This window comes from Leiobunum rupestre, chromosome 9, assembly GCF_980474605.1.
Source record: "Leiobunum rupestre chromosome 9, qqLeiRupe1.1.hap1, whole genome shotgun sequence".
NCBI lineage: Eukaryota > Metazoa > Arthropoda > Arachnida > Opiliones > Sclerosomatidae > Leiobunum > Leiobunum rupestre.
In genome coordinates this window covers 11,897,649-11,969,737 of record NC_143392.1, presented here as the reverse complement: position 1 = coordinate 11,969,737, position 72,089 = coordinate 11,897,649, and the positions used below count along the sequence as shown (strand labels likewise).

Below are 72,089 nucleotides of genomic sequence, written 5' to 3'. Positions count from 1 at the left end.
CGATATGCATAAGCTTTACATGCACCAAAAAATACGTAAGTGGTATACAAATTTATTTTCAACGGTGTCAGCAACAGCTGCTTCTGAAAAAATGTTGTTAAAACTTTGGCCTAAGTTTAATTACATTCTATAAGGGCTAATTCCCTTAAAGTGTTATCATAGAATGAAAGCTGTTGTCGGAAGTATAAATTACAATAGGGAAAGTATGAGTCTTAGATATTGCGGGAAACGCTATCAAATTGAAAATCTATGCACATGGCCGTGTTAATTTTAATTTTAATTTTTAAGACATATTTGAATTAAGTTAATATTATTCAATTCAATTTATTTAAACCATTTCTTGAAGCATTACAGAGATAAAACAAATCCCTTAAATAAACTGAAGGGAATTCAATTGAAGTTAAATCCACATTTATGTTACCATACAAAGGATTATCTATTTTAGTCAAACGTCCTCGATTTAACAATAACATCCAAATCATTGGTCTTGTACTTTGAGGGAATGTAGCTTCTAAACATTCGTAGGGAGAATGGTCGCTATAATACGTTATAATTAATTAACTATTCAATTAAAAGTTATTAAAATTGTTTGAACGGCTAGAGAAGAGTCAACATTATACGTTAAAATTTGTTTAACGATTTTGAAGGGAATATCAAATCTAATATTTATGGCCCAAGGGTTCCAACGTGGTCCGCTACCTCGTTTGGCTTTTGACATTTCCAGCGTGGCTTAGTGGTTTGTTGCTGATGGCATCCCTATAACTGTTGGGTTATTTCGTAAAGAACGCGTTGGAGGTTTTACACCCTGTATATGTGTGGCGCATTAACTACCGCTCGATTTCTAGGGCTGTACATTAATGAAAGCCCCTGATTTTGGTTCGATAATGACGATGTTCAATCTTCCGTTACCCTTAGGCTTAAACCTAGTCAGTCTATTGGATCACCCGTCACCGATTCTATTGAAACTAGAACATCCTAGTTCCTTTACGCATTGATAAATCGCGTTTGTGTAGTGCTGAAAATTTAAATTTACCGTTCATTAATAATTAAATTTTTCTCTTATTCAAATGGCGGTTTGGGAAAATGAAAGTAAAGTTTATCGCGTATAAATTTTGAATTCCGATTCGGGCTAGCGTGCTTCAAAAATGTTTCATCAGCTAGACTAGATCTTTGTAGGTCTGCTGATGTCCCGAAATTCCGCTTGACTAAGCGTATGGCCTCATTTCACTCGTGGCCTTAGGATCTAATTTGTTATTGAAATTCGCTCTTCATTATGCTAAACAGGGAAGATAACTTTTATCACTCGGAACAGTTAACTTTTAGAATGTTTTGACGCCATTTTAATTTAAAGGAGCCGAATGGTTCCGTGTCTTTGAAATACGAAGGCACTATTATTCGAAGCCATCGTTATCGCGCGGATAATCATGATAATAAAGCCGATATTTAATGGGAGAGCTCATTTTCATGGAAGCAGTAGAGTTTCTCCCGCTTTTCGGAAATGACACGGCCGGTGAACGCTGTAATTTATTAAAAGCCAATTTGCCTAACCTAATTTGTACGCCTTGTTAGTATAGCAATTGGGGTAACGTCTTCAGCTTAATGTTTACAGACTAGGTTCGCGGAAAATTAACCTTCCGTAGTAATCCCTGGATGTTTTATGACGCGTTATTCCCCAAATGTGAAATTAGTTCAATTTGGAGGTTACCTCCGAGGTTATCACTTATTTAGTTTCCTGGTTAAAGATACGAATAGGCCGATAAAAATATTTCGCCTAAGTTGTTCTCTTTCCCTAACTATTAGAGGATTTCGGAAAGGGGGTAGTAAGGGGAAGTAAGTCTGTGACGTATGTTCAACAGCAGCGCCATCTATGTACAGATATAAAAAACGTTAAAAACAAATTTCGTCTGCTGCAGTATTTTTGTGGGAAACATAAGCCTTAGCAAGAATAGTGGCCTTACGCGAATGTTTCTTATGATTAACACGTAAATTATAAGTTAAAAATATAAAATGAAACGTCTAATTGGAATTGGAGGACCTGTTTGCTGTTTTATTTAAATGCTATTTAATTTACATTTATCAAAAACATTAACAAACCTTTTCTTTGGAGAATCCATCTCTTCAAACTTGCCGTTTCGCGAATTGCGAATTCGTTAGACTGCAAAAAAATCGTCGAAGTTGGCCGTAAATTCCGAACAATCAGAGAAATCCTCTTTTTCGCAGGTTTACGCGGGGGGAGTAGTGATGGGAAGTCTCCTCGTAGGATAATATTTTTATCGGCCTATTGATGTTGGTTTATGTCGGAATCATAAAATCCTTAAAATAAAAAGTCGGTATTTACTATCTGGAAAACGAAGGTCACGAAAAGTCAAGCTAGAACTTAGTATTAATCGAATCCACTTTGGAACTAACTCAAAAGATCAAGCAATCATAGTACTAGGATTTAAAAACTGGAAATGTGCTCTTTGAAAAGGAATAGGCTTAGTCAAACACGAGCAATCTCTGTCCCATCTCATTGCAATCGAATCGTGGTATGAAAGACAAGAACGTAAGGCTTATCAAAAATAGATAACATGTTAAGCTAGTGGTGGAGGTTATTAAATTTTTGTTAGTCAATGAACAAACAAAGTACATTCCTTAGAATGCAAGCTATTTGTCTCTGGGAAGACAAAATGAAGTTATTATAAGAGAGGAGATAGTGCGAGGTATCAGTTCTTCCGATATGCCGTGGTTCACGTTATTAGCAGATGGTACGAATGACAAAAATAACGTTGAAAACATAGCTATCGGAGTACGTTATGTGCTTCAGGGTGGGGTGAAGGAATCCCTTCTTTCGATTGAAAAGGAATCTGCCCTAACTGCTGTTTCTTCCACAGTTCCACCTATACCATTCTTCCTGCTCTCGAATAAAAACAATATCTTAAATCTATGTAACGATCGTATAGAAGCTATAATTAAACAAAGAGCTGGCGGGGAAGTGCCTTGCATTAACTGCTTTAATCATCATTCACTTTGATCACCGTTTACACCTTGTCGTACAGAATGCGGTTTCGTCAATTGCCCAAATACATCAGTATTTGGACACAGGTTTTTTAGTCGCAGCATAATTGCAGCTTTCTATCAACGCAAAGCTATTTGTCGACTGTTGAAACAACGTGGCAATGGTCTTGCAATCCCCAGAGCAATTTTCAATAACTACTTGGAAATTCTGAGTGTATTATACGAAGTAGCTCATTTGTCAAAGCAAAATCGTCAGAGATTTCAAGAGATCGGAATTCCAGTTCGCTTTAATTACAACGAAAGCGATTTTGGAATCTATAGAACCAGCTTATAAAGTGCTGAAGCAACGCAAAAATTGTTTGGCAGAAATGCGCTCATCTGAAAAAGCCGAGATCTTAGTCTTACTAGTCGATTCCAAACAGATTTTATCTGTTCGCGAAATTGAAAATTGCAAACGGTCTCAAAGACAAAAAAAAATATCAAGTGAGCGTCGTAAAGGTTCAACCGTCATTGAGGACATTGGACAGACAACGTCAGACCTCGTTTTCGAGCAAATCTTCTTCGAAGTCCTGGATGTAGTTTTGTTCGAAATGAAGAGACGTTTTAAAAACCACAGCTACCTTTTAAAAGCAGTATCCTCTGTTGATGAATATGATAAGAATAAATTGAAGCCATTTTCAGATTTTGGATTTCATATAACTTTGAAAGAAGAATTTGTGGTGGCGAAAAATTACGTAGATGCAGCTCCTGAAGATATTTTCAACGAGGTTTTCAATCATCGAGATGCTTTTAAGAACACTTACAATCCATTGGCCACAGTCGCGACCTTTAATTTTTTTTTATGTTACGTAGCACGTGCAGGAAGCAAAGAAGAATGATAACCTCGATGACCTTGAACCATGTCATCAAGGTCATCCAAAAACTATCTCGAGAACCGTAAGTGTTAGAAAGTTGGTTCCAATTAGAAAAGTGTTCCCCGTCACGTTTTATGCCTACATTGCGTGAACATGATCGGATTCGACCAATAGTAAGTAGAGAAAATTGGTACCAAAATCACAAAGGTCGTAAAAGGGAAATCTTGACGGACCTTCTGAGGTGCAAAAAAGCGTCACCGGCGACTTCACCCCGCTCTTAACCTTTTGGGTCAGAGGTCGCCCCCTTTCGGAGAATTCCGAGAGAGAGACGACGCGAGCGAGGATGAGTCGTCTTGGCCCTCCCTAGCGGCGTTCGCCCAAAACAACGAGCGGTTTCTCTGAAGTGAAGGGAAAGGCGGCTAGGGACAAAGCCTACATTTGGGGTTGCAAATGCGGGCTTTACAAATCGTAGTCTTAAATTATATTGAAAAGGAAAAATCAAAGGTGAAATATGACTATAACATCGGCAACCTGTATTTTTATGTTTTTAATTTGGATTAAAATATTTTGTTTTCAATCAAATTGAAATTAATAATTTCAAAACCACTAATTTGAATTCGAAATTTTCATTTTTTACCACTTTAATTTGTACAAAATACTGTTATATTTGCTAATTTATTGAGTCAATGAGTAAAAGGTTTTAGAGTAAAGGCATTGCCACCTCCCCTAAAAATATTTTGAGCATCACCCAGTTTCGGTTGCCATCATATTTTTTACTGGTTTAGGTAATAATTAAAAGTAATATTCGCTTTAGAGAACGAAAATAGACAGTTGTAGCCTCCCACTAAAATTTAAACACTTACCACACATTGACGATTTTAAAAGTTCGATTCTCAAAATCGTAAAGCGAGTGATACGCATTGAGTTGGGAATATTGTACTTCTAGAGCCAAAACTTGTCTTTGATGGTGGTGGGCACGTTCTTAAAATCATGGACGAAGCAAAACAGTTATCATTAGTCGGTGGCGTCATCTGCCGCGAGTTAGAGGTGGTAATAATTGAAGCCAGTGGCGCTATCTACGACTAGCGTGAAAAGAGTAAAAAATTATATTATAAGATAGGTTCGTACATGATTTCAAGAAAGTGTTCCTCGAGACTCCAGCCACAGCATATATAAATTGTAGCTCTAGAAGTAGTGTATTCCCAACGTCTAAAGAAAATATTTGCGGTACATAGTATCGATTAAGGTACAAACGAATACACGACGAAGAAGGACAGCCCTGGGGCGACTCGGCCGTTCTTAAGTAGTATTTATGTTTACCAAATGGTTTAGTGAGAGTATCGTCTGCTTTATTCAATTTTAAACATAACGTCCCCGAAGTTCAGACGGCAATATAACCTATAAACTTTGAAAGGGAGGCATGAGGTGGCCGGGTCACGGTTACACCACTTGCGGCCTCTAGGCGCTATGTGACTCTAGGGGCTATTTTGTACCCCCCCCCCCCCCCCGAGATCTAACACCAAATGTTAAAATGTCAAACGTTTCTGTGTCACCCAGTCAAATTTGAAAGTATTACTAAATCGATTTTAAAAATTTATCTTATCAAGAAAAGTAAATCCTTAGGTGGAAATGGCTCTTGGAGTGGTTTTCTAAAATGAAAATTATTGTTTGGAGAATTTTGTACGGGGTTTAAAGTGACATAAAATCGTTTGATATTTGAGGTTGGCGCTACAGAATTACGTGCTTTGGGAATGGCCGCTATTTGAAGCGAATGGTTTGGTAACCAAGTCCAATTTGAAAATATTAATTTTTATCGAAACCAAAAGGGAAAATTCCTAGGTCTAAGTTCACTATCCTAAAGACCTTTTCACACGATTCAACTTTTTCGTCCAACTAGATGAGTCAACGAGTTGAGTCAACTAGTTGGTTCGTGTGAATAAAAGTTCGATGAGTTGATCCACCAAAAAAGTACGCGAGATAAAAATGGATCACTGATCCAGTTTTGCTGACTCAGAATTTTGATTTTAAAAGTTGGCTCGTGTGAAAAGGTCTTTAGTTTATAAATTACAAAACAAACTAACTCGCTCGCTCGCTCGATCAGTCTACATATTCCATATACGTCAGCGAGTCAAAATAATTACATATAGCTTCGTGTGGAGTGACATAGAATTGACGTCACACCTAAAACGATAAGCGCGTCTAGCGACAGAAATACGGAATTTGGAAACACATTTTCAGGCACCGGTTCCCTGCACAAGATAGCTACGACGATGAGGCACAGACCACGTAATGGACTCTTAATTAAGATTTCTTAAGCCTGTTTTCCACTAGCGCGCGTCATAATGTTATTTTCTTTACGCGCGTAAAAACGATTGAACGTTTCAAAGCTGAGAAACGCGTCGTTGCGCGAGCCAGTGGAAAACAAGCATTACTCGGTAATAGTTAGTGTAGGGAGCTGTTGGCTCGCGTGGCTTGCAGGGCTTGCCACCACCCTCCTACGCATTGTAACCCGGCCACCGGAATTAAAGGCTTTAAAAGTCGATCGATGACTTAGGCCTAAGGTGGTGCCTTGGGTATTAGCCTAGCTGATTATTATTATTATTATTATTATTATTATTATTAATCGCCAAGGTTTAGGAAGCTGTTTGGTCAAATGTTAATAATACCTTAGTTAATATAATATATAATTATCAACAAAGTTAAAGCTAATTATCTTACTAAAACATTGTACTGACAATTTAGAGTTTATGCTTTCATGGCCAGGGCTGGACACAAGGCACTAGTCACGATATTTGACTACTAAAATAAATGTTCTGACTACTAAAATTAATCGAAATCTGGGGGCTCACTAGTCAATTTCTGTTCAAAGTTCTGGCAGCAACGTTTGACAGAAATGGGCAAAGCAGTTGCAATGATTTTATGGAACGAACTTTTAAAGAAATGTTTTACAAAAACAATCCTAATGAATAGGAACAGGAATCCGTAGCTCCACTTGGAATGCTTATCCTGACGTATCGCGGATGGTAAGATAACTCTGACGGCTTTGGCCCCGCCTACGAGAGAGAAAATCCCCTCTGAGCGTGCTCCCCTCTCACGTGGTGGTTTGTTAAGGTAACATAACAACGTAAAAAAAACCGTCAGCTACATCGAGACGAAATTTGCCACGACAAGCATTCCAAATGGAGGTATGGATTCCTGATAGGAACTAATCAATCTTGCAAAACACGTACCAGTGTGAGAAATAAGGCACTATCACAGGCCAATCGCCAGTTTAAAAATTAAATGCTAGTGGCCCTGGTGACCACTTAATTAATTCAAAGTTTTTCCCTTCAAGATTTTAGTTCATTAAAAAAATTATATATTAATCCCTAAAATTGTTTGGTCTTTGCTGTGTGCTTGGCCTTGTGTCAATTGTGTGTATGGGTGGATGACTGGGTGTCGTGAGTCTGTCTTTTCTACACTCTACACACAGTATAGAAGAAGCGAATTTAGCAGTTAGCAAAAAGAAATAGAAACAGAGTCTCTCTCAGTAGGCTTGTTAGGGTCGGGTCTATGGCACATATTGTCAAGAATAGATAATTTGACCATAAATGATGAAAGCCTGATTTTGAAGGTTAAAAATGGTAGCGGCCAGTGGCCAGTTTTTTAATTAAACTACCTAGGCTCTACTGGCCAAAGGTCCAGTTTAAAAGAAAAATCCTTATTTCTCACCCTGCCACGAACTATAATTAAAATAACCCCAAAACATTATCAACGTGAGAAAAAAGTTCACAGAAGCAAACTGGATGTAACGTAACTTCCGGGTAACGATGGCTAGGAATCTCATTCACCAGCTAATTTCCAATCGAGACCAATGCCTTTAGAAAATGAAAACAGACGCTTAGTTCAACGAAATAATGACTATTTATTGAATCTTAACAAAAAATTACTATTCGTTTTGGAAGAAAATTATTTTGAAATTGTGATCAGAAATGTGTTTTCACTGGTATTTATTCGCGACAGAGACGAGTCCAGTTAGCGCCTATGATCTAGCGTCTGCTACAGACCAATTAAAAAGTCATAAGAACGTTTTTTCTTAAATTGATCAAAATATAAGCAAACGATGCAAAAATTATACTAAAATGCAAGTATCAAGAATTCATTATTTATAAAGTCAAATTTGCGAATAACTACGAGGAAAAAAATAATAGCGTCTGCTTTAGCCGCTACCTATCTAGCTTTCAATAACGAACCAAATGGGGCGTTGCCATAGTTTTCGGTCGTGAATAGCATCAACCATGGACAGTAAATTAAGGGGACAGGCTTTTGATACCCTTCCACCTAGGAGCAACAAACACAACATGTTGTCAGAATTTATAGCCCGGTGTACCGGTAAAATCAAGAAACCACACCACCGGAGGCCTATCATCAGAATGCCCTACGCCAGCGTCCACAAGCCCGGACAGGTGACAAAACCAACATGGGTAATAGAACCCTACTACTGATGGTCGCACCCTCGTCGCAAGCCACTCAACCCAGCAGAAGGTGCAACAATGGGACGACCAGCCCACCACTTCGCACACAGCAGTGGGATAGAGAACGGATGCTCTGGCAACTCCGGCCGGCACCCCACCTATAGAGGCAGGGAGCCAAGCCCTTTGGAGAGAGCGCCTAAAGGGGAACGGCAGGCACACAGCAGCCCGCATAACCCGGCACAGCTGGCACCGGAGATCCCGGTGTGACCCAAAAGGCCGTATGAGGGCACGGCGGACCCATCTCACAGCAGGCAACTCAATCCGCCGAGGCGGCCAGTTTGCCCGGCCCCTCTCCATTAGCCTGGGCCGAAGCCCAGTATCCAGCCCACACCTGACCGAAGTCGGAGGTTGGAGATAGGACCCTTTGGACGGAGCTAACATCTCCCAGTGCGCCACCGCCCTTACGGGTTACAAGAGCCGGACCCCGACTCCCCGGTAAAGCCACCAGTTATTGCACACTCCGACCCCTTGAGGGCACAACAAACACAACACCCCACACAAGGAGAACGCAACCCGTCAAAAGTCGTGGATTTTCTTGTGTACGTTTTTCATTGGCTAGACGCTTTAGCGCCTGCTGCCGTCGGAAGGGAAAAATTCGGAAATTGTCTTCCCTCCCGCCCGTAAAACGTTCAGCGTAAAGGCTCGTCCAATGAAATTCCTACACAACCCTTCGTTAGCGTGTTTAAAGGCTAGCTGCGTTCTCCTTGTGTTTGTTGCTCCTAGCTTCCACAGTGCATTTTATTTCTCCCCGCGTATCAAACAGATCGAGAACCTCCGAGGGAGTCTTGCAAGGTCGTTTGTACCACGTGATCTTAAAATTTCAAAATGGCAATCTAATGCGGTTGATATTGTTACGTAATTTTTGCGCTTTATATTTTAGTAATTTTTAATTTTGGTTTTTTAATTCAATAAAAACTATCAACTGATATTTAGTATATCATATTTAATCAATAAAAACGTGAAAAAATACCTTTTGGCGTAAAAATGTACTTCGTCTTTATCTTTTTCTTTTTTCGAACAGTATCGTCCACTCTTAGCGATAGTTGTTTTTTTTTCAAATAACCTTGGCCGACTCCCTTAGTGTGATCGGTTTACGGGGGCTAAAACCATGCTTTTGGCCGATCCCCTAAAATCTACTATCCATGCATCAACGTAATCTGCTAATAATTCTGCCAACAAAAAAGAGCCCCTTATGAAAGTTTCTAGATCCCACCTTCACTAACGTGGATTATCGATTAACGATAAACAAAGATAAATTTATCCTTAAAATCTTTCTGTTAACATAAGAATTAATAATAATAATAAATAGCCGACGACCCTTTAATTTTGATGTTTCTACGCGGAAACCTTCAGCCCTCGCCTACAGATGTTGTACAGAGAGAATTTTGAATGAGCAGACAGCTTTCAAAAATTCAGTTTATATACCATTCGATTAGACGGCGATACTCCTGTCTCCAAAATGTAAACTTCGCCATTGGGGAATCTAGCGCCGCTTTGAACTCATGTGTCAAATTTAACCCTTCATAGAAATGTAAACAAATTAACATTTTTATATTTATTTATCTTAGTTTAACGTCTAACTCGCGAGCGAAGTTGGCCATGGGGAGGAAAAGGGGATGAAATTTTCATGTCGATAAAATTTAGGGTATAAAATTCGCGACAGATAGCTATCGCTACGCCCAGTGCCGGATTTAACAACTGGAGGCCAAGACCTTACTCCACTAACGAGGAAACAAACCGAGGTGATTTTCACTGATTTTGTTTAAATTCGAGGGATAAGTACCCCTGTACGTTACTTGAAAATTCCCAAAATTAAATGTTTCGCCGGGCTTTAGTTTTGCCATGGCAACCAAAAAGGTTTTTGATTACTTAAAACCTAACTTTTTCTAGGTAAATTAACATGGAGAAATCGCTGATTTTAATGGTCCCCCATTTGAAAAATTTTAAAATATTAAAAAAATGAATTATATTAAAACAATTGTACATTGGGTAATTTCAGGTTAATTTGGGTAAATGCGTGTACATTTGAGGGGAAATAAAAGTAAATTTGGGTAAATGCGTGTACATTTGAGGGGAAATAAAAGTAAACTTGGGTAAATGCGTGTACATTTGAGGGGAAATAAAAGTAAACTTGGGTAAATGCGTGTACATTTGAAGGGAAATAAAAGTAAATTTGGGTAAATGCGTGTACATTTGAGGGTAAATAAAAGTAAATTTGGGTAAATGCTTGTACATTTGAGGGGAAATAAAAGTAAATTTGGGTAAATGCTTGTACATTTGAGGGGAAATAAAAGTAAATTTGGGTAAATGCATGTACATTTGAGGGGAAATAAAAGTAAACTTGGGTAAATGCGTGTACATTTGAGGGGAAATAAAAGTAAATTGGGGTAAATGCGTGTACATTTGAGGGGAAATAAAAGTAAATTTGGGTAAATGCTTGTACATTTGAGGGGAAATAAAAGTAAACTTGGGTAAATGCGTGTACATTTGAGGGGAAATAAAAGTAAATTTGGGTAAATGCGTGTACATTTGAGGGGAAATAAAAGTAAATTTGGGTAAATGCGTGTACATTTGAGGGGAAATAAAAGTAAATTTGGGTAAATGCTTGTACATTTGAGGGGAAATAAAAGTAAATTTGGGTAAATGCTTGTACATTTGAGGGGAAATAAAAGTAAATTTGGGTAAATGCGTGTACATTTGAGCGGAAATAAAAGTAAATTTGGGTAAATGCTTGTACATTTGAGGGGAAATAAAAGTAAATTTGGGTAAATGCTTGTACATTTGACGGGAAATAAAAGTAAATTTGGGTAAATGCGTGTACATTTGAGGGGAAATAAAAGTAAATTTTGGTAAATGCTTGTACATTTGAGGGGAAATAAAAGTAAATTTGGGTAAATGCTTGTACATTTGAGGGGAAATAAAAGTAAATTGGGGTAAATGCGTGTACATTTGAGGGGAAAAAAAGTAAATTTGGGTAAATGCTTGTACATTTGAGGGGAAATAAAAGTAAATTTGGGTAAATGCTTGTACATTTGAGGGGAAATAAAAGTAAATTTGGGTAAATGCTTGTACATTTGAGGGGAAATAAAAGTAAATTTGGGTAAATGCTTGTACATTTGAGGGGAAATAAAAGTAAATTTGGGTAAATGCGTGTACATTTGAGGGGAAATAAAAGTAAATTTGGATAAAGGTTTGTACATTTGAGGGGAAATAAAAGTAAATTTGGGTAAATGCTTGTACATTTGAGGGGAAATAAAAGTAAATTTGGGTAAATGCTTGTACATTTGAGGGGAAATAAAAGTAAATTTGGGTAAATGCTTGTACATTTGAGGGGAAATAAAAGTAAATTTGGGTAAATGCTTGTACATTTGAGGGGAAATAAAAGTAAATTTGGGTAAATGCTTGTACATTTGAGGGGAAATAAAAGTAAATTTGGGTAAATGCGTGTACATTTGAGGGGAAATAAAAGTAAATTTGGATAAATGTTTGTACATTTGAGGGGAAATAAAAGTAAATTTGGGTAAATGCTTGTACATTTGAGGGGAAATAAAAGTAAACTTGGGTAAATGCGTGTACATTTGAGGGGAAATAAAAGTAAATTTGGGTAAATGCTTGTACATTTGAGGGGAAATAAAAGTTAATTTGGGTAAATGCTTGTACATTTGAGGGGAAATAAAAGTAAATTTGGGTAAATGCTTGTACATTTGAGGGGATATAAAAGTAAACTTGGGTAAATGCGTGTACATTTGAGGGGAAATAAAAGTACATTTGGGTAAATGCATGTACATTTGAGGGGAAATAAAAGTAAACTTGGGTAAATGCGTGTACATTTGAGGGGAAATAAAAGTAAATTTGGGTAAATGCGTGTACATTTGAGGGGAAATAAAAGTAAACTTGGGTAAATGCGTGTACATTTGAGGGGAAATAAAAGTAAACTTGGGTAAATGCGTGTACATTTGAGGGGAAATAAAAGTAAACTTGGGTAAATGCGTGTACATTTGAGGGGAAATAAAAGTCAATTAGGGTAAATGTTTGTACATTTGAGGGGAAATAAAAGTAAACTTGGGTAAATGCGTGTACATTTGAGGGGAAATAAAAGTAAATTTGGGTAAATGCATGTACATTTGAGGGGAAATAAAAGTAAATTGGGGTAAATGCGTGTACATTTGAGGGGAAATAAAAGTAAATTTGGGTAAATGCTTGTACATTTGAGGGGAAATAAAAGTAAATTTGGGTAAATGCTTGTACATTTGAGGGGAAATAAAAGTAAACTTGGGTAAATGCTTGTACATTTGAGGGGAAATAAAAGTAAATTTGGGTAAATGCTTGTACATTTGAGGGGAAATAAAGTAAATTTGGGTAAATGCTTGTACATTTGAGGGGAAATAAAAGTAAATTTGGGTAAATGCTTGTACATTTGAGGGGAAATAAAAGTAAATTTGGGTAAATGCTTGTACATTTGAGGGGAAATAAAAGTAAACTTGGGTAAATGCGTGTACATTTGAGGGGAAATAAAAGTAAATTTGGGTAAATGCATGTACATTTGAGGGGAAATAAAAGTAAACTTGGGTAAATGCGTGTACATTTGAGGGGAAATAAAAGTAAATTTGGGTAAATGCGTGTACATTTTAGGGGAAATAAAAGTAAACTTGGGTAAATGCGTGTACATTTGAGGGGAAATAAAAGTAAATTTGGGTAAATGCGTGTACATTTGAGGGGAAATAAAAGTAAATTTGGGTAAATGCGTGTACATTTGAGGGGAAATAAAAGTAAATTTGGGTAAATGCTTGTACATTTGAGGGGAAATAAAAGTAAAGTTGGGTAAATGCGTGTACATTTGAGGGGAAATAAAAGTAAATTTGGGTAAATGCTTGTACATTTGAGGGGAAATAAATGTAAATTTGGGTAAATGCTTGTACATTTGAGGGGAAATAAAAGTAAATTGGGGTAAATGCGTGTACATTTGAGGGGAAATAAAAGTAAATTTGGGTAAATGCTTGTACATTTGAGGGGAAATAAAAGTAAATTTGGGTAAATGCTTGTACATTTGAGGGGAAATAAAAGTAAATTTGGGTAAATGCTTGTACATTTGAGGGGAAATAAAAGTAAATTTGGGTAAATGCTTGTACATTTGAGGGGAAATAAAAGTAAATTTGGGTAAATTCTTGTACATTTGAGGGGAAATAAAAGTAAATTTGGGTAAATGCGTGTACATTTGAGGAGAAATAAAAGTAAATTTAGATAAATGTTTGTACATTTGAGGGGAAATAAAAGTAAATTTGGGTAAATGCTTGTACATTTGATGGGAAATAAAAGTAAATTTGGGTAAATGCTTGTACATTTGAGGGGAAATAAAAGTAAATTTGGGTCTAGATGTATACTTCTCTGGTTAGAGGCATCTTATAAACTTATACCATTATGTAATTTAATCGCATCATTGACGGCACTAGCTTTAACTTAAGTCACGTTCACACGTACCCTCGTTATTCTTCGATTCGATCTCGCTGCGGTTCGTAGCGTTTGGAAATCTGTTTGTTCACACGTTCGATTTCCAGTGAGTTTTGAAGAAAATTGGGTACGCGTAGTATAGAAATATAATTAGAAGTTCGTTGGCTCACGCATTTGAGTGACGTTTCAAAACATTCTAATTAAAAATGAATCCACCCGGAAGAAATTTGTGGGATTTTTTAATGGCAACGTTACAGACATAGAGTAAACCACTCGCATACAGTTTAAGGCCCTACGGAAACGCATGAAACATTAATCCTAACGGGCGTGAATAAATATAGTCCGAAGAGCGATGTTGTTGTTTTTAAATTTTTTAGAGTATAAACTTACATTTTATGCAGATATTGTACATTACATTTAGGCCAATTTGTTTATTTCACGCCTCGGATACAAGACGTTGCGTACGAAAGTGTTAACAAAGTTTCGCTGATAGCATACCACTCTATGCGAGTGGCAGGGTTAGCATAGAGCCAGCCATACCGGTTATAGCCACCTGGTTAAATCAGGTTATAGCCACTTGAAAAAATCCAGATTTTTGTGGCTTTTTTAAAAAAAAATTACAACGTGAATATTTTAGTAAATTAATAGTTTTTATTTAGAAATTTAGTTTATTTTTTGTTTCATATTTAGAAACCGGTTTACTTTTACCAGTTTTTCGGTAGGTTTAAAGTTTCAAAGTTCGCTGCCTCGCTTCTGTCATACACAAAAACTAGGGGGAATTTCCCGAGGAAATCAAAAGAATTCAGTTATTTTATATAGTTATTTCGCTTTATTTGTTTAGTTTCTTATTTACGACAATAACTGCAGACAATTTCTACTTACATAAGTAAAAGGTACTGTTTATATTTTAGCCAGTTATAACCGAAAAAAACCGGTTATAGCCAACTAAAACCACCGGTCTGGATTTTTTCAAAAAAAACCGGCTTTTTTCCAACCCTGGCGAGTGGGTTACACTATGGTTACAGAGGGTATGTGCGAACGCGGCTATATACACTCGAGAGTGATACACAATAGCACTCTGATGTTCATTAATACGAATTTGGACTCTCGAGATCACTTTCTCAAGTACTGTGAATTCATTCTTCGTAGCATCACTGTCCGGTTTCTTTCGGACGGGCGCGCACTTTTTAAGAGCGGTTTCAATCCTGCCCCCCCCCCCTCTCTACAAAGTGTTTGTTCTCTCTCTCGCCTGTTCGTTCGCTTTGCCGCGACACACCTTTCCATCTCTCCGCGTTCTTTTTCTCTTCTTCCGGCCAAAGTGTCGCCGAGCTTTTAAAAGAGAACAGAGTTCATAAAGTACGCAGCCGAAGACCTTTGAAATCTAGCACTCTTCTTCCCAATCGTCGATTTTTATGACCCTTTTAACCTATAGCCCATCCTTCTCGGTTTACAATGCGAACCTTATAAAATTAGGCTGTACGTAGCTGTAGTTGACTTGACGTGTAAAATATGATTGATGTTTGTTTTAGACGAGGGGTCCGACATTCGTAACAATTCCGTACACTCTATATAATTTTAGAAATCTTGAAATTGACCAAGAAATCCCGAAATCAGTTCTAAAATCTCAAAACAGCCTAAAAACCGAGAAATCGTGCTCTGAAATATTAAAATCATTTTCTGATTTCTGAAATCACTTTTATATTAAAAATCAAATACGCAAAATTTGCAAATGTCGGTCGGACCCTTCGATTTTAGACCCTAAATGACTGGGCTTCACTAGAGGAAAAATGTCATGATGGCAAGCGTCGGCGCAAAAAATATACCAAATATGTAAGTTTCTTACCAAACCTTTTTTTCTACACTTACACTCTCACCCAGATCCAACTTGGACTTGAACCCAATTGGGTAGAATTTTATCGTCATTCGTGTAGTATATTTCGCCTTGAGCATATTTACCACGCTAGGGGCTTTGTGCGGAACTAAACCTTGATTATGCTACTGTCAAAGAATTTTCCCTTTTAGCGATTACCTCCGCCACAAACCATTAAGCAGCGCCAAAATAGCAAAACTATACGAGGGAGTCGCCAATATTGCAACCTTTTGATGGCACTGCGAGAAAACTCGGAACTACTTTTTCCGCGTTGAGTTTGCAAGTTCTCTCCCCACTGGTTAAAGGGGTTTTCCCTGAGTTGTTCGGTTTCCCCTTTCCATAAAAACTTGTAGAGGTTAACGGTAATAGTAGGTGCAGGGAGCTGTTGACTCGCGTGGTATGAAGGGCTGGCCACCACCCTCCGACGCATTGTAACCCGGCCACCTTATTTAAAGGCATTAAAAGTGGTATTAGCCTAGCTGATTATTAAACCCTTTAAACAATTTAAATAATAAAAAATGAAAGCACAAACAAATGAAAAAAAATTCCATTGGTGGAATAACTCCGCTAAGGTGGTATATAAAGTTGATTCGTAACTCACCTGCGGATATAAACCTGTTATTGTACTTCAAAATAGTAATTTCCCAGACAAGTTGTTAAAAGCAAAATACAAAATAACGCGTTTTATATATGAAACTACAAAATGAGACAACTAAGTTTGATTATACTGTTAAGACGAGCGTGATATCAAACGAATAATAATAATTCATATGATAGAAATATCGGAGGTAATATTCCCCATTAGTGTTCGGAATTGTTTATTCATTATCCACAAATTTTCCGATTTATTTAAAAAACGTTGGTCAAAGGAATATCATTTTAACTTATTTAATTATGTTTTTTACGCAACCAAGCATTTATTTGAATAAAAGTGGTATTTATTTAAGTAATTGTTTGTTTTATTTAAATAATAGGCTTATTCACTTTCGATTATTTAAACATTTTACAAATTTTATTCAAATATTGGTTATTTAAATAAATATTATTTAAATATAGCCGAGCTTATTTTATTCGTGGATAAAAATTAATCAACTGCCGACCTCTATTCCCCATAAATCCCTTGATGCATTTCTGTCTACACGTCTGATCCGTTGGAGAAGACATCGTCAGAGGAAGGTGAAAGCTAAAGCGCGTAGCTTGAGTAGCTTGTTATTTTACGGAAATTGAAGAAGCTCTTCTCCGATGGCGCCTTTTTGGGCAATCGCTCCTTTCCCCAGCGAGAAATGAAAGCCGATCGCTTAAACTTTACGCTTATTGTTTGTGAATATTCAAAGGCATTGATTCCTACTCAATTCTAGAGGTACCATTTTTTTTACTCCAAAGATATCTGGAATTTGCGAACATCTGTTGGCGGGAATTTCTTACTAGTATTTTTTGTTTGAAGAGGAAAGTGAATCGAAAATGGAAATTCCATTAAAATTTATGGTATTTCGTAAGCCTCGTTGCCGAAATACGCGCAAACCCTTGCCTGGTGAAATATTTAGTCAAATTTAATAAGGACTTCGTGACGCGGACGATATCAATTTTGCAATTGAATAGAAGTTAACCTTTCACCGTGCTCCAATAATGTCGTATAAATGATTCTGTAAAATTCCGCCTTTATGACCTAAGCCAATTCGTGGCCAAACGTCCCATCCGCGGGTGCTGGATTGTCAATATTTAGACGCTCCTCCTTCAAAGCGCATTGTCGCGGAGTCGAGTTAGTTATCTCCGACTTTCTCCGATCGTAATTAACTTTCGAGTTAGCTCTCGAACAGCCTGTTAGCTTCTAGGAGATGGACGAGTTACTTGATACTTTGGGCGAAGTCGAGAATGGGATGAGGTTATGTTTATATCGCTTTCGGGTGATTCCAACTGATAGTCCTTTGATCTTAGGCTACGGTGTTAAGAACGCCTTCGGGGAAGATGGCTGAATTCGTAACGCCAACGTGGCGAGATTGGTTTTAGCGTCCGTATAGTGGCATTGACGTTTGCGGGGTTGCTTTGTCTTGGCCTGAAGCGTCTATGTTAAGCTGAGAAGTATAATGTATTCGGGACATTGTCGCGTTTGATAACCAGGATATCCACTAAACTGTAATGGCAGGATATCCACTAAACTGTAATGGCTGAATTTAACCGAAATCTTCTAGCTTAGTACGGTGGTGATTAGCCAAGACGTTAATTAATAGACGCTTCGACGAAACGCTAACTCGTTTCGCTGCTCTGGCCCTTCGTAGCCAAACTGAACAACATATTTTCAGTTACCAGAATAACCAAATAAGTCAACTATAATCCATACTCAAGTCACACCAGGTTAACTAGGTTCAAAGATAACGTAAATTTCGTACCCTAGATTTGAAATAATTGCCTCGCGCATAAGTCAATAGCGTTTACCCACTTTCGGCTGGAACTCCGATAAAATTGGCTCCATAGTTACCATGGTAACCAAGGCCAACTTTGATGACGACCTGTAGCGTGAGCTTCGCGTCATCAAAGACGGGCGTGATAGGACAATACAGGTTCGACATTCAGTTTTTACAGCCAATTTTTTTCCATAAAGGGCGACACGTGACGGAAGGGGAGGAGCTACCTGAAATTTGACCCGAATTTTTTAAACGATTCTGTGGACTTTAAAGGCTTGATTTCATTTTTCCAAATGGGATAACAGTGCGACAGCGAGCGTCGATACAAAAAAATCCGTTAACCAACGCCGCCGTGCCACTTTTTGGCGGTTGAATTTAGTAAAGGAAAGCTAATGAAAGGTGTGGCAGACAACCACCAAAACTCGGGGACCACCCCGGGTGGTAAAGGTTCTAGCTTCCCCAATGTATCTAAATGTTTTGCTCATATAAAAACCAGTCCGTTTGTCTGGCGCCAATTTAAACCCAAACGGCAAAGACCATGTAATGAGTAACTTGCACATCCATTTTATGTGTGTCTATACTTCTTAGCGAATCCCTGAGTCGGTTTTAATAGTAAGTTTGTCGACGATTTTTGGTTCCAAATTTTGTGAGCGCGTTTTAGCGTATGGCCATGAAATGAAATACAATAGGATAATGATTTATTCAACACGACGTCCAACTCACTTGCTTTTTACTAGTTTTAAATTATCTTATTTGGCATGATATTATCTCTTACCATATCAACAAGAACGAATCGAAGCAACTATGAAAAATCAAACCAACCCGCACACTATTTTTTAAACTTTGTGGATGGAGCTAATTAACTCAGATGCCCCGTTAGGGTTAATACCTCTGCTATATTTACAGTTACCAGAATTATATTGCAAATTAATAAAGTATTTTAATTTTTAATAATATTTAATTGAATTATATAATTAGAATTTATAAGAATGTGATAAATCAAATTAATAATTTTTAGCATTTAGTATGTAAATATTTAAATTTAAATATTTACCATATTAGTACGAATAATTATCATTTAAATAAATGTAAAATATTGAAATTATTTAATAAATATAAATATTATTATATAACAGTAAAAATATTTAAATGCATTTCACGAAATTTTTAGTAGGACCAGAAAAATAAGTAGTAGATCCTAGGAATATGAAAACTCGGTACCCTGGAATAGAAAAGTGTATTCCCCCACTACGAGCTCCCCTCCCTCTCTACGGCAACGCAGCGCGAGCCAGAATCCCGGATATACGAGTTTAGCGCCACCTTTTCTACATGTTTTTAAAAAATTCGTCTGCTAGTTTTCGAATATTAAAATTCATTGTCTATTCCTACTAAAAACATGGGACTAGAAATACGCGAATAGAAATAGAATCATCCTAGGTACTAGGAGGATTCAAGTAAACCTGGAGTGGTCGTCTCCCGTTTTAGGCGGGGCGGTAAAAAATTCACGGACATAACAAGTATCGCCATCTATCGTAGAACCTTTTCACTTTTAATCGGCTTTTCGTCTGCTAGTTTTTCTATTCGCGTATTTCTAGTCCCATGTTTTTAGTAGGAATAGACAATGAATTTTAATATTCGAAAACTAGCAGACGAAATTTTTAAAAACATGTAGAAAAGGTGGCGCTAAACTCGTACGTCCGCGATTCTGGCTCGCGCTGCGTTGCCGTAGAGAGAGAGGGGAGCTCGTAGTGGGGGAAGACACTTTTCTATTCCAGGGTACCGAGTTTTCATATTCCTAGGTAGATCCGGCCATTACAATACTGTTTCAGCATCGTAGCCAGGGCCACCGAGAGCGGGCCCGGGCCCTGGAAAAACAATACTTTCGGGCCTCAAGAGCTACCTTATTTTTCTAATTAACAATGTTTCGCGGGAGAAGTAGAGTAGAAGCGCTCAAACGCGGGGCCCCAAAGCTTGTACGGGCCCCGGTAATTTGTACCGGCTTCCCCCTCTCTTGTCAGGCCTGAGCGTAGCCCGGATTTTGGTTGGAGGGAGAGCTCCCCCCCCCCCCCTTCCCCTAGGTAGTATAGTAGAATTTGTGTGAACCATTAGCCCCACCAAGACGGCCACCAGGAGGCTTAAGCAATCCTTTATTTCGTTTGAAACGAAAGGTTCCTGAGCTCTGATAATTCCGTTGTAAATTTCCAATTTCTTTTTAAAGGCTTACCCGGAAGCGAAGAAAATGATCCTGGCGAACTCTCTCGAGGGGCTTGTCTGCCGCTAAAGACCAGATAAGAAAAGAAAAAATATACAATTTTGCCTGCTTTGCTTGATATAAAAAATCCTCTTTGAAGTCTGTTTATTTTATTTAATAATGTAGCTTTAAGCTAGAGGAATAACGAAATAAAAAAACCTCCCATTTTCGCTAACGCTAACAAAAAACACCCAAATATTTTTTATGCTCTTCCGTCCAAGCGGAAACATTCGAGTCATTTGATTCTATTTTCTTGGCTCAAAGAAGACGGAAAAACGTTTTTCGACTCATCAAATTCTTTTAATTCTTTAACAGCGACTAAAACTGATAAAAAACGTGATATTTTTTCCGTTCCCCCATCGTACCCTTTGATAGCCTAATTAGAGGGGAACATTTTCCCTTTGAGTAAACGATATTAATAACAGTTAGGCGCGCGCGTTGAAAAAACACTCGCTTTCCACTACTTTACAGTTTTCCCTTCCTTCTAAAAGCGTAGTGTAGATGGCGGCACTAAAGTAACGCGTATGGGTTTCTTTTTGCCATCTTTGGAATTAATATTGATTCCCCGCAGCCAGACCGAGGCCTAGCGCGAAAGGAAGAAGCGACCGAAGAAGAAAAGCCATAGCGGAAAGCGCCGAAACAGGGAGTTCCGCCAATTGGTTTCTGTTCCAACGCGTTTCGCCAGCTAGATAGGGCGCGGAGGGTGGTGTCGGACTGCGGATGACGTTCCCAAGAATATTGGATCGTAACGCTGTCGCTTCTTCGACGCGCGTCGACGCTTTAGTGATTATGGTAGTTCTGATAATGGAGAGAAGTCACGCTGGGATTAACTATCGACAGACTCTCCCCATCCTGACACGATTAGCTCCTTTTATTGGACACTCTTTGTTTTGTTGATCAGCGACTCCAACCCCCGCTGCTGAGCCAGCGACTTTTATTTCGCGTCCATGTCCATCCGGCCATTGAAATTATCACCAGAGATAATATCGAAGACCGTACCCGAAATTCTAATTTAAGGCTAGGGCAAAAACGCCACAACGGTGAGAGTTGACGCAAAAATATTGCACTAGGCCTAACGGGAAATTTTCGCGTCGACGTTCACCGTCGTGGCGTTTTTGCCCTAGTGTAAACCAGCCTTTAGAGAGCTTTCAGATTGACGGTTTTGTAACGAAGCGTTTACTGTAGTGCGCTAATTATAGATGGTTACCATGGTAACTATGGAGCTTATTTTTTCGGAGTTCCGACGGGAAGTGGGTAAGCGCCACTGACCACACGCGAGGCAGATAATTCGAAACTCTTTTTCGGTTTCCCCTTTCCATAAAAACTTGTAGAGGTTAACGGCAAAGATCGAACGAGGGTTTGTAAACTCCCTCGGGCCGAGGTCCAGGGTTAAAAAAATGTTCGGCTCGGCACCGAGCCCGAGGCAACAGTTGAACGTATAGGGTCACAAATCGTGTGCAAAAAAATATATATAACTCTTCCAAATACATAAAAAGAATACAATACAAAACAAAATATAGATTTATTTAGAGCTTGACCAAGGGTATTTTGTTTATCAAATAAAAATACATTTGACAAAATAAAACTTAAAACACAAAGTTAATAAATAACCCCTAATAGAAACAAAGGGGGAAGCGCGTGAAAATTAAATTTCACTTTTCAAATTAAGGCGATATTAATGTTTTTAATGAGGCTCGATTCTATCCTTGGTTAACGGTAATAATATTAATTTATTCATATTCAATCACGAATATAGATCTCCTATGATACTGGCGCCATCGCGTTCAAAAAAAGGCTGACCTTTTAAACCCCATCCACGAGTCCGCCTAAAATTTCGCGTCGATAAATATTTTATGTCCGTTTGATAAGAGCAATTATGGGTAAGAAAAACGTGAAAGCTGCGCTTGAAATTAGTTTTAGTTTATCTAAATGAAATTTAGCGAGTGAAGAATCGCCAAAGGGCCCTGAGCTGGAGAGATTCCTAGTTTAAAACTGCGACAACAGAAAAAGCTAAAGATGCAATATTTAATATTATTCGCGTATTCTACATGTAAACACAAAAACCGAAAGGGCCCCGAAATTTTTACGGCCAGAGGCCTCCAATCGGCTTAAACCGCCTATGGTTTTATTTTTACCATGAGGTTTTAAGAAATTTCCAAAACACGGCAAGGCTAAATAAGAGACCCAAAAACTAACTGAGCAGCACCACACCATGCTTCACTATCGATTGCGTTCTCTTTTGACGGCCTTGAAGCTCAACAATCAGTTCCACCAATTTTGCAAACTATTTGAAATACCAAATATTTTCATTCAAATCGAATATTCTTGAACATTTTAAAGGTCTATTCGATTCAACGAATTGAATATTCGATTTAATATTCGAATATTCGATTTGATATTCGAATATTCGTTTCAGTATTCGAATATTCGTTTCAGTATTTGATCGGATTATTTGATGTAACCAAATATCTCACACACTCCTTTAGTGATACCTAAAATATTTGAATATAACAACCGTTTATTTTTATGAAACTCAATTCAACAAACATATTTTCGATACCAGAATTAGAAATTCCGAGTATGTTTTAAATAAACTTATTAGTTTAATCTACGAGATGGCGCTCCTGAGAGATGGAAGACGTGATACAAAAAGGAGTTAAGCAGCGTATCTAATTTATTATTTAAAACAGCAGACGGTGCGGGTGATTTCTTCTGACAAAGTGGTCGGGAGTGTGGCGTGATTCTCATACGGAAGTTTCATTTAATGTCCAGAGGATCTTCTCGCGGCGGCAGACGCGTGAGTGTTGCATCGCCACTCTTTCTCGTCGGTGAAAGGGGAAATATTCCAGACATTATTCCTCATCGTGGAACGCCAATTTGGGGAACATCATCTTTTCGGTGGCGCTTGATACGCCGCTTGATATCTCGTCCGGAGTAGAAGCATTTTCTCCGCAAAGCCATTACGAGCGAGCTTTCCGGAAGAATGGAGGCCATCGCTCAAGACTGTCAGGAGCGCCGTGTCCTTTACACCTATCTTTATGTCCCCTTTCTCTCGCGGTGCTTCGTCTTTGGCTTGTCGGCCCATCTGCGGGGGATGATCATCATCAGACACCATCTATTTAATCATTGGCCCGAAGCCTATATTTCCCAAGAATAGCTTTCCCTAATATTCAATATAAGCCGCGCCGTCAAAACAACGCTTTCAAAGTTTTAACGCGCTCTTAAAAGCGCCGGATTTTGGGTAATTTATGTTAAATTAATACGAAAAGGTGCTTTTTATTTTATCATAAAATAATATTGAGTGTAAAGCTTAGTTTTCACTAGAATTTTATTGGATGTTGCGCTGTTACGTATTTTAATGGAAACTACATTACGCATCCATGCAGTGGCGGTGCTAGGTTTTTTGGATAAGGTAGACCCCTATTTTTATTGTTTTGAGGGGGCCCCTTAAGAAGGATTTTGAGGGCACTTTTTATTTCCTTAATATGGTTATTCATTATGAAAATTTCAATTTCAATGCTCCTTGTAATAATTTTCTGAGGTAAAGTCCAAAATGCCTTCATTGTTCCTCTTGTTTATGCAATAAGAATTTCGTGGCGGAAATGTGGTTTTTAATTGTTAAAATAAAGTCCTACAGCGTTATTTACAAGCTTTTATTAATATTTATATGTGTTATTAGTGAAGTTTTTTTTTTATAATAATCAGCTAGGCTAATACCCAAGGCACCACCTTAGGCCTAAGTCATCATGCGACTTTTGAAGCCTTAATTCAGGTGGCCGGGTTATAATGCGTAGGAGGGTGGTGGCAAGCCCTGCATGCCACGAGATCGAGCCAACAGCTCCCTACACTCACTATTACCGTTAACCTAAGCAAGTTTTTATGTAGGGTACACGACGATTTCGTTTATTTAGTTATTTCACTTTATTGCCGTTAGGGACTAGTTTCGATTCAGTAGGTGGGTTGTTTCTATACACCCACCGTTGTTATAGAGAACTGGGGCTGGGGGAGCTCCAATAGGCGAAACTATAAAGAAAATTTGGTCTTAACCAACTTGTTAAAATGGGAAAACAAAATCACGTGACTACCATAACACAGCCAACTTCGATTCGGTAACTCGTGTTCATAGTTTGCTGTGCGATGGTAAATAAAAAATATTCCTTCCAGATACTACAAACAGCTAATTAACTTACGCCTTTCTATTACAAAATGTTTTAATTAATAATAATAATTAGATAATTTAGATGAATCGATCAAAATTTAAACCACCATTAGCAAAATAAAATTAATAATAGTTCGTATTTCGTTTTTGTTATAGTCGCGTGTCCGGCTGCATCGAAAATGTTTCCATTTTCCCGTTTGGGCCTTCGGCAAGTTATATTAATTTTCCAGAATTAATTATGCCGCAACTAGTGGCGTAGTCCGTTAATCCCGAGCGTCCCAGAGGCGGATAATATGAAGGGCCTCGTGAGGACGATCACCAATTCCCCAACGGTTAGTTGTTATACTTCCGCCACGGGTGTCCCGTTACTTTTCCCGAATATCTTTTCGCTGGCATAGCTTTTCCACATATCTCACCTCTGATTAATCATATGGACGAGTTGTGTGAATTGTCCCACTCTTCACAATCACTAATAAAAGAGAATAATTAATTACTCGGAAAATAATCATTTCCGCCAAGAAGTTTTGGCATAAAAGTAATACTCACGTTGTCCTTTTTCAAAAAAATAACAAAAAAGGTCGGGTGCAGATTTTCTTGATTTTTGCCTTCAACGGTTGATTTTGATTTTGTGCAGGAGCTAGAACCCTATTTATTCAATGCCTCAGTAGTTCAATGGTGATGGCGTTAGGACCATGTGCACACTTTGAGGGGGACTATGAGTGCACTAATAACCGTACGGAGTTTACTCCGAGTTCTTTTATCTAGCGTCGAATCGCCGCCGCCTCCAGCGCCGAGCCATTTACTTTTCGACACGCCGCCGTCGATAAATTTTGATCCCGGCGCCGAATTTTTTATGTAACTTTATATTTCTTTTTCCTTCAAAAACATTTTGGAATTTTTATCCAAATTTTCAAAAGGGGGGAAAAACTTTTGCCCCTTCGCGATACGCCGCCGCCGACCTATATCCAATCAGCACTATGCTCTACAGGGTGTTTCAAAAGGTTATGCAAAAAGGTTAAGGAGTTGTAGGGGGTAAGAAAAATGCCTGTTTTTCCCCATTTTCCTACGATGAGTTAAAAGAGCGCCAGAGAGCTTCAAAGTGTGGCCTACTAGCCCCTGGAAGTAGGCTGCCACAAGCACAAACCGAGCAACAGGGAAATGGGAACATTAAGGTTTGGGTTCGCGTGATAGGTACAAAAGGACTTTGTAAACAAATCGAGGTAAACAGCGTAAAAAAGTAAACTTAAACCGTATTTAAAGTCCCTGCTGCTTGGTTTTTCACTTGTTGAAGCCTACTTCCAGGGGCTAGTAGGCCACACTTTGAAGCTCTCTGGCGCTCTTTTCACTCATCGTAGGAAAATGGGAAAAAACGGGCATTTTTCTTACCCCCTACAACTCCTTTAAATGTTTGCATAACCTTTTGAAACACCCTGTATATACTCCCCCATTGACTATGTTTGAAGAATGCCCCCTCATTTGGGGATGTGTGACCTGAAGTACGGTGGTTCGATTCCATGTAAAAGCATTTGCAAATTTTCACGACCGAGGTCGAGCGAGTATTTCTGATCAAAAAGTTACTCAAATTAATTCAATCTTTCCTGCACTTAAATAAATGATTTCTCAATTATCATTGCACGGTGAATATTGCATTTCGACGAGAGGATATTCACTCGATCGACTTTCTGAAAGGGAACAAATTTTATAATATTTTAAAAAAATTTTAAATTATATAATAATTTAAGTACAGTTTGAAAATTTTACAAACTTTCTGGTCTGCTATTTTAAGAAAATTTGCAGCCTGATAATATAACAAATTTGTAGTTTGATAATTTAACAAATTTGTAGTCTGATAATTTAACAAATTTGCAGTCTGATAATTTAACAAATTTGTAGTTTGATAATTTAACAAATTTGTAGTCTGATAATTTAACAAATTTGCAGTCTGATAATTTAACAAATTTGTAGTTTGATAATTTAACAAATTTGTAGTCTGATAATTTAACAAATTTGCAGTCTGATAATTTAACAAATTTGTAGTTTGATAATTTAACAAATTTGTAGTCTGATAATTTAACAAATTTGCAGTCTGATAATTTAACAAATTTGTAGTTTGATAATTTAACAAATTTGTAGTCTGATAATTTAACAAATTTGCAGTCTGATAATTTAACAAATTTGTAGTTTGATAATTTAACAAATTTGTAGTCTGATAATTTAACAAATTTGCAGTCTGATAATATAATAAATTTGCAGTTTGAGAATTTTCAGTATTTTCGAGTCTGATATTATCAATGCATTCACTCAAAACACAGTTACACTACAGACAAATGAAAGGGGCAAAACCCTGTATAAACAGACTAATTGCCTGACCAACTAGCTCAATTCTAACTACCACAAGCTGGTGAAGTTAATGTTGTTCGTATGTAGAAAAATAGCGTGTCGTGTCCGCATACATTTGCCGCGTAATACCGCGAAACAAGCGTCCGTTTTTCCCAATACTATTCATTATTTTTGCGAGGAGGATAAAACTTACGTGGCATTTTCCGTAAAATTAAATTGCCACAAGTTTTCTTCCGAAGAATTTCGTTTATGGAAATGGCCGCGCCTGTTGGGTTTCTTCGTGTTTTCGTTTGGAAATATCATCCGAATTTGCATCTGTGGGTATGGTCTGGAATAACATTAGTGCTTCTCATATTAGAAAAAGGACGCTCCTTCTGAACTAGCTTTTTCCTCTCAAAGGAGATTACCAACGTTCTAGCCTACCCCCCTGAAACAAGCCCACTCCAGACGCCGCGACTAACCCCTCTCTTCATAAATTGCCTCAGTTTTTGGAGCCGAAAGAAGTTTTTGTTTGAATTATCCAATTTCCTTCGCTTCGAGATAAATGGATTCCATTTTTCGTTCTCTCCTCATCCAACAATAATATCATTATTTCCGACGAATAGCGTCGCGTCTCATCTACTGTTTTATTTGTATTATTGTTTTAAGCTTCACTCTCTGGCGAAACAAAATCAGTCCGAAATCGATGTTGCTTCCAGCCTACAATTGGCTTATAATGCAAAAAGCGGAAATAAACTTATCAAGCGCTACCAACCTACACTCAGATAATATTTCCGTTCTTCGACCTTTGGAAATTATTACGATATATCGGATTATCTATATTTTCGATAAGATATTCAGATAAGTTGATATGGGTCAAAATGCAAACCAGGGGCGCGTCAAAATTCTAAGAATTCTTCCCTTGATAGTGAAAATTCTAAAAATTTTGACGGTCCTTCTCGCTGGAGGTGATGTAATCTTTTCTCACGAGTTCTCTTGAGAAGAGTGAAAATGCCTCAGAGCATTCTCACTTGGTCAAAAAGGGGGGGATATTATAAATAAAAATGGCAGCTAATATTCTGATAATCAGTTTATTTGATGCTGAAGAAAATAAACAGTATGATATTTTGGTGGACGAAAATGAAATTCAGAGAAAACCGAATGTTAAGTTCATTTCCGATCAAATATTTCTTTTTAAATTATAAATCAAATGTTTTCTTCCTTCAGATATTGTCGTGAAATCGTGTAAAAATAATATTTATTGTCAAAGGCTTAGATTTCAACGTTCGTGACATTCTCGTAAGCCGCCATCTCTAGAAGAATCTGTTTACATTTGACGCTTTTAGCGAGTTCTCACGGGGATAAAAATTCTCACGAAAAACTCTTCTCAAAAGAAGAATTCCTTCTCAGAATTTTGACGCGACCCAGATAGTTTCAATAGTTTATTTTATAAAATAAAAGTGGTCTTGCCCAACTTGTTAAAATGTTGCGCTTGCGTCACAAGACACAGCGTTATTAGTATATTTTGCGCACGAGCGATTTGCACGCGCGCTGAAAAAAACCTATATTCCTCGCGACTGTAACGCGCGCTAGTAGGCTTGTGAAAGTAAGAGACTGTGACGTAAGAGCAACATTTAAACAAGAAGGCCACGTTAGTTTATAAAAAGAACTATTCTAAACTAATCTGAATCCCTTTTAAACCGACATATAGAAAGCGAGATGATTTAATTTGATTTAAATATTAAGTTTTGTTGGGTTTCCCTTGATAAAATGCCCCCCTTATTTGGGGACGTGTGATTTAGAAACTGGAATTTAAAAAAAATTAATTACTGTTTATTTTAATTTACTTTCCACAACATAATATATGTATATACTAAACGTTTGAGTCAGATAACTTAGGATAGTGAGTTAGACCAAATTTACGAACAGATAGCTGCGTGAGAGTGGAATATAAAAGATAAACCTGATCTGATTAACTAATTATCTTCAGATATCTGAAAATTACGACCCGAATAATCTTGAAAAATCCTGGCATACAGGTCTACTTGGTAGAGACGTTATAAAATGCAATATTTAAGTTAATCCCTGTTAATTTATGGGATAAAATTATTATGTCTACAATTCTACCTGTCTAATATACCATTAATTAATAATTAAATATTGTATATTAAATTAAGTCGAAATAGATATTTTCTTAAAGCGTAGCTGAAGAACTTCTATTTGGGTGTACCAGAAGTATATAATATAACTCTAATCAGAAAAGTATGCATCTATAAAAGTAAAAACTTTCATAGGTTCTTATAAGGTTTCTATGGGCACGAATTTCCTGATAAACGGTAGATATATACAACGCTGAAAATGGTCTACATGTACGGGTATTACTCCACCTGAAGACGTAAAATATAAAAATTAAATTGTTGTAACCCGATGTATCCCTTAGGAAAATGGCGGATAAAATTTGATTCAAAAATTAAATCCGAAATTGTACAGATCGAAATTTGACTCGGATCGAAATTAGCATCCAAAAATGTGTTATTTTCTATCCAATTACAACGCTAAAAATGAAACGTTATTCTTATTTAATCAAAATTAATATATCGGGACAGAATTAGTAGAGTCTTGATCTAAATTTAGACATTTTCTTTGATTCGTATTAATTTTAAAAAATAATCTGGAACTTAATAATAATAATCAGCTAGGCTAATAACCAAGGCATCACCTTAGGCCTAAGTCATCAAGCGACTTTTGAAGCCATTGATTCAGGTGGCCGGGTTACAAGGAGGGTGGTGGTAAGCCCCGCAAGCCAACAGCTCCCTACACTCACTATTACCGTTGCGAAGGTACAGTCCCGATCAAAAATTTCTGGCCGTTTTCTCTTGGCAGCTATTTTATTTCTGTTTTAGGCACAGTGGCGTAGCCAGGGGGGGGGCATGTGCCCCCTGTGCCGAAACGTATGGTCGTACGTACAAATATTTTTATTTTTTACTTTTTTTTCAATGGTGTCCCCCCCTTCGAAACAAAATCCTGGCTACGCTACTGTTTAGGCATTAATTTTCACTGCATTTTATTTTCGTGAGGGTATTCTTTCATAGAAGCCCTCATTCGGCTCGCTACCTAAAACAGAAATAAAATGGCTGCCAATAGAAAACGGCCAGAAACTTTTGATCGGGACTGTACACGTTTCAAATTGAATAACAAAAGGAGGTGAAACTTTACTCTAGAGAAAATATGATTTACTTTTGACGTTCAAATTCCGGAGTCGTCTTAAAATGGCTCGGTAGCGGGGACCTAGAGCGACTCCTTTTGAAAAGTGTATCAAAGAAGTCTTATTTCCAGTCGATAGAATAGAACATCCCGCTGCTCGAACGGGGTTCGCGTACCTTTCCCCTCTGGGTGTCTCTTCACCTACTACACTCCAACGTTCCAATCTTCCATTTTTCTGCCCCGCCTCCATCCCTATTCACGTCGCCTCTTGAGCCTCTCGTTTCTCCGATGGATCTCCTTTTGGAAATTGTCGCGGGGGTCCCTTCCCTACTCCTTGTCACTTTACAAAAGTTTTGTCGACGCTCTCTATCTTAAGAGTGTCGCGTCACCTCGCTGCCAGCTCGAGGTTGTCTCCGCTCTATCCATACCGAAGCTTACTCTACATTGACGAAACGCGCCTAACCCGACAATCTACGGAAGACTCTGTGGTTGGTTAGCGAACGGACGCGGCGACTTTGTAACGTGTAATCGTTATTCTTCGTAGTTTGTAGCAGACGTTTCGGAGTGGCTGTATAGTGGGAAGGATTTTTGAAAAGGAACCGCGAACTTATTGATTTTCGGCCGTCTTCGCTGAGGGAGGGGAGATTTTTCCGGATTGATATATATTCTGAACGTCTAAGCTCTATCCTTAAACCGCACCCGGTTTGAATTGCGGTGTAGGAAACCTCCGGGTGGAGGAAAGGGGTTTTTGTTATTGTGTGCCATTGGTGCGCGCGTGAATTTCTCTTTTTCTTTCCATTTTTGGGCCGTCTTTGAAGTTGAGGATCATCCTTTACCATAATGGTCCCCGCGGGGGGGGGGGCGTAGGCGTCTTTATAGGACCCCCCACTACCGCGCCAAGTTTTTAAAAACCGATATTTTCAGAAGAACATTTCGAGACGGGATTTATATCTGGGCGTCAAACTGTGTACGATATTATAAATGGAAGGAGGATGAAAAGGCGCGCCGCGTATAAAAGTTCCTGGCGCGTGCCTCTCATTTCTCACCATTTGCCCAACTTCGTTAATCCGCCCGCCACTACTTTGCTATTTTTAAGCCATGTTTTTAATATCGAGTTGGTAGAAACTTTGCTTATCCTTTATGTATTCCCTTTTTGATGTTATAAGCTTAAGAATCCTGTATGAGAGAAGGATGAGAAACGAGCCTTAAAACTAGTTACTTGATTTGTCCACGGTTTCGCTAATTTGGTACAAGGATCCTGTATGAGAGAAGGATGAGAAACGGGTCTTAAAACTAGTTACTTGATTTGTCTACGGTTTGGCTACTTTTCTACCAGGACCCTGTACGCGAAAAGGATGAGAAACGGGTCTAAAAACTAGTTACTTGGTTGGTCCACGGTATCGCTACTTTTGTACAAGGATCCTGTATGAGAAAAGGATGAGAAACGGGTCTTAAAACTAGTTACTTGAATGGTCCACGGTTTCGCTACTTTTCTACAAGGATCCTGTACGCGAAAAGGATGAGAAACGTGCCTTAAAACTAGTTACTGGATTTGTCCACGGTTTCGTTACTTTTGCACAAGGATCCTGTACGCGAGCGGGATGAGAAATGGCCCGTAAAACAAGAAGTTTGATCTTCCTACCTATTCATAGTATTTGTCATCTGTACGTGACACCACTATATTCGTCCCCTTATAGCCTGTGAAATACTAAATTTAAAAGAACTTGAACTTTGGGTAATTTTTAAACTTTAATCTAGTACTTTCATCTAACCATTTGGTTGTCACTTACCTATTTAACTCAACCTGGCGTCAATTTATAGCTTTCCATTTTGGCATCGTATCGTGTTATCCTTAATATTTCAGAATTTACTTTTAGACGAGGCCTAACTTTTTAACGAAAATTTTTGCGGAAAACTCTAGAAAGTTTCAACCAAAATTTTACCTTTTTGGGTGAGTTTTATCGTAAATTTTTACGTTCATTTTTACGCTTCGGAATATATCGCGGTTTCCACGGCGGTTCGTCGCAACTTTAAACGTATACGTACAAAAAAGCTCACGGAAGGCATTATCTTAGACGTTTGGAATCGGCACGGTACCGTAGTTTTAACGACGTTTGTCCCCAAGTCGCTCGTAATAAGGCTTCAAAACCACCTTATGGGCCCCTCCGCTCTCTTAAACTTCATTTCCTTACGAAAGAATGAGCAACACCCGAGAGTCCTCTTAGCAATTTTAATTCGTACGATAGAAGGCACGCGTTAACTGCACCCTTTTCGTAGCCTTTACGCGAAGAGACAAAAGCGTAACGTAGAACTCGCGTAAACCCATAATGGAACAAAAGCCTAACTTAGCCGGAATTAATTAAGAACGAAATGAGTTGACGCTCCACTCGACGCGCGCGTTTTTACTCGTGGACATTTCCCCGAGCATCCCATTGTTACATTAGCGATGGAACGCCAACCTAAAATGAAAAAGTTTTATTTGTTAGTCAGTTTATAGCGCTTCCGGCCAAAAAGAATGAAGAATTATCGCGCTTCCATTCCCCAGAGTTCAGACGATGACGAGCGCTCCAGTCCAAAATATTCGGGATTCTTTCCGTCGGGGGTCCGGCTAAACCGCCCGTAAAAGAGAGCGAGCTAGTTTGGCGAAAGTCTTCTCTCAATTAAACTCTCATCAGGGTCAGGAGGATAAATGACCTTCTCTTTCAAGTTTTCTAAGACGTTCTTTGGTTTTTGCTCTCTTTTGGCTCCCTACCTCCGCCGTCCGGGATGGTCGACGCAGTGGGATTTGGTGTGTCAAGAGTCTTGGCTCCCTTCCTTGTCGCTGTCACTCTTCCACATCGGGGGCTGCGTAGGACAATGCCTCTATTGTCTCCTCGCTTACAAGTTCGTATTTTTCATATTTCTCTTATTCGTTTCTCTCTCCTATTTTTTGTTTATCTTTTGTTTGACCTCGAATCTAAAGGGTTATTTCACTAGAAATAAAAAAACGCAAAACTGACAAATTAGTTTTTTTCTGTCGTTTCTTTTGGTTGGTTTGAATTTAAATGCGGGGTAAAAGACTTTGAAATTTGTGTTTGCGAAATGTCATTAGAGAGGTTAAGCAGAGCACTCTAGAAGTTTGAATAATAACGTCAGGATCGAGGGGCAGGTCACTTCCATTTTGGGTGCGTCTTAGTCATAGTAAAATGATTAAATCAGGGTAATCGTGATTAAATCAGGGTAATCAAGATTAGAAAATATAATCACGATTTAAACGAGATTTAATCATTCTAATCATGGTCTAATCTTTTTAATCAGGATTTAATCATTTAAATGAGATTTAATCATTCTAATCATGATCTAATCATTTTAATTAGATGTAATCATTTTAATTAGATTTAATCATTTTAAACAGATTTAATCATTTTAATCAGATTTAATCACTTAATTATGATTAAATCAGATTAAAACATTCTAATCATGATTAAACTCGATTTAATCAACTTAATCGTGATTAAATCAGATTAAAACATTCTAATCATGATTAAACTCGATTTAATCAACTTAATCGTGATTAAATTGAATTTAATCAAAATAATCACGATTAAATCGGATTTAATCTTTTGAGGGGTGCGTCGTTAATCAAGGAAGTGACCTGCCCCTCGGTCGGGATTCAAACGGTTTACTTTCCCCGTTTGCACTTCGGAGTCGAATATTTCGGTCGACCTTACGTGTACGCATCGTAATATATTTATATAATAATCAGCTAGGCTAATACCCAAGGCACCACCTTAGGCTTAAGTCATCGAGCGACTTTTAAAGCCTTTAATTCAGGTGGCCGGGTTACAATGCGTAGGAGGGTGGTGGAAAGCTATTCATGGCACGCGAGCCAACAGCTCCCTACACTAACTAGTGTTTAAATAAAATTACTGTTCATTATAATTTTCAACTCAACAAATCGTGACAGAGCTATGACAACTTATTATTTTAAAAGCGTAAGTACTTGTTTGAATTGAAATACATGTACGCCTAGGCCTTGTACTATCAAAGATAATATAGAACTCCGTACCCTAGATTCGAATTCTGAGAGCTTTCCGATTGTCGGATTTGTATCGAAGCGTTTACCCACTTCCGGCACGTCACCTCCGAAAAATTGGCTTCCATCGATCGCTGCCGTAGCCTTATCTATAGTCGGTTGCCTGTGGATAATTTTGTTCGGAGTTCCGGAGAGTAGTTTGTAAACGCTATTGAGTTCGCGCGAGTCTTTTATTTCGAATCTAGGGTACGAGGCTTACATTATTGTTGGCGAAATAAGTACGAGTATACAAAGAGAGACATTTGCGGTGCACCCGGGCACACGACGAAATAAATAGTTGGATTTGGACACCACTCATACTCATACATAACGCCTGTTTTAGTATTGTTCAAACTACGTTTTTAATTCTTCGGGTACCCTGTGTTAGCGAAAGATGTGCAATTTGTTAAAATTCGATTGCAAATGTACTTGATTGCGTTAGCCGGCGAACTGAAAGCGCGCTTAACCGATTTTAAAGTATGTGGGCCGGCGTTGGGGGGGGGGGGGGGTAAGCGGGGCAAAAGTACCCCGGACCCGGGCCTCCGAAAGGGGCCCGACGGAACGGGTGCCTAACTAAAATTATCTCACTATTTCCAAAAAACCAAATTTTGGAGTAAAAATTACCTGGGGCCAAAAATCCTAGCACCAGCCCTGTGTTTCTCCTCCAATTTCGAGGTACTCCCGACGTAGTTATAACTTCTAGAGCGCTTTGCTTAACCTCTATATTGTAAAGCTGAGTTTTTAGTTTGGGGTTCACTTTCTGAAGGTTTGTTTCACTAGAATACGGATAAAAAATAGCTTAGTTTTTGTTCAAAAAAACTATGAATTGTTTTGCAATATTCGTGCTAGCATAAGTCAATATAATTATATTTCATAAGAGCTATTTGTGGAATTGACTACGTTATCAGCACCCCTAGCGAAAAAATACGGAAATTAAGTGGCTATTTTCAGAAGGAAAAGACAAGAAATCTTAACTTACAAAACAAAATGGTCAATACTGAATCAATGGAATTTTCCAAATTTAAAAACTGTTTGAGTAGTATAGACCCATAACAAAAGATAATGAAATGATTTAATATAATGAAATGATTTAATATAATGAAATGATTTAATATAATGAAATGATTTAATATAATGAAATGATTTAATATAATGAAATGATTTAATATAATGAAATGATTTAATATAATGAAATGATTTAATATAATGAAATGATTTAATATAATGAAATGATTTAATATAATGAAATGATTTAATATAATGAAATGATTTAATATAATGAAATGATTTAATATAATGAAATGATTTAATATAATGAAATGATTTAATATAATGAAATGATTTAATATAATGAAATGATTTAATATAATGAAATGGTTTAATATAATGAAAGGATTTAATATAATGAAATGATTTAATATAATGGAATGATTTAATATAATGAAGTGATTTAATATAATGAAATGATTTAATATAATGAAATGATTTAATATAATGAAATGATTTAATATAATGGAATGATTTAATATAATGAAATGATTTAATATAATGAAATGATTTAATATAATGAAATGATTTAATATAATGAAATGATTTAATATAATGAAATGATTTAATATAATGAAATGATTTAATATAATGAAATGATTTAATATAATGAAATGATTTAATATAATGAAATGCTTTAATATAATGAAATGATTTAATATAATGAAATGCTTTAATATAATGAAATGATTTAATATAATGGAATGATTTAATATAATGAAATGATTTAATATAATGATAGTTAAGCGTAACTTTTAGAATTAATGGTTAGGAATATTAATTGTTAATAATTTACTAAATTTAAATATACGTAAAGCTATTGCGTATCAAAATAATAAAACGTAAAATAAATGAAACTGGTAAGTTGTTAAAATACTTACACCACGGCTTATATAGACAGGTTAGAACTCGGTGTACTTTCATACGTACTAAAGAAGGGGGACTAAAAAACTATGAATTGTTTTGCAATATTCGTGCTAGCATAAGTCAATATAATTATATTTCATAAGAGCTATTTGTGGAATTGACTACGTTATCAGCACCCCTAGCGAAAAAATACGGAAATTAAGTGGCTATTTTCAGAAGGAAAAGACAAGAAATCTTAACTTACAAAACAAAATGGTCAATACTGAATCAATGGAATTTTCCAAATTTAAAAACTGTTTGAGTAGTATAGACCCATAACAAAAGATAATGAAATGATTTAATATAATGAAATGATTTAATATAATGAAATGATTTAATATAATGAAATGATTTAATATAATGAAATGATTTAATATAATGAAATGATTTAATATAATGAAATGATTTAATATAATGAAATGATTTAATATAATGAAATGATTTAATATAATGAAATGATTTAATATAATGAAATGATTTAATATAATGAAATGATTTAATATAATGAAATGATTTAATATAATGAAATGATTTAATATAATGAAATGATTTAATATAATGAAATGATTTAATATAATGAAATGATTTAATATAATGAAATGATTTAATATAATGAAATGATTTAATATAATGAAATGATTTAATATAATGAAATGATTTAATATAATGAAATGATTTAATATAATGAAATGATTTAATATAATGAAATGATTTAATATAATGAAATGATTTAATATAATGAAATGATTTAATATAATGAAATGATTTAATATAATGAAATGATTTAATATAATGAAATGATTTAATATAATGAAATGATTTAATATAATGAAATGATTTAATATAATGAAATGATTTAATATAATGAAATGATTTAATATAATGAAAGGATTTAATATAATGAAATGATTTAATATAATGAAATGATTTAATATAATGAAATGATTTAATATAATGAAATGATTTAATATAATGAAATGATTTAATATAATGAAATGATTTAATATAATGAAATGATTTAATATAATGAAATGGTTTAATATAATGAAATGATTTAATATAATGAAATGATTTAATATAATGAAATGATTTAATATAATGAAATGATTTAATATAATGAAATGATTTAATATAATGAAATGATTTAATATAATGAAATGGTTTAATATAATGAAATGATTTAATATAATGAAATGATTTAATATAATGGAATGATTTAATATAATGAAGTGATTTAATATAATGGAATGATTTAATATAATGAAGTGATTTAATATAATGAAATGATTTAATATAATGAAATGATTTAATATAATGAAATGATTTAATATAATGAAATGATTTAATATAATGAAATGATTTAATATAATGAAATGATTTAATATAATGAAATGATTTAATATAATGGAATGATTTAATATAATGAAATGATTTAATATAATGAAATGATTTAATATAATGAAATGATTTAATATAATGAAATGATTTAATATAATGAAATGATTTAATATAATGAAATGATATAATATAATGAAATGATTTAATATAATGAAATGATTTAATATAATGAAATGATTTAATATAATGAAATGATTTAATATAATGAAATGATTTAATATAATGAAATGATTTAATATAATGAAATGCTTTAATATAATGAAATGATTTAATATAATGAAATGCTTTAATATAATGGAATGATTTAATATAATGAAATGATTTAATATAATGATAGTTAAGCGTAACTTTTAGAATTAATGGTTAGGAATATTAATTGTTAATAATTTACTAAATTTAAATATACGTAAAGCTATTGCGTATCAAAATAATAAAACGTAAAATAAATGAAACTGGTAAGTTGTTAAAATACTTACACCACGGCTTATATAGACAGGTTAGAACTCGGTGTACTTTCATACGTACTAAAGAAGGGGGACCGTTACGTACTGCTGGCCCATGGACCAGGAATCTAAAGGGACTCACTGTTTCAGATATTTGGACACGGTAGGCGTGGCTTAAATCGGAAGGCTTACTGAGGTACACCAGCCGCTTTGAAGCGCTTCAAGAGTTCGGTTCATCTATCACTACGAGAGGCTTAGTCGGGGCTTAGGTAACAGTATATGTGCGAGAAATTGAATTAAATTTTTAAATGAAATAGATTCCAGTGAATTTGATAAAATAAAAACCTCAACCATAAGCGGCTTGCTGGTTGTAACCCGGCCACCTGAATTAAAGGCTTTAAAAGTCGCATGATGACTTAGGCCTAAGGTGGTGCCTTGGGTATTAGCCTAGCTGATTGTTATTTGTATTATTATTTTTACTTAACACCATTACTTAAACCTTTAAAGCAGCGGTTCCCAAAAGGTGTTCCGCGGAACCCTGGGGTTCCGTAAAAGGGTCACAGGGGTTCCGAGAATTCGCAGCGCGGCCATCTTTGTTTGTGTCAAGACTTTAAAATGAGTAAAAAAAATTAGTTGGGGTTCCGCCAGAATTAGGTGGATAATTTAGGGTTCCATAGCAAAAAAAATGGGAACCGCTGCTTTAAAGAACCAATTTCAAAAATAAAAGTTCTATAACTTACTAAGCCTAATCATTTAACCCACAACAACGGCGCCATTTGGTCAAAATTGAACGTGAACGCTCCAGCTTTTCTCTACGAAACTACATCGGAAATCGACTTCAGCTACGCCAAGTTTGTCCACATTGAACTAAAATTATCCGTGATTTTCCTTTTCGCAGTATTCACGCGTGCTTTTCAAATCCTGAACAGTGAGCCCTTAGATTCTTGGTCCATGACTGGCCTTTTACCCCATTGGGGGGAAAGTACTAATCATTATTATTATTTTAAATGTAAGTATAATATAATTATAACTAAAGCAAAAATTGCGGTTTTAAAATACTATTTTCGTACTTTAAAAATTATATTTTAATTATAAATAACTAAAATTAGAATGCAGGGGACGCTACTAACGGGCCTCTACTCCTAAAGTGCGAAAAATGTTTACCACGGCTTAGCCTAGTGTCAGCTAGCAAGGTTAATACCCAAGGCACCACCTTAGGCCTAAGTCATCAAGCGACTTTTGAAGCCTTTAATTCAGGTGGCCGGGTTACAATACGTTTACTAAATCGCTAAGCCTAGGCTATTTCAGAAATATATGATTTAAGCCTAATACACATTCCTCCGCCTAATTTTTCAAAGACTTGTTTATTTAATAAACAATGTGATGAAGTAACATAATTATTAACCTCTACACTCCTATTTCATTGAATTAAGAATAAAAAAACCACGAATTTAATGCGTAAGTAAAAATTAGTTATTTATTTAAAATAAATAAAAACAAAGCCGACTAGTTTCGACACAACATTGTGTCATTGTCAAGGCGATAAAGAAGAGCGGCGAAAAGTTATTACAATATATATACAAAACTATTTATCAAAACTAGAGATAACAAGTTTGCAAGCCAAAATATACCTCTCCTCGGAAGAATGGTCCCTAGTGGTATTAATTTCTCGACACGACCCCCAAAGATATCTCCACAATTCAGAGTTATTTACGAAAAACGTATTCTCGGTTCAAACCCTGCCCGGTATAAAATTTTAATTTTAATTTAAATAATTTAAATGAAACAATCGAGTTTAATTTATTCAGAATATTATAAATTAAGTAGTTACAACAGCGAGTTAGACTTACTAAAACAATGCACAATTGAATTTAACCCTTTTTACAGTACATGTTTATCAGTTTAATATAATACTAAGCAAATTTTAATGAAATAAATATCTACAGATGGTAATTGTATTTTTCTCGCTTACGAAATACTTGCCGCATCTTTAACGCTCATTTTATTTCAACACTCGTAGACTTCCAGTTGACGTTGTGACACATACCGCATGAAAAAGACCAATGCCGTCCAATTTCCAATATCATATAATGACTCACACACCCAGGAAATCATTGACTGCGTTAGAAATCGTAGATATCCAAATATCCACATCAAATATATTTACAAGAAGCAAAAACCTTACCATCAACAAAGCACAGAGAGCCACTTGACTAACCGCCAGCTCTTAAAGCAATAAATTATCGTCTTTGAATTAACACAACTATATATAGGTCGTTAATAATACCTGTAAATAAATAACAAAAAACTAACAAAGTGGACCACCCACAGGGTCTACCCTTTAACCCTCTTATCTCGGCTGACTGCGCTAAAACAAGATTTAACCTTTAAAATTTCATTCGTAAAAAAACCAGATTAGGCCTTCATAAATTCATTAATAAAAAACCAGATTAGGCCTTCATAAATTCATTAATAAAAAAACCAGATTAGGCCTTCATAAATTCATTAATAAAAAAAGACTTTATTACCTATTATGCTTACGATGAGTGTCTTAATTTCAGTGAACCTAAGCAGCTATCGGTGGTTCTGTGGTAGAGCGCACGACTGCGAAGCCGAATGGTCTGGGTTCGAAACCTGGGTGGCGCATTTGTTTTTAATCAATAGAGAAACGCTAAATTAGAATTTCTTCGATGCAATACAGTAATTTCAATTTCAATTCTATTTCAATTAAACAAAAAATTTCCTACTCTATTAAATACGCTTCCGATAAAGCTGAAGGTCTAATTTTCAATAAGGCGTAACAAGTGTCGGTGGTTCTGTGGTAGAACGTCCGCCTGTCAAGCAGGAGGTCTCGGGTTCAAATCCCGCCCGATGCGATCGCAAATTGATACTAAGACGAATACCGTGTACAACTGGTGGAAACCCTGCCATTGGACGTTGAGAGGTAGCGTTACACTCAGCACTCGGTCCGTCCCAAAATCATTAAGAAGAAGTTGGAGAGAAAACGCCCATATAAACACAACAAACTCAACATGCACGACCATCAGAACACAAACACAACAAATTCAACACTCACATCCTACGCATGAACATTACAAAAACGTAACACACCAACCGTCACGACGGTGAGCGAAAAAACACCATCCAAACCAAACCGCAAATGCATCCGTTAACGCTCACCGTCACACGGTGGTTTTGCCAACCCTTCGAGAAACTGCGCACGCAGTGATTACACTTTGCACCGAAAATGCGAACGCGTTCGCAGGCCTGACAGACAGACAGACCCACAGACAGACACGGTGATTGTATAACCCCTTCGGAGAGGTAAAAATTGTTAAGTAAACATTCGAATTTTAAATATGTTTATCACGAGTCACGACTCAAGGACCATATTCCATAAAAATACAAAAAAACTATCTAAAAAATAGTTTCATTCAATATATATAGTAGGCGCGTCGAACGCCATAATTCCCCTGGGCCGCCATCTTACAGCTCGTAACGGTCCCCCACCAAAAATCCAATACATTTTCAAGCGCTAAAAATAAGCAGACTACCAAATATGGCCTATGAAAATCTGTTAAATTTGAGATCTGCTTTGTCTCCCCTAAACGATATCTTCTAAGCTGACACTCCTGTCAGGGGGGCGGATGTATTTATGCTCCTAGATTTAAAGGTAAACAGACACACTTAATCAAGAACCGATTTACGCAATAGAGAGTTTCAGCCAACCATTTCTAGGCGTAAACGCGAACGTCTACGCCAGATCCGGGAAATTTATATGACGGGAACACCGAAATCCGGCATTTGAAAAAGCAGACGACGAGTGAAAGTAACAACAAAGGCCATTTATTTTAACTAGTTAGGTCGTACAGCAAACAAAATGTTGCCTATCTCTTTTTTTAAATCAACTTTTATTGGGTGCATCGTGGGGATTCGCGGCCTTCACACCTTTTTTTTTTTTTCAAAGTTAGAGAGATGTATCCTATTTGAAACATACATGTAGATAGCGCGAAACGTGAGAAATTTGAAACAATGTTTACTGAACGAAATTTTGACCCATACGTCCGAAAGAAACGTAGACAGTTCGCGTTTACGTCTAGTAATGGTTTGCTGAAACTCTATTAAAGAACTTGGAACTGTAACTTCTTGCTCCGGTGCTACCGACGCCCCATTTCAGGCTCCATTTTCATATTTAGGTCTAGAGCGCCATCTCTTGAAAGAAATACGAAATAGTATTCATAAGGTTTAAAACAGTTTTACTTGTTCTATCCTTACGCTAACAGATTATAAGATTATTAAATAGAGATACAAATTATAGCGTAAGTTAACGGTAATAGTTAGTGCAGGGAGCTGTTGCCTCGCGTGGCATGAAGGGCTTTCCACCACCCTCCTACGTATTGTAACCCGGCCGCCTAAATTAATGGATTTAAAAGTCGCTTGGTGACTTAGGCCTAAGGTGGTGCTTTGGGTATTAGTCTAGCTGATTGTTATTAAAAAGCTTTTTTTTTAATTACATAATTACAATATTCATACAATAAAAGCATTAATTATTTATTGTATGAATATTTTATTTATGTAATAAAAATAGTTTTTTTTTTAACTTACGCAATAATTCGTGTCTCTATTTAATAATCTTTAAAAGTATTCATAAGTATTATTATTCTAATTATTACAAATATATAATTTGTATAAATACGTTATATTTTTTTATATTAATATATAGCATATTAATTACATTTCATTTATATTATTTTGTTGATTTCATTTATATATATTATTAAATTTAAATCATCAATAATTAATATAATAAAAAAATTACTTATTTTAGCTTAAACATTCGCGATACAGTATTTTACAAAAGTAGATATAAATTGGGAAAGTTATTATAAATACTTTCGATTTCGGTCAATAGAAGGCGGCATCTGCATCCTAGTTCCATCTTATCCCTCGCGTAAATCGGTTCTTGAATTAATTATAATCGTATGATGCCAGCGTATCTCTTTATTTGGTTGTTTAAAAAATCGGTTTTTTTTTAACTTATTTTATAGATAAAAATCTTGATTTGTGAATTTTAATCAAAAGCGTGTTTTTGAATTCGGCGTTAGGTTCGGGCGTCGAATCTGTTTCTTCATCTTTCTGAGTTTGCAGTCGTCGATGGGGATCGCGGCGGCTTTCGCGCCATCTTTCGGAATTTTCTCTCTGATTAGGCTCGGCGTTGGATTAACCGCCTTCTCTGTCATTTCCACTCCGGGGAAACTGGGTAAGAATTCCAACTCTTTTTCCTAATAGATAAAAATCCTACCCCTCACGGGTTAAAATCTTATGATCTTATTAATTATAATACCACTCCCCGTCGGCACTCTTTGTCCCCAAAAACCGCTAGCGACCCTATACGGCAAAAAAACCCTTAAAGTAACCGGGTGATATTTCTTTTCGCGTTTTAAGAAATTCCTTTTAAAGTTTTCGATTTTTCTTGTACATCTTGAAAGGAAAATAACTTTCGAGATTTTTTGTTTGAGAATAGGAAAACTTTTACATTTATTTTCTTTAGAGCGCAATAATATGATCTTTATAGTTCGATGGCCTTGAGGGTTCCTTTTCAAACTTTTTATTTCCTTTTACCATCTTAAAAGGGAAATTATATCAGAAGTATAAAAGATATCTTTTATGAGAGACGTATTCCTTGTACGAAGTCGGCCATTTCATTACAGGCCTTATTTAAAATAGTACAGGCAAGAGGGCCTGCACGTGCTCATCAGCTCGAGACGTCGCGTGCACTTGACCGCGTGAAGCAGCCTTGCATGCGCTATTTGAAATCAGACCTGTAATAAAATGGCAGCTCTCACAAATAAGGATATAAAAGAGTGTATATAATTATTGTTATAATAAAAATACTCAGCTAGGCACCACCTTAGGCCCAAGTCATCGAGCGACTTTTAATGCCTTTAATTCAGGTGGCCGGGTTACAATGCGTAAGAGGGTGGTGGAAAGCCCTTCATGCCACGCGAGCCAACAGTTATCTACACTCACTATTATCATTAACCTCTACAAGTTTAAGGAAAGGGGTACCCGAAGATCTCGGGGGAAAACCCCTTTAACCAGTGGGGATATAACTCGCAACTCAACACGGAGAGAGTAGTTCCGAGTTTTCACCCAGTGCCACAAGCTGGGATCGAACCCGGCTCCAGTGGCGGCGTAAGGGGGGTGAGGGGTCGGTCCGCCCCGGGTACCAGGGTAGCCAAGGGTGCCATCGGAGAAGCTCGAGGGGGGGGGGGTGCACAACAGAACGATTAAACTTGAAGAAGACGTTCCGGTGAAAACTTCTGCATAGTCCTGGGGGGTGTCACAAAACACTGCCACCGCCCCGGGGACCCAGCCTTCTTAAGCCGCCACTGCCCGGCTCTTCTTGCTGCGAGGCGAAAGTGCTAAAAATAATAAATAATAATTATCAGCTAATGCCATTAATTCAGAGAGCTGGGTTACAATGCGTGGTGAGTAACCAACAGCCCCCTACACTCGTAGCGTTTTCCATTTGACTACTTTAGAGAGCTCTGATTGCTTTGATCAACGTTTTATATGTTCCATTTGCGTGCTCGGATCTGCTCCGATCAAGTTTCACGTGTTCCATTTCGGGAGCTCCGAGATTGACCAAAACCGATCGTACGATTTCGACTGATCAACGGAACAAATTTTTGCGTGTTCCTTTTAGATTTTTTCGCAAAATGGCAGACCAAGGATTAGAACGACGCGAATATTCAAATTACTAGCAGACGAAATACAACAAAGCGGGGGAATATGTTACTGTAATGTTCCATTTGCGGTTTTACTCTAGTCGATCATGTATGACGTCAGAGACAGATTCGGAGCGAATCTCGAGCAATCAAATGGAAAACGCTATCACTATTACAATAAGTCTATAATATTGTTTCATAAGTTTGTCACTTTGGGGAGTATTTTACTGAGAGCTAATAACGTAGTGACGTCATCACAAGAAGAAAATCTCCCCCTAGCGAGGCGCTGTCAAGGACTACGTGTGATGCGTTAGCAGGCAGACGCAAAACGACCACGAATCCCGTAATGCAGTCTGTGAAACTTTTGCATGTGAAGAATAGGAAGTGTCACACTTATGTTTCAATATTATACACTTATGCTATTACCGTTAACTTCAACAATTTTTTATGGAAAGGGGAAACCGAAGAGCTCGAGGGAAAACACCTTTAATCAGTAGGGAGAGAACTTGCAAACAACGCTAATGGTATAATAATAATCAGCTAGGCTAATACCCAAGGCACCACCTTAGGCCTAAGTCATCATGCGACTTTTGAAGCCCTTAAATCAGGTGGCCGGGTTACAATGCGTAGGAGGGTGGTGGCAAGCCCTGCTTGAAATGTGTATTTGTTAAAATAATGGAAACTTTTCACTTGTACGGTATGCAACAAGATTTTCCTTTTACCCAGGTAGCTTTTTATTTACATAGTAAGGCTTAGCAAAAACGCGAGGTTTTATTTACAGGTGAAAAGTTTCCAATATTTTAAGAAGCACTATATAAACAGTGACTCGCGGGTCCTGGCTCTCGGAAATATTACTTCTTGGTGATTTCCTTGAAGATGTTTTATTTTTAGCGCCTATTGAATCCGGGTTATAATTCATGTCAGTGGGTTAGCATTTAAAATATTTATCCTTGTATAGCAAAGTTCATCTCTGAATCGATCCCTATTTGTTAAGATAAACCGTACAGAAAAGAATTACTTACAATATAACCTATTTCGGAACAGGACAGGGATAAAGCGAGCTTGTTTTACCGCAATTTCTCTTCAATGTTTCTTTTCTATACGTCCGTCTCTCCCTCGGGTCTGGGGATTTGGTATAGCTTTGGAACTGACCGGTAAGAGCCATAGAGTCCGAATTCTGCTTTTGCTCTCCGCCGCTAGGGGCGTCGGCGTTTGTCTCTTAGCCGGAGTGGCGTTTCTCATCAGAGACTGGTCTCACTTGGCCCTTTCGACCTCCGTGCCCTTCGCCGCCTTCCTCCTCTACTGGTGGTAAGTCGCGCACTTTTTACCAAATCGATTTACTTTCTTTTTTTTCGCGTCTACTTCCTTCTCCATTTCCGGGTTTCGTTCTTATTGGTTATCCGTAATATTCCCAATAACAGTATTTCCCGGTAGAAGGGCTGGAAAGCTGGACGAGTGATCTTAAAAGCCGCCTGATAATACGATTAGGGCCTGCACGCGCCCGTTTAGTTCGCCAGAACAGCGGAACTTCTCCGAAGTCTAATTCGATTAGTTTGTCGTAAATATTCTTGTTGGAAACTATTTTTAATGGTTTTGGGTTTGCTACTATACTTTGAATTTCGGAGCGGTCTATACCTAGAGACACTTAATACTAGGGCGGATCTACGCGAAGGAATTCTTAAATTTTTAGCGTGAAACGCCGGGTTGGCGGTCGGGCCTTAATTTAGGGTGGGGTGTTCCATTTCCGTTGCCAATAATTCAGTAGTCCGCTAGGGTCTTGCCGGAGTCCCCGAGGTGGTTACTATCCAGGGGAAGGTACGAGATGGTTGGTCAGATGCTTACGTCCGTCGCCCAGACCAACGGCAAGTGCCTCCCGCCTGATTATATCCTAGCTCTCAAGGTAAGCGCACTTTTCTCCTTCTCGCCGAACTTCGGGTTGGCAGCTACCGCCAAATGGATGGATGGATGTTGGCTAATTCGATAATGGATGCCCTGGGAATCGAGCCGCTGCCCGGGAATACAATCTTTACCCGCGCGTATCTCTCCTTTTCGGAGGTCGATCCGCGAAAGTTAAAAAGACTCTCTTTCTAAACAATTTCCGTTCTCGGAATATTTTCCGCGGTCGTATTTCATTTGCGAAGGTAATTTACTAATTTGGAAGTCATAGATTAATCCTTTTGATGGTATTTCGACCGCGGTTAGCCCGTCCAGTTTCGTTTATTTGAGTTGGTACAATTCCCAGATATTAAGATCCTTTAGTGACTAGAGGTCACTTAACCAAAGGCCCCTCGAAACAAGATTACACCATAAGCCTATCAACCCTAAGTTTGAATCGAAAGGCAGTGTTGGTTCCAGCAAACGACTGGCGAAAGTACAGCGCTAAATTCACCGGTGGCGGAAAAGAGAAACGTAACGCGTCCCGCAATGCATGATGCCAGCTGCTTTGGTAAGAGAGAGGTGCGTAGAGAGAGAACAGGGGAAGGAAGAAGCTTCAATTTATCTCTACCAGGTGCCGATACTATCGCCTGATTTCTTCTTTTTCGCCCAGTGGTGGTACAAAGGGTGCTATGCGCGTTTCAAACTTAGAGGTTATAGGCTTATGATTACACGAATAGTTTATCCCGTTTTTATTCGTCAAAACTGGCATTCAAACCAACTTAAACTGTTTTTTTAAGGTCTTTAGTGTTTCTGTGGCTGTAGTTATGTCGAAAACGGTATACCCAAGAATGTATTGACACTTACAAAGCAACTATTACTTCTGTCTTAACCCTTATCGACGAAATAAGGGGATTTGGTTTTTCTTCCGGGAGTCACGAGTCGGACCGGTTGCGTGCTTGTGGCCCACATATTATCCGTTAATACATTCTTAGGATATCTCACTGAGAACGGGAACCAAGTTTTAGAAAGTCGGAGAGATATCGCTTGGGGGGTGTGTGTTGGGGTGTGAGAAATGAGAAAACGATAGATATCATTGTTTGGTAACGGGTAGTTTTATCTTAGCGAAGGTTCCGGATAGAAAGCGCTATTCAGAGCGAACACGAGAGCGTCATGTCTTCGCGAACCGGCTACGGCTTCGGGGACCTCTTCGAGACGCCCAACTTGAGGAAGAAGACCGTAGCTCTCACCTTGATATGGTAGGTTAAGTTTCTACGATCCCGCGTTGATACCTAGACGAGGGGTCGGACATTCCCAAGAAAGCGTACGGGATTTCGAAGTCCCTGTGATTTCGAAATATTAATAGGGATTTCGCGATTTCGTCAGATATTTCGCGATTTTGTCAGATATTTCGCGATTTCGTCAGATATTTCACGATTTCGTCAGATATTTCGCGATTTCGTCAGATATTTCACGATTTCGTCAGATATTTCGCGATTTCGTCAGATATTTCGCGATTTCGTCAGATATTTCGCGATTTCGTCAGATATTTCACGATTTCGTCAGATATTTCGCGATTTCGTCAGATATTTAGCGATTTCGTCAGATATTTCACGATTTCGTCAGATATTTCACGACTTCATCAGATATTTCGCGATTTCGTCAGATATTTCACGATTTTGTCAGATATTTCGCGTCATGAATTCGAAATCTTTTAAGAATTATAAATTTTGCGGGAAAATTTCGTGAATTTTTTTAATGATTTTAGATTTCGTTTTCCGATTTCTTGAAACGTGTACGGGATTTTGCTCAAGTGTCCGACCCCTCGTACCTAGACGTCCTCCGCAAACCCCTAACCCCAATAAGGACGCGTCGCGGAGGTCGCGTCTATTAGCGAGGTACTCCGGTCGTAAGTCATTTCTTTATCCGCATTTCAGGTTCGTGAACACGACCGTTTACTTGGGGCTGACTTATTACGCTTTCGAGCAGGGCGATTTGTTTTACCTCTCCTTCTTGCTTTCGGCGCTGGCGGAAGTCGCCGCCGTCGCCTTGGTGTCTCTCTTCCTGCACCGGACGGGCCGCCGCTGCGCTGTCTGCCTCAGTTGTTCCATCGGAGGTGTCATGTGCCTTTGTATCTACGGCAACCGGCAAGGTAAGTCGCCAGCGCTTCCTACGTTGGTCTCATTCCGCCGAGACCCTATCTTTAATTATGAAAGTTCGCTACGGAGAGAGAATATTCTTTTTGGACTCCCTCAACGATCATTTTCCCCATCTGAACTCCTCCATTTCGGTTGATATCACGCGCCGTAAATACACGCTCGCCTTAAAGGTATACTCAACCTTAAAGCCGCGTTCACACTAGACACTTTGGAACCGTTTTAGAACGGTTTCTAAAGTCCTAATTGTAAATTTTTTAGTGTTGTAAGTCGGAAAATTTGCCGCTCGGAAAATATTCCGGAAAATGACCGTGGCCTTTTTCCGGAAAAAATAAAAAAAGTTTTCATTCCATGATTAGTCTAATATATTGTTTGCCAATTTAAATAAAGCGGTATTTTCTCCTCATTTTTTCGAATCTGAAAGTAAAATTAAACCTCTAGACTAGTTTAAACTGATTAACAATGTAAAGCTATTAATGTTTTGTAGTATGTTTACTGATATTAGACATTTTATATCGATAAAAAGTTAAAAACATTAAAAACCCTTAAAAGGTAATTTATGTTTCAAATTTTTATTTTTACGATTTGCGGAAAATTTTCCGGAATCTTTTCTGGAAAATTTTCTGCATTTTATTTTTCCGGAAAATTAACAACACTAAATTTTTGACTGTTGAATGTATTTATCGTGTGGCTATTAATACAGTTGACACCGAAAATGTTCGATTTTAGCTTTCGAAACCATTTAAAAACGGTTCCAAAGTGTCAAGTGTGAACGCGGCTTTAGTCTTCTCATTTGGTAGTTTCATATACAAAATGGGTTATTTTGTATTTTGCTTTCGCAACGCGCTCTGGGAAATTACTGTTTTGGAGAATGTGAGTTGACGTAATGACCAAATTCCTCGAGGTACAATAACAAGTTTATATCCGCAGGTGAGCTATACGGATAAACTTTATATGCCACCTTAGCGGAGTTATTTCAAATAAAAAAATCTTCGCATAAACAGTAGAAAGGGAATTTTTAATGTCACCACTGGGAATTTTTTCGTCTGCTTTGGCTTCATTTACAAAATCGACAATGCCCCTTCTTTTATATTACTTTGGGATTTTTATAATTTAAATTATTTTTACGGTTTTTTTCCATGGAGGCTCAAACGCGTTGATCAAACGATCGTAAAGAAATTTTCGCGTTACAAATTATTAGCTCTCGAAGTTTGAAATGTAAGAACGCAAAAAGTTATACAACTTATATATATTTAAAACAGATTTTGAAATATCACCTTTTAAACTGTTAACATTTTTTAAAATTCTGCGATTTAAGAGATAAATTCTAATGTCAATTTTAAAAACATATTTATAAAAACCATTGAATTTACTATGAAAATCTAATGTTATTTTTAAAACAAAATTTATGAAAACAATTTAATTTGCTCTGAAGAACTTGAAGTAGCACGTCAGCATTTCTGCATTTTCTAGTAAATCTTATTTGAATTTGTAGAAAAAATGAAACAAAACTAGAGCTAAAGTCACATGTTTGGAAAAGTCCCGAACAAAGTTTCGTTATATCATTATTGAATTATTATTTAAAGGGCTAATGAAATCGGAAAATAAAGTACCTTCAAACTATTCAGCTTCCAAAACTACATATTTTTCCAATTTATAGTCATTAGAAAAAATTTGAACTAAAATTTTAAGAAAATAAAAACTACGCCGAAAAAAGCAGACGCCGCCAACGCGAAATCGCCCTGAATCTGTACGGACGACCAATAAGAGGCGACTTTTGAAGTTAAAACGTCGCTTCTCATTGGGCGTCCGTGGGGTTTTGGTTCTAGGATAAATTAGTTTTTTTTTAATTTATGCTAAAACTAACAAGGAAAGTACTCGAGGTGTTTATTGCCGATATAGTCCAAAGTCGGCCGCAATGTAGACCTATATGAGATATGAAATTTCTCAAAAGGAGACGTTGCACTACCCATTCGATTTGCCATAGCAACCGAAAATGTTTTTGACCACTTACAACGAAAATAAGATTTTTTCCTTATTTTACCCAAAATTTGTTACAAATTTACCCCAAAAATGTTCCAATTTACCCAAACTTGATGAAATTTACCTAAATGTGGTCCAAATTACACATTTCGTGATTTTCAAAATTTTTAAACATTTTCGTAGCTAGGACCCTGTGAAACCGAGAAAATCCCATGCTTTTTTAAATGGAGATTTTTTGGTTTTAAGTGATCAAAACATTTTCGGTTGCCATGGCAAATCGAATGGGTAGTGCAACTTCTCCTTTTGGGAAATTTGATATCTCACATTACGCCTGACTTTGAACCAAATCGGCAATAAACACCTCGTTTACTCTCCTTGTAAGTCTACAAAAGCTCTTGAAACAATAGTGCGACCGACCTTGATCAGCAGAAGCTAAAATATTTCGTACTTAAAGTTCCTTTCAAAAGTTAGCTTTCGATCTCTGGGTTAGAAAGGAATTTTGACAAATGAAAATGAATAAATTCATTGATAAAAAGGTATCTTTGATTAAATAAATAATTAATTACAAATTTAAAACAGAGAAAAGCGTGGATTTAAAATTATTTAATTTATTTACTTGCAATTTTATTGTATTTTAAAAAAATGATTTGTAACGTGATGCACAGGGTGTTTCAAAAGGTTATGCAAAAATGTTAAGGAGTTATAGGGGTGAGTTGAGAACTATGCCGGTTTTTTCCCCCATTTTCCTACTTTGAGTTAAAAGAGCGCCAGAGAGCTTCAAAGTGTGGTTTACTAGCCTCTGGAAGTAGGCTGCAACCATAGCAAAACCCAGCAGCAGGGACTTTAAATACTGTTAAAGTTTACTTTTTTACGCTGGTTACCTCGATTTGTTTACAAACTCCTTTTTTACCTATCACACGAACCCAAACCTTAATTTTCACGTTTACCCGCTGCTTGGTTTTGCGCTTGTTGCAGCCTACTTCCAGGGGCAAGTAGGCCACACTTGGAAGCTCTCTGGCGCTCTTTAAACTCATCGTAGGAAAATGGGGGAAAACAGGCATACTTCTCAACTCACCCCCTACAACTCATTAAAATTTTTGCATAACCTTTTCAAACACCCTGTATACAAGTAGTCTTTGATAATGACCTTAGGGTCGAAAGCGTATAGCTACTGTATTCACGTTAATTTTTAAGGCAAGCGTGTTATAAATGTATTAATCTTTAGTATTTTACCATTGGATATTCCAAGTCGTTTATCTTTGGTAAACTTGACTTCCCCGCTCGTTTCTAACCTATAGAGAATAGTCTGTTAATTTGTGTCTCTCTTTTTGCTGTTGCCGCGTGCAGGGACGACGGCGTCCCTGATGTTGTATGTCCTTTCCAAGATCGCCATATCGTCGTCAAGCACGGTCTTGCCCATTTGGGCGGGGGAGTTGCTGCCTCTGGTGGCCAAAGACGTGGGCCTGGAGATCATGGAGCTGATCAGTCTCTTGGGTCCCGCTCTCCTACCGCCTCTCATGTATCAGGTAACTACTTGCCATTTTGTTTCCGCTTGATGTCGCACTCGCAAGGAGACATCCCGAAGTGTAACCCACCGATTTTGTTCAAACTCGGGAGATTGGTAGACCTTCGTGTATCATGAAAAATCCTAAAGGGAATTTATTCAATGGGCAACCGTGTTGCCATGGCAACGATAAATGTTTTTGCCAACAACAAATGGAAATTTTCCCATTGAAAATAACCTGGCAAAATTTCGAAAATGCCAAAAATTGAAAAAATAGATCAAAATTGACAAAAAAAAACATCAAAATTGATCAACTTTTGATCAATTTTAGGTCAAAATGCCATGTTATTTTCAATCGGAAAATTTAATATTTTGCGTTGTCAAAAACATTTATCGTTGCCATGGCAACACGGTTGCCCATTGAATAAATTCCCTTTAGGATTTTTCATGATACACGAAGGTCTACCAATCCCCCGAGTTTGAACAAAATCGGTGGGTTACACTTCGGGATGTCTCCTTGTCAGTGGCGGATGATCCTCCTAAAGGCCCGCGCCTAGACCCTCCACCGATTACGAAGCGAATAAATAAAAACACACTTTTACATAAAGAACCTTATAACAAAATTGCGCCTAGGGTCTCAAAGGAACATAATCCGCCCTGAGTCGTGGTTTCTTTCTCCCAAACAACCAAAGCTTTTACGTGTAGTATAAGCTTCTAACAAAAATATAGTTTCGTAAAAGTCCCGTTTTTCTTGAATTTAGAGAATTTTTGTCCAACGCAAGATTCGTTACGTAACAATAGCCGTTTTTATATTTTTTAGGTATCAAGAATTGATCTATTTATAAATAGAGATAATGTTTATATTCCGTTGATTTTTACCATCGCACCCGTTGCAGCTCTAGGATAAGAACCTGGCCCCTCCCCTTAATATACAATCAACTCCAGGCGGCGCATTATTGGCTCCCTAAATATTACGTCCTCTTGACGCGAGGGACATTCGCGTGAGTGACGCGTTTAATAATAACGCCTTCTTTCCATTTCCTCCCCCCTTTAGTTGATTCCCCTGGTTCATGATGCGTCGCCACTGACGGAATATAAACATTAACTCTATATATAAATAGATCAATTCTTGGTATTATCAAGAATTCATATATTTATCTTTAGCAAGAATGATTAGATTGAGACGACTTTTAGCATTACTAGCAATCCTTCTCCCGGCCTGCCAGAATGCTCCTCCCCGTAACCGCCAATCAAATCGTTTCGGTGTCTCATTGGTTCTCTAGAACTTACGTTTTCTGACGTCATCGTAACCGTACGCGGGTGACGTTTTTCCTTCCCCCCTTTTCGGTTAAAATTGGACCATGGTGGCCCCGGGTCGTTTCAAAATGGCGGTTCTCCCGAAATAGAAATCAATACGTACTTGGTGTTATAATAATTTTGTATTAAAATGGGTTTGCTGGATATATTTTTCTATAGATAGGTAGCGGATGTTTGAAAAAACCGGAATCACATTTTAATACATTTATGAACTTCGTACATCCCATTTTTCTTTCGAATTTCGAAGCTGTTATATTATTTAAAAGTTTATCGGGTTAAACCTTCCAACTAGCCCTTAGTCACATTCGCGGATCTCTATTTTTTATTTTGTTTCGAAACATTTGAGAGATATTCATCAGATATATTTATTACATTTTGAAAAATGGCTTTTTTTTTTCATTTTAAGAGCATTTGCAGGGTGAATTTTATTAAGTCATAAATGTTATAAGGGGTGTTTCATCATAAATTTTATAAGGGGTGTTTCAGTTTCACTGGCCCACGAAATTTTTCTAAAAATCTTTTTAATCTATAATTCGGAATTTTGTGTTTGTTTATAAATAAGGGAACTCTTTGAAAAATCAGAAAATGTTTCATGATTTTGAAAAATGCATTTTTTCGAAAATAGGTGAAACACGAAAATGGCTCAAGTTGTAGAGCATATTCTAAAACTTACAAATAAAGTTGGTTCTGTCTAAATAGGCCTAATTTTCATTATGATAAAAAACAAGTTGGTGCTACCTACACTAAGTTTTTCGGAGTGTAGACAACAATTTAAAAAAAATCATAATTTATGATCCACAAAATCAGGATATTGATGTGCTGGTGCACCGTCATGTTGCAAAGGAACACGTCTGAAATCGATCAAAGGAATATCGTCCAACGCGACGGTTAATTCGTTTTGGAGGACCTAGTTTTCCCAATTAAGCCGGTTTGGAATATACAATGGATCAGTAACATGACCCCGAGTAGACATACAAAGTGGTTTACCCTAAAATTGCACACTCAACGTTAAACCATCGTTTCCATATGGCAACGCGTCCTCCGATTGTTGAGAATGGAAATATCTCTACTCTTGTGTCATGTGTTCAGCTCAAGGCTTGGAAAATTTATCAAATAGTTTTGTTTTTTGATTAGACGAGTTGCCGAAAGTCGCCGCAACAGTGCTGGCGTCTTTCGTTGAGTGTACCGTCTCTTATTTTTTGTCTTTGGCGGTGATGTGGAAAATCCAGGATCAATTTAATTCACTCTATATGTGATTGTTTTGTCTCTTTGAAATGGTCATCTCTCGAAAATGAACGTTCATCGTGCCATCGGGTCAAATACTTATCACGAAGTACTTGATTTATAGGGTCCCTCTGTAAGGATGACAGCTGTGACGGTCAAGATCTCTCCACACATAGTCCACTTTGAAACCGAGGTCGGCGAGGTTTTGCAACGAAGTAGGCGAATATGGTGTCTTCCTTGGTGATAGTCGGATGACCTCGTTTACCGCATCTTAGACTGACCTTTCCAATATTTTCGATTACCTTCACCGATAAATAATTATAGCATAAAGGCAATAATTATTAACTTTCAAGAGCGGTTTTAAATAAATAAAGAGACCCTTTAAATATTAAATGTATAACTGACCTTTATATTAATTTAAAATCTTAAAAGGAAGAGACTCATGGATAAAGGTTAGTTAATTCCTTTAATTAAGGAAACAAGTAGGGTGTACAGAACCAATGTTAAGAGAGATTGATAAAGGCCTCACGAGGCCGAAAGCTCTCTCTTAACATGGGTTCTGTACATCTACTTGTTTCCTTAATTAAAGGAATTAACTAACCTTTATCCATGAGTCTCTTCCTTTTAAGATTTTAAATTATTATATTTACCATGGACTTAAATCGTTTTACTATTCATGACCTTTATATCACACAAAAAAATTATAAAAATTAGAAATAAGGTACTTGTAAAAGTTTTTTAAATAAGCGTTTGAAGCTTTGATTTCTTTACAATAATGTTTTGTGAAAATCAAAAAACAGACGTAGATTTTCAATATTTTTGTGAAATGACCTTCGTAAAAGATAGTTTACCTACTTGGATCTTTCGTGAATAAAGCCGCGTTCACACTAGACCCTTTGGAAACGTTTTAAACCGGTTTCGAAAGGTGAAATTGTAAAATTTTGGTGTTGAATGTATTTATCGTACGCCTTTTAATACAGTTGACTCCGAAAAGGTTCAATTTGATCTTTCGAAACCGTTTTAAAATGTTTCCAACGTGTATAGTGTGAACGTGGCCAAAGACGCCTATTTCGACAGTACGAACTTTATTTTTAAATCTCAATGCTTTACAACACTTCTCGTTGAACCGTTTTGCCTTCCGCGAAATCAAATTTCAAAACCACGAAATATTTTCTGATTTTTCTGAAACTTACGAATTAAAAAAGTTCCTTTTTTACTAATTATATAATAAAAATTTCAGGATTCTAAATTAAATACATTTTCAGAAAAAATTTGATAGCGTTTACGAAACACTTTAAATTAAAAAAATTACGCTGATTAAAAAACATTAAATATTTCCACGAAAAATCGATCTTAGAAAGTTCCGGGAATTTAATTTCGGACATTTCTTAAGCGCAGAAAAAAGACTTTCAAATATTTATTTTAATAAGCTATTGTTTGGGACAGTGTATAAAAAAATCGCATAGCCTAATAGACAAAGGAGGTCTTTAAGAATGTTAAAACAGTTTGTTGGTGTGTGTTTTTTCGCTGTCAGGGTAAAACTCATTGCATTCTTCCGCTGGCGATGCTGAGTGGAATGCAGTTTTGCGCCGCCGTGGCAGCACTGACGCTGCCCGAGACGCAGTACCACCGCACGCACAATCAATCTATGCAGGAAGCTGAAGAATTCGGAAAGTACTGGACGTGGACTGATTGTTTCCGCATAAAACCACTCAAGTAAATAACTCGGCGTAATTTATACTGGCCTTTAGTTTGTCTTCATTTAAAATTCGGAGCTAAAATTTAAGGTTTTTATTGAAAATTCAAAAGTTTTATGTTATTGCGGTTCTTGTTTGCGCATCCCAGAACTATCTCCCCCTTGTAGCACGGACTGTCCGATTTTTTTGATCATCTTTATGACCTTTTAGTTGGGATGATAGGCTTTTTTCGCATTCCAACCGACTGCCTGTTTCGTATTTCAATGGCAGAAAATGTCTCTATTTCATTATTTAATGAAAAACTGGGAAATCTTTTTTGAAAGACTCTTTTTGGGGTCCATTCCTAAAAGGCATAATAAATTTACAACATTATTTGGTTTATTTTCGCCTGTTCTCTGACTAAAAGTGTACTCTTTTTAACCTAAAACGTTTTATTCGCCTGTTCCGGGGATGAGAATTACTCCGGCCCATAAACTATTCGCTTGTTCCGGAGTATTAGGCCTACTCTTTTTACTCCTTCTTAAAAGGAGGTGTAAAGAGAGTAAATCGGATTTTGTCGTCAGCTATCTAGAATTTATCTGCTAAAAAGGTCACAGGCAGCCATTTTAGAATAACGTTTTTACTCCGACTCCAATTCGCTACCGCAAAATTGGAGTAAAATTACGTCATAGGGTTACTCGTCTTACCCTACTCCGAAATCCCAGAATAATCGAAAAGGAACCACCTGTATAAACTTTCAATTAGAAGTTTAGAACTTCTTGACGCGAGTTCCTCACACGTATTTAAGTTACTTAGGAAGAAACATTTAATTTACTTAGGAAGAGATATAGTAATTAGTACACGACCTGGAATACCTATAAAATCAGGGAAATTATTTAAAAAAATCAGGGAATTTTAAAATTATTCCAAAAGTCAGGTAATTTTTAAAAAATCAGGCAAATAAATTTATTAAAGATGTATTAAAAATACATACTAAATATATTACAAGATTCCACCTTAAACCATTCATTTATGCTACAAAAATGAGTCAGGGACAATTTGTAAAATTGGTCAGCGAAAACCTGTAAAAGTCAGGAAAATTAATTCAGGAAATTTTGTACGAACCCTTGCTTAGTTTCCATCATGTTATTTTTTCATTTTTTTCTTTTCGATATTTTATCAATATGTTGTAGCGTATATTACTCCTAAAATGACATTTATGACCAGGGGTGAAATCGTTAATGCTACGACAGGTTTCAAATCGCAAAAAACATATGACTCATAAAATCATAGCACGTTGATTGAATTAGCCTTGAGATATAAGAATCATTGGTAAATCAGTCGAGTTGAGACCCTATTTTAAAGTGCACTTAATGAGGCCTACATCCCGACTACTTTTCGCTACTGCGGTGAAATTATTTAATAAATATCTTAATCTTAAATAATGTACCGCGTAGAAAAACTTACCCACTCAGCATAATTGAAACTGGAGGCTGGAGCCACCGATGTTAGTGTAGGGAGCTGTTGGCTCGCGTGGCTTGTAGGGCTTGCCACCACCCTCCTACGCATTGTAACCTGGCCACCTGAATTAATGGCTTTAAGAGTCGCTTGATGACTTAGGTCTAAGGTGGTGCCTTGAGTATTAGCCTAGCTGATTATTATTATGTATGGTCGGCAACACTTTTGGTCTCTAGTTTTCGCTCCTCCAATCTCCATTGGAAGGTTGGGCATCCAGTGTCCACTGGAAGATTGGGCCAGTCACCATCCCGACTAGAGGCCTCCAGTCTCCATAGAAATGGCAGGTATCCGGTCTCGAAGACTGGAGACTGGAGACTGGAGGCCGGAGCCACTGATGTATGGTTTGAACAATACTTAAACGCACCTTATGTATGAGAGCATTGTCTAAACACAATAGTTTGTGTTCGTTTACCTTGGCTTACCGCCTTTGCGGTTTACTCTTATTGGTTTCCTTTTAACTATACATGTCTTACAAGGAGACATCCCGAAGTGTAACCCACCGATTTTGTTCAAACTCGTGGGATTGGATGAAAAATCCTAAAGGGAATTTATTCAATGGGCAACCGTTTTGCCATGGCAACGGAAAATGTGAAGACAATTTGTTTTAATTGCCATTCGCTCACTGAATTATTATTATTTATAATTATAAAATAAGAATAATAACGGTAAATTATAAAAAATTGTAATTCATAGACTCCATTTTTCACAAAAAAAAATGTAGAGGGCGTCATTCAATTGCCCGAGTTTGAGAAGTATAGCCTTTTCGTGCCATCCAGGAGCAACAAATACAGCACCCCACACAAGGAGAACGCAATCCGTCAAAACTTGCGCATTTTCTCGTGTACATTTTTCATTGGTTAGACGCTTTAGCGCCTGCTGCCGTCGGAAGGGAAAATTCGGAAATTGTCTTCCCCCTCTCCGTAAAACGCTCAGCGTAAAGGCTCGTCCAGTGAAATTTGTACACAGAACTGCGTAAGCGTGTTTAAAGGCTAGCTGCGTTCTCCTTGTGTTTGTTGCTCCTATAGGTGCCAGTATTTAATATTTTTATAATTCTTAATTATTTCTATGCGAAGTAATAGTTTTATACGTAAATTATTTTTAAAAATTATTAGTGGTTTAAAGGCAATAAAATTAGCAGGATACAGGGATGGATTCTACGGTATAATCATAGTTAATCCATCCCAACGAACGGCTTAGCTATTTTTTACGTTGTTGGCTCAATTAATGATATACCCAATTTCATTAAGTATCCAAATATAGCATTTTTAGATATATCCAACGATAATCCGGTATTTAGGCTTACGTCTAAGGTTATATAAACAATTTGGTTCAAGGTACAATGACCACAACCTCTCGGAGAATCCCCCATACCGACAATAGTAGCCTCGCGCGAACGAAGATATCGAGCCCGTTGCTCATCTAACCCTTCGACGGTCGACTCGCCTTCGGGAAAAAACGCTCGCGGCTATAGAATAGTAGCCACTATATTAGTGTTGTTAATTTCCAGAAAAGTTTCCGGAAAATTTTCCGAATTTGCTAAAATTTTCCGCAAATCGGAAAAATAAAAATAAACATAAATTACCTTTTAAGGGTTTTTAATGTTTTTAGCTTTTTATCGATATAAAATGTCTAATATCAGTAAACATACTACAAAACATTAATAGCGTTACATTGTTAATCAGTTTAAACTAGTCTAGAGGTTTAGTTTTACTTTCAGATTCGAAAATGAGGCGAAAATTCCGCTTTATTTCAATTTGCAAACAATATATTAGACTAATCATGGAATGAAAACTTTTTTTTATTTTTTCGGAAAAATACGGAAAATTTTCCGGAAAAAAGGCCTCGGTCATTTTCCGGAAAATTTCCCGACTTACAACACTACACTATATGTATAAAGCGCAAAAACGTTTTACCATTATATTGAAGAAGAATTTAGTTTTTTCACAATGCGCTTCTCTTCACTTCCAGTTTAAAGCAACATTTTGTTTATTTAGGTCGGAACCACGCAACGGGATTCTAAAAAACAAAGGACCCCCGCCTCAATCGCCCATACTCAGGTAAATATCCAAAATTCAAAGTTTGTGAAAATGCCCATTGATACGAGTATTTGCACGTTAGCCTACTTCGACGCCAAGAAACTCTTCGACGAGGCAGCTCGGAGGGTGAGATCGCCGACATAAGCGACGCCGATGAGCGGGACGGCACATTCCCCTGTCCCGGCTCGTCGCGGGTGGCCTGCTCCACCATCGAGACCATCAAAGTGACGGTTCTCTAAGACGATAGAGGTTATTACGAAATACCATTGCTCATACGCTCTGCGGAAGCGTTTTATATCGAACTTTGACCTTTCTACGTTGTTTAAACGGTACTTACAGAAACCAACCACGCGATTTTAAATGTTCAGTTAACTGTTGTATTTGGTTTTCCGTTTTGCTCGATTTATAGAGTTCATTTTTGGTTTGGGTTCAAAACATTTGTAAAAAAAAACTATTGGTTTGTGTACCGGATCAAATCTAAAAATAAAAGGACTCGCACGGAACGGAATATTTGTAACTGGGATTATTTGAGATTGGTACAATAAATAAAGTTAAGCCTATTTCTGTTGAGTTTTGCGTTGTAGAATATAAGATTCTTTTTGGGCACACTGATCCACACCCTCGTTAAGCTGCTAAAATATTATCGTCCTTTTTAGTAGTATATTTCACCTCAGGCTCATTGAGTTGGGAATAAATAGAGGTACAACTAAATCTGGCTGGCGCGGGACCAATTTCGTTCAATAAGGAGACTTTATCAACTTTTTCGGTCTACCGTGGCGGCATCTTTCTCTGGTGGTGGCCACTATATGGCAATTGAATTTTTTCGCGAATCTGATGCGAAATTGAAATGTATGATTACTCGTAACAAACAAACCTTTGAAGTTGTTTAAAAATAATTTTATTCTGTCAACACGATCCTTTTTATCTCAAGTTGCGGTGAGTTGGCTAATAATTATTTATTTTTAGCCATATAACTTTACAAAATATAGATGGCGCTACCGCCTAATTATAATGATGAATTTCGTACAGTCTTATCAGAACAGGTCCCGCGTAACCATGGCAACCAAAATCGTAATTGTAATTCTAGCAGTATTATTCCCAATTCAATGCTCAGGCTTATTGAAACGTTACGGGGCTCTGTGCTGAATTCAACCATGATTACTCAACAACCAGGGGTACACGTCAGAAGTTGTTGAACGACCTCGGTGAACCGTAATTTTTGTTTCTTTTTAAAATGGCGGGAGAAAGGGATTAAATTAAAAAAGGCTTAACTTTAACTAACTATTTAATAGGAAAACCAATTTATAAATAATTATAATGAAACATTTGTCATAATGAGTCATTAATAAACAAACTGAGTAACTCTTCCCATCGCTGTCAGCAGGAATCCATACTGTGACGATTTTATGGATGGGGTCCAATAATTCCACCCCAGCCAAGTCAGTCAATATCGTCAGCAAAATAATTAAAGAAATATTAAAAATGGCCTAACGAATTACACACTCTGATTAGCTATTTATGACGGTTAATTGTAGGCCTTAAATATTATTAAAGATTACAACGGATTCAGATAAATCAATGAACACTTTTATTAAAGGAATACGTTTATTATGAACTAATGATTACACACTAAAATTAATACTATTACTAATTATAATTAAACAATTCTAACTACGCTCTGGCTCGTTTATGGATTAAAAGGGGATTATCGCGAGTGGTACCAATTAAACACTGCGCGACGCTCTATAGCACTTAGTTCACTATTTTAGCAACGAATGCTCTATTTTTGAACTCTATTGGCTTTAGCGTCGGCGTTAAGTTAATGCGTTAGCATAAGTTACTCACGAAGAGCGGTGGCTCCAGGGCAGCGGAGCTTGACGGGCGGACGTGCACTGTGGCGGTCCTCAATGCGTGGTGGCTGGCGATACGAGATTCGGCTCCTGCGATGAGCTTATTTCGGCTGGGCACTACGGCCATCGGACGTTCAAAGCTTCGAACTCATCATGACGGCTACTCCGCAACTCTTTTTGAAACTGTTTTCGGCTGCGACAATATTTTCGCTTTTCGATCGTGACCGATGGCTTTCGAGTCCGATTCTTCCTAACTCCTCTTTCGCTCGTGACCCCGGCTTACGTGCCAAGGGGGAGCGGTCTCGTTTCCGGGCGTTTCACAATCGCGGTCAAGAGGTTCCAAAATATTGCACTTTGTAATACGCGCATCAATTTCCGGCTTCTACACTCTTAAAACAAAGGGTGTTTTAATGGTATATTAAGGGTGTAATATCTGTAAAAAAACACTCTTTAATGTTAATTTAAACGATCTAAAGGGATTTTTATTGTCCCAAATTAAAAACTTGAAAAGGTGTATAAAGGGTTTTATATTACCCCGTAAATTGAGTGATTTAACACCTGGTAAGGGTGTAGCTCCCTTAAGGCAGTAGTTTAGTACCCTAAAAGGAGTATTTTAACACTTTAAAGGGAGTATTGTAGCACCCTGAAGGGAGTCGTTTGGTACCCTAAAAGGAGTAGTCTTGTACCCTGAAGGGAATAGGTTTATACCACAAACTGTATAAAAAAGTAACCAAAACGGAGGACCTAAGCATCCCAAACAGTGTAAATAAACACCCTAGCAGGAAAACTGCTTTTTAATGTGTAGAATAACATCCTTTATAAACCTGTTAAGGTGTTAAATATGGGACAAGAAAATACACCTTTTGTTTTAAGAGTGTACGGGACGATTTCCTCCGGGGCAAAACTAACCATTCGAGCCAGTGACGTCAATGGGGAATACAATTCTATCGAGCCAGAGCTACAAATCTTAAATATTACTTAGCTAAACATAATCACTTTAATAATTAACACTTTATTTACATATATAAAATATATGTGGCAAAACCTGAGTTGACCGGGCCGGGTATTGGGCCCCTTATCTACTTTTAAATACTAAACAAGTGGTCACGTTTCAACGCGCCCAATTTATTGGTCACAATACCTCTACTTGGAATGCTTATCGCGGCAGATTTTCGCCTCGATGTGGCTGACGGTTTTTTTGACGTCACTATGTTAACTTAACAGCGCGTGCAAAGGGGATTTTTTCTCTCGTAGGCGGGGTCAAAGCCGTCAGAGTGATCTTACCATACGCGATACGCCAGGATAAGCATTCCAAGTAGAGGTATGGACTCCTGCTATCAGTTAATTTCGCCGTTAAACATTTTGTTCCGAAGATAATTTATAATATCGTGGCAGAATTTATAGCAGAAGCCCTATATTAAGAAAAACAACGCATTTTACGGAATTTATCGGGCTTCTGAGCCGATGACTTCGATTCTTAAGCGCTGACAATCGTGACGTCACAACCGCAAGTTCGAAAAGACGTTCAACAACTTTTATCGGCAGCGCTGGCTCCGATGACTAGTTACTGAACGTAGCGTTAAGCCTGGTTTTCACTTGGCGGTTTTTGGGCGAAAAAGCCCGGCGTCGACGGAAAATGGGCGAAAATTTCCGTCGACGCCGGGCGGAAATTCCGTCGGTTTTCGGTTTTGTGTGGCGATTTTAATTTCTATTTTTTTCGCTCAGTTGGGCGATTTCGCTCTTTTTCAGCCAATCAAAAACCATTTTCTAAAGGTGACTGTGACGTCAGGGGGTGGTTAATTTCCCGCTTCTTGCATCCGGAACTCGGCCACGTGCTTTTCTGTGAATTTTGGAACGTGTTTTTTTTTATACCCTTGTTGCCTTCTTTTCCAGTATGTTTCTTTCACACAAACCGATCTTTCATAACTCATATTTCTTTGAACACGATAGATCATGTAAAATAACATTAAATTTAAAATGCTTACATGAGCTTTAATCAATAGTTCACTATTATGATCAGATAAATCATCCATTTTTAGGCCTAGGCTTAAATCTCCACTATCAGAAAGAAATCGCTTTATTTCCGCCCTAAAAAAACGCCAAGTGAAAATGCTAAAACGCCGACAGTGAGCGAAACGTCGAAAACCATATCGCCGACGTCAAACTTTCTGTCGGTGATTTTCCGCCAAGTGAAAACCAGGCTTTACTATGTTAACTTTATTTAAATTTGGGAATTAAAATGAAGATCATTTTAAATATAGGATTTTGAAAGTAAGATTATGTGCTAATTATATTTGACCCTATTTATATATATCAAAAACAACGGGCCATTATCGTCGATGTCATAACAAATTCCATCATATGGTGTATAAAGTAAAAATGTCTTCATCTTTGTGGCTTAATACAGTTAAAGCAATGAATTATTCCATTATTATTCCTTCTGCACTTAAGCAATGAATTATTCCATCATTATTCCTTCTGCACTTCATATTGACATTCGGTAAAATAAAAAACATACCAACTGGTACTATAAATACTTTTGAATTCGATCAAATAGTATTCGATCATTTGAAGGTTCGATCTTATGAAACAAATGACAAATGGGATTCGATCAAATGGAATTTAGATCAATTGCAACGTATAATGATCGACTGTCGATCACATATTTTTCGATCAAATGGACCAACACCGCCAGTACGACGATAGCACGCGCGATTGTATAATCTTCGGAGCAATATTTTCAGGGTGTAGATTAAAAAGGCCGCAGAACTAGATTCACACTGGCTTGAACGTCTGTACAGTATTAATGACCAAAACGTGTAGTCCTTTTTTTGGCGGGGTAAATTGATGTACCAAAGTTGACTAAACGGTAAATAACATTTTTCGAAGTAAGTCCGCCAACGACACGGGCTATAAATCTTTTTAAATGAATGGTAATATTATGCAAATCTACCTCGGAAAGGCACAAAAAATTTTTTTTCTCTCTTATCTTTTAAAGTTTCGTTTTAAAAAGTAAAACGATTTCTTTTTACTTTGGAACGGTATTCGTTCGTTGCAACTTCATATTGTATATTTTCTTCGCTAGATTTAGGATAGACTTCTGCTTCTTATCTATAACTCGACTGAGAGAGAATATATGGAGTAAACAAACCTTTTTCTCGAAATTCTCGTACCTGAATTTCGGAGCAGTCTCTGTGTTTTGCTCATTTACAATTTTATGATACGTTTATACAGTTTTTCTTTAAAACTATTTCTTATATACCATCTGCGATGAAATTGTTTTTCGAATGAGTTATAGAGGCTTCTAAGTCGTGACGTTTTTCAAATCGTGTTACGTCATATCTTTTAATGTAGGCGCCATTAACGTGGAAATATTTTTTGCTATATGATCAAATAATATTGGCGACGTTGTCAGTTTCGGTAAATGTTTAAATTTACATAAAAACTACAGTAAGTGGAAGAATAAAAAATAAAATAAGTGAAAAATTATTGTTTACCATTTTATACTTCATTTAAATACATTTAATTTTTTGTATTTACTTATATTTGGTGAATTAACACGAATTAGGCCTACTGGCGCCTGTAGAAGTGTTTAACACGCGCAACACCAATGTTCAGGGATAAGTTAATTTACAGGATTTGCCGTTCTAGCGCCATCTATACGGGAGCGAGTGTATTTTAAAAGGACGTACCATAGATTGGCCCTTATAACGATCGAATCATCAATTTCGACGGGAAAATAGGCCTAGATTCGATGAACCAACTTATCAAGTGTAGAGTAGCAATCCATTTTAAGAGCGCCCTTTTGAAAAGTTACCCCATTTGGAAAAAAAAGGAACCATAACTATGGAATTTCACACTTTTTGTTCCCATTTCCGATCGGGGAAAGGATTGTAATGCGGTATAATGTTTCATCTTTGAAAGGATGCTGCATCGAAGCTCGGCCTGCTCGCAATGAAGACGAATCGGATCGAATCGCTCCCTCTCCGCCCCCTTATTTTGAGATCCCCATTGAGTGTCCTTTTTTTAAAGGCACCGTCTTTGGCTGCGCATTAGGGAATATCTGGGATAAGCTTAGACAGAGTTATTAGAGCATAAATGGTTGAACAGCTCCGTAGTTAAACAAAATGATTTTTTTAGAAATTGCTAGATGGCGCCAGCGTCTATAACAATTGAAATATTTTTAATAGACGCCGATTTAAAAGGCTTCGTATGGATAACTTTTTAAAAAGAGTCAAAATAATTTTATATAGTTAAGAAAAACTACTAAATAATAAAATCTTAAATTAATTTTTAATTTTTAATTTCAAATCCTGAAATAAATTTTTAATTTTTAATTTGAAATCCTGAAATAAATTTAAACCTATAATTTCAAATTTGTTTAGGGTTTAGCTATTTTATCCCTTTTCACTATGGACTAATCTACTTATTCACGTATTTTATCATCTTTTGCACAGTCCATAGGTGGTTTCTTCTAACTTAACTATAATTTCAAATCCTAAAATAAATTTAAAACTATAATTTCCCATTAAAACTTGCTGAGGTTAACGGTAATAGTAAGTGTAGGGAGCTGACGGTTGGCTTGTGTGGCATGAAGGGCTTGCCACCACCCTCCTACGCATTGTAACCCGGCCACCTGTTACTTGATCACGCACAAGCAACATTGCTTATGTGGTCGAAGGTGGTCGAAGGTGGTGCCTTGGGTATTAACTCTATTTTAAAAAAAAAGAAATCCTAAAATAAATTTAAACCTATAATTTCAAATCATAAAATAAATTTAAACCTATAATTTCAAATCCTAAAATAAATTTAAACCTATAATTTCAAATCCTAAAATAAATTTAAACCTATAATTTCAAATCCTAAAATAAATTTAAACCTATAATTTCAAATCCTAAAATAAATTTAAAGATATAATTTCAAATCCTAAATTAAATTTAAACCTATAATTTCAAATCCTAAAATAAATTTAAACCTATAATTTCAAATCCTAAAATAAATTTTAACCTATAATTTCAAAACCTAAAATAAATTTAAACCTATAATTTCAAATCCTAAAATAAATTTAAAACTATAATTTCAAATCCAAAAATAAATTTAAACCTATAATTTTAAATCCTAAAATCAACCTATAATTTCAAATCCTAAAATAAATTTAAACCTATAATTTCAAATCCTAAAATAAATTTAAACCTATAATTTCAAATCCTAAAATAAATTTTAACCTATAATTTCAAAACCTAAAATAAATTTAAACCTATAATTTCAAAACCTAAAATAAATTTAAACCTATAATTTCAAATCCTAAAATAAATTTAAACCTATAATTTCAAATCCTAAAATAAATTTAAACCTATAATTTCAAATCCTAAAATAAATTTAAACCTATAATTTTAAATCCTAAAATCAACCTATAATTTCAAATCCTAAAATAAATTTAAACCTATAATTTCAAATCCTAAAATAAATTTAAACCTATAATTTCAAATCCTAAAATAAATTTTAACCTATAATTTCAAAACCTAAAATAAATTTAAACCTATAATTTCAAAACCTAAAATAAATTTAAACCTATAATTTCAAATCCTAAAATAAATTTAAACCTATAATTTCAAATCCTAAAATAAATTTAAACCTATAATTTCAAATCCTAAAATAAATTTAAACCTATAATTTCAAAACCTAAAATAAATTTAAACCTATAATTTCAAATCCTAAAATAAATTTAAACCTATAATTTCAAATCCTAAAATAAATTTAAACCTATAATTTCAAATCCTAAAATAAATTTAAACCTATAATTTCAAAATCCTAAAATAAATTTAAACCTATAATTTCAAATCCTAAAATAAATTTAAACCTATAATTTCAAATCCTAAAATAAATTTAAAGATATAATTTCAAATCCTAAATTAAATTTAAACCTATAATTTCAAATCCTAAAATAAATTTAAACCTATAATTTCAAATCCTAAAATAAATTTTAACCTATAATTTCAAAACCTAAAATAAATTTAAACCTATAATTTCAAAACCTAAAATAAATTTAAACCTATAATTTCAAATCCTAAAATAAATTTAAACCTATAATTTCAAATCCTAAATTAAATTAAATTAAAAAATAATTTCACAAGTTTATTTTAGATTCCGAACACACGGTAGCGCTTATGTCCCTTCACCGTCGGTTGCGCGAGGAAGCTCAACTAGCTAACCCTTTGCACTAGAATAACCCTGACGTGGCTGAAACGTCGAATGTTGGAAGTGTCAATGTTCCCTTTCTTCTTAACGCAAACAAATGAGGTTCCGATATCGGGGGCCCCGCGTCTTGTGTAAGGCGTAAGTTAGTATATTTCACCGGTCCTAATCGGGAGCCCTGATTGCTAATGGCCATTGCCAATGATATACTGTTAATCCATAAGCCTTGGATTTTTTCGCGTCCGCCTAGCTGCCCCATTATTGGAAACTCTTAAAGATGTTAAATCGGCCTTTTTCTATCCGCTGTTCCTTTTACAAACTTCTTTCTCTCTTCTGTTTTATCTGGCCGCTTTAAGTTATTTGGAAGCCCCGCTGGTTGGATGATGATATTGGATTTTATATGGGAGTTTCATTAATTTTGCTTCTACCAATATTAGTATTCTTCCGCTATCTTTCGCGGCTAGAATGTAAATCGGGCCTCACGCTATGCAATAGTTAGTAATACGATAAGTAAACATTATCACCATAAGTATGACACAAAAAATTTTGCAAACGAATTCAGTTAATTATAGTCTATTGCGGAACCGGAAACTCGTCCCTTCTTACTCTCGTCGTAAGGTTAGTTTCATTAAAGATAATATAGGCATCGTACCCTAGATTGGAAATAACTGCCTCGCGCGTAGTCAATAGCGATTGTCCACTTCCTGCCGGAACTCCGAACAAATTAGCTCCTTAGTTACCATGGCAACCAACTATAAATAATACCACAGCCAACTTTGATGACGCGTTTTTGGCCGTGAGAGGACTATGGTAGCGGCCGATGGAGGCTAATTTTACAACACGCCATCAAAGTTGGCTGTGAGAGGACTATGGTAGCGGCCGATGGAGGCCAATTTTACAGCGCGTCATCAAAGTTGGCCGTGAGAGGACTATGGTAGCGGCCGATGGAGGCCAATTTTACAGTGCGTCATCAGAGTTGGCCGTGAGAGGACTATGGTAGCGGCCGATGAAGGCCAATTTTACAGCGCGTCATCAAAGTTGGCCGTGAGAGGACTATGGTAGCGGCCGATGGAGGCCAATTTTACAGTGCGTCATCAAAGTTGGCCGTGAGAGGACTATGGTAGCGGCCGATGGAGGCTAATTTTACAACGCACCATCAATGTTGGCCGTGAGAGGACTATGGTAGCGGCCGATGGAGGCCAATTTTACAGTGCGTCATCAAAGTTGGCCGTGAGAGGACTATGGTAGCGGCCGATGGAAGCTAATTTTACATCGCACCATCAAAGTTGGCCGTGAGAGGACTATGGTAGCGGCCGATGGAGGCCAATTTTACAGCGCGTCATCAAAGTTGGCCGTGAGAGGACTATGACAGTGCCCGATGGAAGCCAATTTTCCGGAAGTCGCGTGCCGGAAGTGGGTAAACGCTTCGTTGGTAAACCGTCAATCCGAAAGCTCTCAGAATTCAAATCTACGCTATGGAGTTCTAGATTATCTTCGGATTCATGTCTATAAGTACTAGGAAAAACGCATTTAGATCTGAAATTGAAAAGTAACTAACTACAAAAATATTCACTTCACTAGTCAATTGCGTTTTCAGTCCTTAGTCTATTTTCGGCGCGAGGGCTTACAAGTCGCCAAGTTGACTTAGCCTCTAGCAACTATGTAATAAGTCTTCTGAGATTGGAAATAAAATTGAAATTGAAAAAAAAAAATTGAAAAATAATGTTCAATTTGGTCATTGGCGAAACCGACTTCCAATGAAAATCTTGGTGTTGTGAGAATTGGAACTGTCATACTTTGTCTATTACGTTACTTATGGTAATACCAAGAAAATATGACGTAGCATATTTCTTACGAGATAAGTATTCATCTAATCTTTGATTATGAAGGATTTAAAAGTCATGGTAAAATTAGTATTTAGTAAAATTGCATAAAAGAGACACGATACTTCATGACTGATTAAAAAGGTTTTTTTGTAATATTTACAAATTTATTAAGACTTCGGCTTGAAAATGAGCCACGGCTCGAAAGCTCGCCGTGATTGTAATACCATAAGTGCATAACTATAAACTTCTGGTAATACCATAAGTGCATAACTATAAACTTCTAGTAATACCATAAGTGCATAACTATAAACTTCTGGTAATACCATAAGTGCATAACTATAAACTTCTAGTAATACCATAAGTGCATAACTATAAACTTCTGGTAATACCATAAGTGCATAACTATAAACTTCTGGTAATACCATAAGTGCATAACTATAAACTTCGGGTAATATCATAAGCGTATAACTATAAACTTCGGGTAATATCATAAGCGTATAACTATAAACTTCGGGTAATATCATAAGCGTATAACTATAAACTTCGGGTAATACCATAAGCGTATAACTATAAACTTCTGGTAATACCATAAGCGTATAACTATAACTTCTGGTAATACCATAAGCGTTTAATTATAATTAGCATAAGTGTCTCAGTTAACTATTTTCCGCGTGTTAAATATTTACTGATTTGGCTTGTTGAAGAAGTGAGCGAGGCGTAGGACCGACGCGTAATATTTTCCTGGTAAGTTGCGTATTTTCGTCGCTAGAGACCCTTATCTTTTTGGCGATGACGTCAATTTTACGTCACTCCACATGTAGCTATTAGTAATTGTTTCGACTAACTGGCACACTTCTGTTATATAATTCGAGACATATGGTAACACTGTAATAAAAAATCTTAAGCACACGGTAGAATATTTTTTCAGTCATTTAAGATGTCCTGCTTTTTCCTGCCCAGGGGCGTGTCAAAATTTTAAGAAGGAATTCTTCTCTTGAGAAGAGTTCTTCGTGAGAATTTTCTCCCCGTGAAAACTCGCTAAAAAGCGTCAAATGTAAATAGATTCTTCTAAAGATGGCGACTTCCGGGAATGCCACAAGCGTTGTAAACTAAGCCTTTGGCAATAAATATTATTTTTACTCAATTTCACCACAATATATAAATAGTGAGAGCGCATGGTTACAAAATATACCCGAATTGTTCGAAATTGGTATACAGCTCTGAAAATTGATATACACGTGCCTTGAACTATACTCTCGACTACCTAAATTTTATTTTTCGAAAAAACCGACTGGAAAAACTTTTATAAGCAAAAAACGCCCTTGTTGCCGACGACGCGCATCAAGTTTTAAGTACTACTATGACGTATCACCATAAAAAATTTCATAACTTTTCCACCTTTCTAATTTATCTAATAAGATGTGATGAGACACAGTGTCAAAGGCCTTATTTAAATCCAAGAAGACCGCGAGTGCTTTTTTATTTTTCTCAATCGGCCACCTGAACTAATGGCTTTAAAAGTCGCTAGATGACTTGGGCCTAAGGTGGTGCCTTGGGTATATAAAAAAAAACTTCGCCAGATAATGCGGTTGTGTGGACAACACATTGTAGAAATCTCATCTCAATTTTCAAGTGTTGGCTTTAATTTTCGAGAAACAAAATGCAAAGATGGGCACTTCGTAGTAAACGAAAAGTTTGTCAGTGTTTCTAACCACAGTGCCTTTCAGTGGCGTCACCAGGATTTCAAAACTGGTGGCGCTTAAGCCATTAGCACTGGTCAGGGGCGTCCTATAGTGAGTGATATGGGGGAGGGGGGCGCTCCCAAAAAGGTTTTTAAAGTTGAAATATTGAGGCCGACTATGAAAAATTAAATTTTTGATGCCCATTTTTAAGTTCGAAGAAACTTTTCGACAAGTGAATTGGAAAAATTGGGAATTTTAGGTGGCGCTTCTAGGAAATTTTAGGTGGCGCTTCAGAAATTTGACAGGTGGCTCAAGCGCCGCCTAAAACACCCTAGCGACGCCACTGGTGCCTTTATGGATAAAACAATTGAATTGTCTTAATTACCCATTTTGGGTAAAACATCATTTAAAGCTAATGTAATCTCTAGTATTTAAATCTGTACCCAAAGGTCTCCAATGTTGGTCGCTCCCTGTAATTACTCAAATGATTGGCCGCTTCCGTAAAGAATGCGTCGGAGCTCGGCGAAAAGGATAAATTAACCGCTAAAATTTCGATTAACCATAAAAATTACGATTAACTGTTTATTCGTGGATATTATCCAGACTAAAATGCAATTTAACATGTAAAAATAATAGATTTTTCGGATAAT

The 72,089-nt window shown here is 36.9% G+C and overlaps 1 protein-coding gene across 3 annotated transcripts; it reads left to right on the top strand.

Annotated features, from left to right (window-relative positions):
- Positions 1–32,800: 32,800 nt before the first annotated feature.
- On the top strand, positions 32,801–60,258 carry LOC149926555 (carcinine transporter-like). Of its 3 annotated transcripts, XM_090158657.1 has the most exons (10): positions 32,801–32,901; positions 42,972–43,126; positions 45,737–45,905; positions 46,363–46,497; positions 47,598–47,731; positions 48,410–48,624; positions 51,959–52,137; positions 56,191–56,372; positions 59,845–59,907; positions 59,969–60,258. In XM_090158657.1, the coding sequence occupies exons 4-10, from the start codon at positions 46,420–46,422 to the stop codon at positions 60,123–60,125; spliced, it is 1,008 nt and encodes a 335-aa protein (XP_090014783.1). In that variant the 5' UTR covers positions 32,801–32,901; positions 42,972–43,126; positions 45,737–45,905; positions 46,363–46,419; the 3' UTR covers positions 60,126–60,258. The 3 variants fall into 3 exon arrangements, with proteins under 3 accessions (XP_090014783.1, XP_090014784.1, XP_090014785.1); XM_090158658.1 differs by lacking the exons at positions 32,801–32,901; positions 42,972–43,126 and having other exon boundaries at positions 45,718–45,905; XM_090158659.1 differs by lacking the exons at positions 32,801–32,901; positions 42,972–43,126; positions 45,737–45,905 and having other exon boundaries at positions 46,435–46,497; positions 47,603–47,731.
- The last annotated feature ends 11,831 nt before the right edge of the window (positions 60,259–72,089 follow it).

Bases quoted from the DNA above. Each gene is read 5' to 3' on its own strand.
- LOC149926555 (XM_090158657.1), top strand. From the start codon at position 46,420: ATGGTTGGTCAGATGCTTACGTCCGTCGCCCAGACCAACGGCAAGTGC. The intron at 47,732-48,409 runs GTAGGTTAAGTT...TCCGCATTTCAG, and splicing joins GTAGCTCTCACCTTGATATG to GTTCGTGAACACGACCGTTT. The intron at 56,373-59,844 runs GTAAATAACTCG...TTGTTTATTTAG, and splicing joins TTCCGCATAAAACCACTCAA to GTCGGAACCACGCAACGGGA.